The sequence below is a fragment of the Dromiciops gliroides genome, chromosome 1 (genome assembly GCF_019393635.1).
Source record: "Dromiciops gliroides isolate mDroGli1 chromosome 1, mDroGli1.pri, whole genome shotgun sequence".
Taxonomy (NCBI): Eukaryota; Metazoa; Chordata; class Mammalia; order Microbiotheria; family Microbiotheriidae; genus Dromiciops; species Dromiciops gliroides.
Genome location: NC_057861.1, coordinates 63843579 through 63915667, shown reverse-complemented (window position 1 = coordinate 63915667; position 72089 = coordinate 63843579). Strand labels below are relative to the sequence as shown.

The 72089-nt window shown below is 39.1% G+C and overlaps 2 protein-coding genes and 2 pseudogenes across 2 annotated transcripts; all 4 read right to left on the bottom strand.

Moving 5' to 3' along the window:
• Positions 1-21647: 21647 nt before the first annotated feature.
• On the bottom strand, positions 21648-22673 carry LOC122745380 (vomeronasal type-1 receptor 4-like). Its single transcript, XM_043990636.1, has one exon. The coding sequence runs from the start codon at positions 22671-22673 to the stop codon at positions 21648-21650; it is 1026 nt and encodes a 341-aa protein (XP_043846571.1).
• An 11313-nt stretch (positions 22674-33986) lies between these two features.
• On the bottom strand, positions 33987-34881 carry LOC122745375 (annotated as a pseudogene).
• A 5080-nt stretch (positions 34882-39961) lies between these two features.
• On the bottom strand, positions 39962-40852 carry LOC122735444 (vomeronasal type-1 receptor 2-like). The gene has a single exon (XM_043976996.1). The coding sequence runs from the start codon at positions 40850-40852 to the stop codon at positions 39962-39964; it is 891 nt and encodes a 296-aa protein (XP_043832931.1).
• Positions 40853-53739: 12887 nt separating this feature from the next.
• On the bottom strand, positions 53740-54611 carry LOC122745365 (annotated as a pseudogene).
• Between the last annotated feature and the right edge of the window lie 17478 nt (positions 54612-72089).

Genomic DNA, 72089 nt, shown 5'->3' with positions numbered 1-72089 from the left:
TTCATTCCATCATGGCAATTTCAGCTCACAGACAAATATGACGATCCACTTCAATAACATAATCATGCTGCATTAACAAGTTGGTTTTAGTAACTTCTATTACAACTCTGCTATCAGGGATAGAAGGCACAAAGAGAGAAAAGAGGTGAATTCGGCTAAGTTTAATAAGAGGGAGAAGATATACATAAAGTGCATGAATACGCTGAGAATACTGTGCTCAGCAGTGGAGCATGGAGCTTAGAATAAAAGTCCTTGCTTAAGGAGAATAAAATGTAATAAAGATACCTTTTTCCATTTCCCCTGGGATCATTCATGTTGGAGGTTCTTGGAGCTTCAGAGAAGGGGAAAATGAAGCAAAACACTTTCTGGATGTCTTGGTCTTCAGAAAAGGTGAGAAAATTCTTAGCAAGAATTTGTGGGGTTGGATGTCTCCATCCAATTAAGGTAAAGAACAATTCACCAAGTAGGTCTCTGTTGTTTAGGCAGAGATGGGCTAGGCTGCAGCATTGTGAGCATGTGTGCAGAAGGATGGAAGGAGGGAGGAACCCAGCCATAGTTATAGGGTCAGAATTCCATGAGCTCATTACATGTGGGAGCAATGATTAAAATGTCTTGTTCAGGAGAAGTGACACTGTCTCCATTACTCCACAGGGGAATAATCAGTGTCTCTGAGGAAATGTAGACTTTTGCTTTGCCTGCCAATCAGCACCAGCAATTATTAAGCAATTATTGCTGTTTAATGAGAATTTTATAAGAAACAGTTGGCTTACTACTTTGGACATATTTGTGCTTGTTCAAATAATATTGAATAGATACATATATATGTATGCATATGTATGCATATGTGTGTACATATACCTAGTCATACACACACACACACACACACACACATATGCACGTTGTCTCCCTTCCTTAGAATACAAGATCCCTCCTCATTGATCTTATATCGTTTCAGCCTTTGCATCCTCAGCACTTTTCTCAGTACCTAGAACATAGTAGGTGCTCAATAAATACTTGGTGATTGATTGGTGCCTAGAGGCAGTTAGATGGCCCTGGGATTTTGTTGTTGAATGATTTTAGTCATATCTGATTCTATGGGATCCAATTTGGGGTTTTCTTGGCAAAGATACTGGAGTAGTTTGCCATTTCCTTGTCCAATTCACTTTACAGATGAGGAAACTGTGGGAAAAGGGTTAAGAGACTTGACCAGTGTCACACAGCTAGTAAGTATCTGAGATCAGATTTGAATTCAGGAAGTTGAGTCTTCTTGACTTCAGGCTCAGTACCGTATCCACTCTGCCACCTAGCTGCCTGCTGGGATAGGGTGCTGAATTTGAAGTTGAGAAGATCTGGGTTCAAGTTTGCCTCACAGTTAATATTTGTGTGACTCTGGGCAAGAAATTTAACCTCACTCAGCCTCAGTTTCCTCATGTGTAAAATTGGGATAATAATAGTAGCACCTCTCTGCCAGCGTGGTTGTGAGGATAAAATCAGAATATTTATAAAGTTTTTTGCAAACCTTACAGTGCTATCTACATGTTTTTTCTTCTCTTTCTCAGCTTTGTCTGAGTCTTTGTCACCCCATTTAGGGTTTTCTTGGCAAAGATCTTGAAATAGTTTGCCCTCTCCTTCTCCAATTCACTTTATAGATAAGGAAACTGAGGAAAAAGGGTTAAGTGACTTGCCCAGGGTCACATAGCTAGTAAGAGTCTATGACCAGATTTGAACTCAGGAAGATAAGGCTATTTACTGTAGCACCTAGCTTCCCCAACTAGCTACTGAGTCACATTTTAACAATAGTACCTGTTTCCCTCAGGATTTCAGTATGGAGAAGTTGCCAAAGAAATAGCTATAATTATACAGAACAATAGTTATAATAAACTTTAACAGACTATGACCCCAACCTCCCACCCTGCAGGTGAAATCCTGGAAAATAGGTTCCTAACCTGACCTAGGACCAGTCTCAGTCAATAAGTCTCCAGGTGTACCTAGGTCTTTCACAGCAGGAGGCCTGTGTGGGGACCAATTTTTAACTGGGGAGTGCTAGGCTCGCCGCAATATTGGGGCAAGGAAGGAGACCGGCAGACTCCCTCAAAACAGAACAAGATTTATTTTAACAAGAATGAACTTTAAAAAAAACACAAACAGGATCAGTAGGATCAAGGGAAAGGAAATAAAATGGGGAAAGGGAAATTATAATACCTGAAAAAATACCACCGCCCAGGAATCAGCTGAAAATATGCAGCAGAATGCCTGTCTCTTTCCAGCTTCCACCTAGAATGCCCAATTCTCCTCCCCCAAACCTAGAAACACCCCACACAGTCCCAGCCAATGGGATGGCCACTCTGACAGTCACATGACTGCCCTCACTAGGCTTCCAATCATTATAATTTTGCCAGGCTCATGTAGGTGTCTGCGAATGGTGATGATGTGAGGTGCCAGAGCCCTGGCAATGGCTACAACCAGTGAGTGGAGCACTGTGTGGTTTGCGGAGCCCCAGACCAGTGCGTGCCGAGGCATAAAAACCTCAAATAACAATTGATTCTTTACATTCCCCCCTTTGTTTTGTTAAGAAACATGGGGTGTTTCCTTGATGGAACAATAAACAATAAATAAATTTAAAAAAATAACAGAATATCATAACCAATACTAATAAACAATATACTAATAACAATATAGGAAAGGGAAATACATATTGCAGATGATGTATATAGTAACAGAAGGAAAAACAAAAATGTCCATTTAAAGTCCTTAAAATCTTGTCTTTGAAGGAGGGTTGAGATGTCATCAGGGGAACTGGACTCTGGTCTGGATTCTGGCTGTCTCTGGAACTGCTGCATTTTCATTAATCTTTAGCATAGCATTGTCCAAAAATGTTCAAATTAAACAATGAAAGTTCTTCAAAATATAGAAAACAAGTTTAAACTTTATATATATATATATATATATATATATATATATATACAGTTCCCCCCTTTGGAGGATACTCATATCCATACGCAATACAAAATTAAGACAGTTATGACATTACTACCACTTTTTACCACTATATGTCTGGATCAAAGCCAAATTTAGTTATGTGTCCATGATGACACCTGAAAATATTATGGAAAAGTTACAATACCACATCTTGTGGTGCATAGACATCTAATAATTGTGCTAGGCCTCAGGTGGATCAATTCTGACCATGCCACCAGATTGAATGAAGAAGCCAAGTTAAGTTAAACCAGGTACGTGCATTAGGGCTAACATGACACTCCATGTTGCAGGTCCTGGAGAGAATATATGTACAACGGGAGGAGAGACAGGTACATGTAAGATATCCTGATAGTGGCTAAGAGAACAGCCAAATACATTCAGGAAGTCCATAGTTTGCTTATGAGAGCAGCTGTGTAGAGCACAATTGCTGGACACAGTCAAGTTTCTTCCACTCTCACTCCAAAAATGTTCTGGTGTCATGTTAGCAATAAGGTTCAATAACCCTTTCTAGAAGACAGAGCCATGTGCTCTTGGTGGAGAAGTTCTTCACCTGTAGGAGGAAAAGCTTGTTTAAAGCAAAAGCTTATAATGCTAGAATTTGGGGTACACCACATTTTTAAGCTGGTTCCCCAATTCTCTGCATGCCAAAGTGGCAGGGGTTTCTGAATCATCATTGATTCTTCTAATGCTGTCATAATGACCGTTATGGTAGAAAATATGGAGTTCTTTAGCGTCGACTTTGTCTGTGCCACAAATTTGCCATAGAGGTTCATTCAACTGGTGAATGATTACATTCAGTTGGTTATGTTTGGCAAAGGCTACAATGGCATCGTTCCCAGCACAAGTACCAGCTTTTTTCAAATCAGCAACATTCTTCAGAGGGAATATCTGTTTCTATAAAAGACCTAAAGTCTTCTTTATGACTGAGCATATAATTTGCAGTTTCTTGTCTGTGTTTGAGATGGTTTTTGGAATGACCTTCTAACTGGTCTCCGAGGGCTCTGAAAAGACAATTTCCATCTCCTGATACCTTACGGAGTTTGAGTCCCAGGGTTTGCAATTGAGTGATAATACTTGCAAATTGGAACTGTCTATTACCCCTGTGCTCTGTTCGGTTTCTTTGCTCTTTAGCAGCTGGTTGAATTTTATCTGAAATTACTTTACCCACAAATGGTGTGGGCTTCACATGGGAACACTGATTCCAAGATTCTTTTTCTCCAATTTTAATAGCAGTAGGAGTTGTCAATAATACCTGAAAAGGTCCCTCCCAAGCGGGCTGGGTCCCACTGGTCCGCTGAATATTCTTAATATATACATTGTCTCCAGGACTTAAATCATGCAAGGAAAAGTCTAAAGGATCAGCTTATACAGCAACTCTTGCTTCATGGGGTTCACGTAGCCTAGTTTATAGTTCCTGTATATAGGAAGCAACAGAAGTATCACCTCCCACCAGTGATGTATAGACTGGGGAAAAAGTTTTAGCTTGGATAGGAGGGTGACCAAAAAGCATCTCATAAGGAGATATGTGGAGTTCACCTCTTGGTCTACTGTGCAGATAGAATAATGCCAAGGGTAGAACATCAGGCCATTTTAAATGGATTTCAGTACATAATTTGCCAATCATGCTCTTAAGCTCTTTATTCATATGTTCAACTTGGCCTGAGCTTTGAGGGTGGTAAGGAGTATGAAATCTAGGAGTTTCTCCCAAGAAAGAATAAATCTGGGAGAGAATTGAATCTGTAAAATGTGTACCTCTATCAGAGTCAATGTATTCTGGTGGCCCAAAGCAAGGAACAATTTCTTTAAGGAGAGCTTTGGCCACAAAGCCAGCAGTAGCTCATGGGGCAGGAAAAGCCTCCACCCATCGAGTGAGCTGGTCAACAATAACAAGGCAAAATTTATATTGTCCTGCTTTGGGCATAGAAATAAAGTCAAATTGTAGATGTTCAAAAGGTGTATATGCCAAAGGGCGCCCTCCATATGCTTTAGCACGGAAAGCATGTTGATTGTAAGACTGACATGTGGAGAAGCCCGAGGACATTCGAGATGCTATGTTAGTTATACCTGGTGCTAACCAGGTCCTTCTAACTGAATCCACAATGCCTTGTGTGCCAAAATGGCCTTTCTTGTGAATAGAGAGGCATACCTGGTGATAGAATTTCTGGGGGAGAAGTGGTTTTCCCTCTGAAGACATCCAGACTCCATTGATCTGTTTAGCCTTGAATCTCTTTTTCCACCTTTCTACTTCAGAATCATCATAGGTTAGGTGGAGAGAAACATCCTCAGAAGGTGAGAGGTTAAATACATGCTCAGGGTGGTCCCCCTTTAACTTTAATAGTAACAGGCATAGCAGATTTAAGGAGCCCCACTTCAGTAGAGGATGAGGCCCATAGGGACTAAGGAATGTCAGAGGGGATTTTGGATGTATCCCGTACTGCTCCTTGAGCATCTGCAATCAAAATTGGCAATAAATGAACTGTATCTTCTGGCAACCGCAGAGAGACAGCCCCATCTGGAGCACAAGATATGGTTGCTCTAAGTTTACAAAGGAGATCATGACCTAATAAATTTACAGGGGCATCGGGCATAAGTAAAAATGAATGTTCTACAGTTAAAGGCCCCATAGATACCATGCAAGGGGTTAATTCTGTCACTCTTTGGGCCTTACCTGAGATTCCTACCACATTTAAAGATCCAATAGCATTGCATCCAGGGTCTGGTTTACGCACTAAGACTGATTTAGAGGCTCCTGTATCTAACAGACAATCATAATATGTGTCCCCAACTTTGAGGGTCAAATGGGGTTTGTTATTCTGGGGAGGTGAATGGATTGGTGTAAGAGGGTTAAAAAATTCAGGATCTGGAAAAGTAAAGCTTTCTGTATTTATTTTCCACTCCTCCCCTGGACACCATCAGTCCTGTGTCTCCCTCTGAGGGATTCTAGAGTTACCTCGATTCTGATTCTGTCCTTCTGTACCTCCCTGATAGGGTCTACGAGTATACTGATTCTGGTTGTAATAAGGACTGTAATTATCTTGGTTGTTTCCTTTCTGGTAAAAATTTCCATAATTATTTTGGTTTCTTCTGAAAAAATATTCCAGACCCTCAGTTACTGCCCACCTGAGTTCTTGCTTTCTAATTCTACATTCTCTCAATGAGTGTCCTTGTTTTTCACAGTACTGACACACCTTAGGGGTTTTGTCCTGACCTTTAAATGCCTGACCTGAAAGTGCTGGTGCCAGAATGCTTTGCTTAGCCATATTGTCTTCATTTGCCTCAAAGATACAGGTGGCAATTTCTTTAAGCCTTTCTACAGCCATAACTTTCCAGCCTGGACACTGTGTCATAAAAAGTTACGTATTTCTGGCAATGATTGATATACAAATGTATTCCGTACAATATAGGAATTTTTTGAGTCTAGTGGGTCCAGTCTTGTAAATTGCCTAGCAGCTTCACAAAGTCTATCATAAAATCTATTAGGTTGTTCATTAGGCTCCTGAGTGAGTTTTAAAAACTTTTGCCAGTTGTCAGATTTCTTAGAACAGTATTCCATTCCTTTCAGTAGTGTTTCCCTAGCATTTTTTAATTCTTGGAATTGCTGTGGATCATTATAATCTCAGTTTGACTTCTGGAGAGGCCACTCTGTTAATGCTTCCCTAGAGGCCACCAAGGAATTTCCTGCTGTGACAATATCTGCAATTTCACTTGGGGATAGTATAATTTCCATAAGACAAGTGACACTGGCCCAAGTGGGTTGATATGTATTAAATATAGACCTTAATTGTGAAATTAATGACTTCGGATTCTGATCAAACCTAGGTATAAGTTTCTTCCATGCACACAGATCCTTTGGACTGAATGGGCTATATATTTTACGCTGTGCTCCTCTGCGGGCTGTAACATTCTGTAGGGGGAGTGGTTTCTGTTGATCTGATTCTAAAGACTGGTCTAAATCTGTTTCTGAACTCAGGTCATCTCCAAGAGAGGGACCTGTACTGGTATCCCTCTGAACACGTGGTTTACTATGATCACATCACTTCCTCTCTTTAAAGCTTTTTGGGAAAAAATACCACATTGCAATAATGACAATAATGAGAATAAAATTTATAGCCATTTGAGTTATAATGATAGTGGTATAGTAAAGTTCTAATTTAGTTGTAATGCTTCCAGTAATATTGTATATATGCTCAGTGGGAAAGATAAACTCTCCCATACCATTGTTCCAAAGATTTTTTACTGTGTTTGTGAGGAGGAAACCAGCAATGCCATGAATAAGTATTGAGCAGGCCAACAGTTTAAATTGGGACAATATGCTGTCCCAAAATATACCAATTAGAATATACAAGGGAGGAGCCAAATACTCAATCATGGTGCATTTCAAAATGAACCGGATTTTCTCTGATCAGCAAGATAAACGCTAAGGTTTTTTTAAGAGCAAGGGAGATTGCCCAAGAGGGCAGTGGGGAAGGGGCAAGAAGGTCCCCCAGGTTAGTTGGCTCGTGGCCAAATAAGGGGGGGGTGGGTTAAAGAAATTCACTAGGTTAATCAACTCCTGGTTGACTCGCCAAAACTGTGGGGACCAATTTTTAATTGGGGAGTGCTAGGTAAGTGGCTCGCCACAATATTGGGGCAAGGAAGGAGACTGGCAGACTCCCTCAAAACAGAACAAGATTTATTTTAACAAGAATGAACTTTAAAAAAAAACACAAACAGGATCAGTAGGATCAAGGGAAAGGAGATAAAATGGGGAAAGGGAAATTATAATACCTGAAAAAATACCACCGCCCAGGAATCAGCTGAAAATATGCAGCAGAAAGCCTGTCTCTTTCCAGCTTCCACCTAGAATGCCCAATTCTCCTCCCCCAAACCTAGAAACACCCCACACAGTCCCAGCCAATGGGATGGCCACTCTGACAGTCACATGACTGCCCTCACTAGGCTTCCAATCATTATAATTTTGCCAGGCCCATGTAGGTGTCGGCGAGTGGTGATGATGTGAGGTGCCAGAGCCCTGGCAATGGCTACAACTAGTGGATGGAGCACCATGCGGTTTGTGGAGCACCAGACCAGTGTGTGCCGAGGCATGAAAACCTCAAATAACAATTAATTCTTTACACCTGGCTATAGGCTGCTCTGCTTTAGGAAGGAAGGGGGGTAAATTCAAAGACCCTTTGATGGACTGAAATGGCAATAGGGCTTTTGTTCACCTCCATGCATTTTCAGGGATTGACTTGTATTTCCTTTTATTATTAAAGAACAGATCCTAGGCCACAATTTCACCTGTATATGGAAGCCATGTGGTTTTTCTCCTGGATCCCTGATAAGTGAGAGTGAGAAACTGAAAGGTTCCATTGATTGGCAATGTTAAGAATGCCTACTCCAGCAATTTGGAATTATGCCCAAAGGGCGATAAAGCTGTCCATACCCTTTGACCCAGCAATTCCACTTTTAGGTCTTTTCCCCAAAGAAATCATGGAAGGGGGAAAGGGACCCACATGTACAAAAATATTTATAGCTGCTCTTTACGTGGTAGCAAGGAATTGGAAGTTGAGGGGGTGCCCATCAATTGGGGAATGGCTGGACAAGTTGTGGTATATGAATACAATGGAATACTATTGTGCTGTAAGAAATGATGAGCAGGAGGAGTTCAGAGAAACCTGGAGGGTCTTGCGTGAGCTGATGATGAGTGAGATGAGCAGAACCAGAAGAACATTGTACACAGTATCATCAACACTGAGTGTTGACCTACTGTGATGGACTATATTCTTCTCACCAATGCAATAGTACAGAAGAGTTCCAGGGAACTCATGATAGAAGAGGATCTCCAAATCCAAGAAAAAAAAAAAAAGAACTGTGGAGTATAGATGCTGATTGAACCATATTATTTCTTTTGTTTTGGGTGCTGTTTTTTTTTTTTCTATTTTGAGGTTTTGCATCACTGCTCTGATTTTGTCTCTTGTAACAGGATTAATGCAGAAATAGGATTAATGTTATTATGTGTATATATATGTGTGTGTATATATCTATATATATGCATATGTATATAGATATATAGATATAACCTATATCAGATTACCTGCTGTCTAGGGGAGGGGGGAGGGAGGGGAGAGAGGGAGAAAAATCTGAAATTGTAAAGCTTGTATAAACAAAAGTTGAGAACTATCTTTATATGTAACGGAAAAAATAAAATACCTTATACATAAAAAAAAAAAAGAATGCCTACTCCAGGGGCAGCTAGGTGGTGCAGTGGATAAAGCACTGGCCCTGCATTCAGGAGGACCTGAGTTCAAATCTGGCCTCAGACACTTGACACTTACTAGCTGTGTGACCCTGGGCAAGTCACTTAACCCTCATTGCCCTGCAAAAAAAAAAATTAAAAATATTGGGGCAGCTAGGTGGCACAGTGGATAGAGCACCGGCCCTGGAGTCAGGAGGACCTGAGTTCAAATCCGGCCTCAGACACTTAACACTTACTAGCTGTGTGACCCTGGGCAAGTCACTTAACCCCAATTGCCTCACTAAAAAAAAAAAAAAGAATGGCTACTTCAGAATAATTCCTTCACTTTGCCTGTTTAGCAGAGGCAGGGGCTAGGAGCTAGGTTGTTGTTGTTTGTTGTTCAGTCATTTTCAGTTGTGCTCAACTTTTTGTGACCCCAGTTTAGGTTTTCTTGGCAAAGATGCTGGGATGGTTTGCCATATCATTCTCTAGCTTGTTTTACAGGTGATGAAACTGAGGCCAACAGGGTTAAGTGACTTGCCCAGGGTCCCACAACCAGTAAGTGTCTGAGACTAGATTTGAACTCAGGAAGAGGAGTCTTCCTGACTCCAGGACTTATACTCTATCCATTGTGCCAACCAGCTGCCCTCCTTTCAGTTATGTCCAACTGTTTCATGACCCCATTTGGGGTTTTCTTGGCAAAGATACTGGGGTGGTTTGTCATTCCTTCTCCAGCTCATTTTACAGATGAGGAAACTAAGGCAAACAAGGGTTAACTGACTTGTCCAGGGTCATACAGCTAATAAGTATCTTATGCTAGATTTGAATTTAGAAAGATGAGTCTTCCTGACTTCAGGCCTGGGATTCTGTCCTTTGTACCACCTAGCCTTAAAGGGCCTTAGAAATAACCTCTCATTCTCTTCTTAACTCTACTGTCTGGCTTCCAGTCTCATCATTCAACTGAAACAGCTTTTTCCAAAGTTACCAGTAATCTCTTAATTGCCAAAATCTAATGACCTCTTCTCAATTCTCATCCTTCTGGACCCTTCTGCAGTCTTTGACATTGTCAATCACCCTCTTCTCCTTGATTCTCTTTACTCTATAGGTTTCCATGACATGACTGTATATTGCTTCTTTTTTACTTTTTGATTCCATGTTTGATGATGGGGACAGGAGAGAGTGGGGTCTTACTGGACTGTGGTTTTGAGTCTTGCCTGCATTAATATATATGCACAGAAAATGTTACATATAATTATATTAATCTTATATATATTATATATACAACAGAACACATATCACATCACTGCACTGCATAGCATAGTCAGTCAGTCAATAAAGTTTTAGTAAGTGCCTACTAAGTAGGCACTGTGCTAAGCACAACATGGTATGACATAATGATATAATATAACACAATGTGTTCCAAAAGTCTTTGTTCAATTTTAAGCTTTAATAGCTTAATATGTAGCTATTAAATAAATACCTCTTAAAGCTTAAAACTGCACAAAGACTTTTGGAACACCTACTATAGAAAAAATATTATATAATGTAACAACACAATATATGATATATGATATAATGCAACACAATATGATGCCATATACCATATGCCATAATATAATACAATGTATCATTATACAACACAATATAATATAATGATATAACATAAAATAATATATGACAACATGATATAATATGATACAATATGATACAATAGAATAGAATATAAATTATAGATTAAATGTGACTGATTCAGTCAACACTAGACATTTCCTGTGAGATGTCAATTACCTCTATACAATGGCCAAGGCTCCATAATCCTCTCCATTTAAGGAACTTTTTCTCTACCTTATTGTAGGGTTATAGGAAAACTCCCTAATACTTCCTTCTCACATTCATGGCTAATGGACAGTCACACAGAATGCATAGAAAACACTTGTGGTCAGGGGACAGGCATTGAGAGGAGAAACACATAGTTGAATCTTGCTGGGTGTGTGCAGGTGTGGCTGTGGGCTTGATTCACAGAAAGCTCAAACAGCCAAAGGCTCTGATTTAAGGAGCTAGGTCCCTACCCTTATAGCAAGAGTTTGTGTATCTTAAGAATTCACGGCAGATGTCAGTAGAGAGCTGAAGTCAACCTGAGGATTGGAGCCCAGCAGATACAGCAACAGGGACCATGGTTATAAGCCTGCCTGCAAGCTGATATGTGCATAATTATTTTGTGTCTGTATTGTGGCTTGCTTTTTTGTCATTGATCATCTTGGCTTATGTTTCTAGCAGAATCCCTTGATCAAAAAGGTCTGGACTTTTTAGTCACTTTATTTACATAATTCCAAATTGCTTTCCAGAATTTTTGTACCAATTCTCTGCTCCACCAACAATGAATTAGTGTGCCTATCTTTCTACAATTACTCCATCATTGGCTATGCATGTCTTTTGTCATCTTTCTCAATTTTATGGGTTCCCTATTCTCCTATTTTTTCCATTCAGCAGCTGCTCTCATCTGTTTTACCTGATCTGCAGGTGCCTATGTCCATTTCCCCAGGCCCCTTTACCCCTCCCCTACTCACACCTCTGATCCTCTGTCTCAGCCTCTACCTAACCTTCTTCTTCTTTTTTTTTGGCAAGGTAATGAAGGTTAAGTGACTTTCCCAGGGTCACACAGCTAGTAAGTGCCAAGTTTCTGAGGCCATATTTGAACTCAGGTCCTCCTGAATCCATGGCCAGTGCTTTATCCACTGTGCCACCTAGCCTCCCCCTTCCACCTGACCTTCAGCAGGTGATTATACCTATTCCATCAGCCCCCTCATCCCCTCCCCAACTTGCTTCACCTAGATCCTTACCAGCATCTTCCACTGCTCCCCTGCTTCCATTACAGGAATTTCCCATTGGGGAGGGTATTACTCAGAGAACCCCACAAAGTTTGTAGATGGCTTTAAGTCTGTGACAATGCAGTTTCACCTTTCCTGGACTGACTTGCAATTTATCCTTGTCAGTTGTTGTACCCCTGATGAGAAACAGTGGATTTGGGACCTGGCAGTACAAGTGGGTGATGACTACTCACAGGTTGGAAATTGGGCTGGGGTCCCTGGAACTACAGCAGTTCCAACTGTGGACCCAAGATTGAACTATCATGATAGAGTAGACAGGGCCTGTAGAAACCACGTGATCACTTGCCTTGTTGAGGGAATGAAATGGGGGATAAGGGAACAGGTCAATTACAAGAAAGTGAAGGAGATCACCCAGCAACCTTATGAGAACCCAGCTCTCTCTGTGAGTAGCCTCATGGACTCTTTGAAAAAATATACTAATCTAGATCCAGAAAGGGATGTAGGAATAACAGCCCACAATATACATTTTATTAGCCAATCTGCTCCTGACATTAGGAGAAAACTCCAAAAATTAGATTGGGGTCCCCAAACCCCACCCTCATAACTCTTTGATATTGCTTTTAAGATTTTTAATACCAGGGATTTTTCAGTAGCCAAAGAAAGCGAAAATAAGGATCATGCCTGCTCCATAGAGCAAGCCTTGCTAATAGCAATGGCCATAAAGTATGTTATCAGCAGATCTCCTGGTGGCTGAGATCCTGAAAGCTGTGGTAAACTGGGACACTGGAGTGGGGATACTCCTCAAAGGTGAGGCCACCTCCCCGAACTCTTTGTCTCCAATGCAGCCCCCAAGAGGTTGGCCAAGCCAAAACCCAGTTCCCTGCAGTCTGGTCCCCTGTGGACTAGGAATTCAGTCCCGGCCCCCTCTTGTTACTGACATCTCTATGACCGTACCCAGGGTCATGCTGGAGATAGGAGGTAAGCCTATTGATTCCTTAATAGACAGATTGGTGACCTCCATCTTATTCTCTCATTCAGGTCCCACTATTCTATCAAAGCAGCATGTTGTAGGGAGTGGCTGACCCTGCTTTTAATGTGTATGCATGAGGATCACAAATTCCATCGTCACTTCCTGGTCTTACCATCTTCACCTTGGCCCTCATTGGGGCTGGATGTCAAGAAAAAGTGAGCATGGGACTACAGCTCAGTGAGAAATTCCTAGCCTATGCTCTTAGTTTACTGAATAGACCAGAAGAAGTAACCTGTAGCTATCTCATAGTTGTTGATACTGCTACTCTTAAAATCTTTCCTGGTAGAATAGTTTAAAATCAGGAATTATTTGTAATGTGTAAAAGTTGCAAAGAAAAATATTTTTTAAAGTCTCTTACCATTGAACTGCACTGAATTAAGCTTGGGTTTGATTACTGAAGTCTGATAAAGCAGGCCATACCCTGTCAGTTCTGCTAAAGATCTGCTAGTCACAAAAGTCTTTACAAAAAAAGACACTGGAAAAAAAGCAGCTTCACTTTAACTTGACTCCTTATCTGATAAGTTTCTGAGGAATGGGCAGAAAGTTTTGTATATGGAATAAAGCACATTGACTGAATTGGGCACACCTGATTGGTAATTGATTGGTTTGTTTCAAGTTTTAAAAATTCCTAATATTGTTTTAAGGTATTATGTTTCTAAATTTTCTTATAATGTATAAATTGGTGAACAATTTAATCAACCATGGTGGAAAAGTAATTTCTTTTATAGCTGGATGACAAATTTTAGAAAATAAGATGATTTTTTTGTTAAAGTGGGAAATCTGAGTCTCTCTGATTATCGGAACTTACCAGTTAGACATTATGGGACTTACTACATTACTACTGAGCAAGTAAATAGCAAGTAGTGGACTGCACATCCCACCTAGCTGACTTTGAGCCTGACTCAATGTACCTGACTATCTTCAGAAATTCTGCCTGGAGTGTACATGAAGCTCTCAGAGAGCTTGTTCCCATTTCTTCTATGGTAAATTCCTACGATCATATAATTTGATCAGTTTGAACACAGTATTGGACTTCAGGTTGGCACTGCAAATGAGTTACTACAATGAGATGCAGATGTAGAAATTCTAGCATAAGAATCTGGCTTTGTCATCTGTCTCCTATTAGTTATGCATTTTAAAATCAGAAATACCTTAAGTACAACTTATTTGACATGCACTCTTGTTATCTTAAGTCCTTTTTCATTTTTTGCCCGGTCCTCTTTTAAATTATTGTTAAAGTCTATTCCATCTAGGCTCAAGGCTTCAACCTCATGGTAGCTACTACAGCCAGTGCCTATACATCTCCTCCCTCCCTCTGGACCTCACATCTCCTTGCACTCTATGGACCAGGCCAACCATCTCCCCCACCCCCTCCACTTCCTGTGATTTCTTTGACCCCTCTCATCTTGAAGCAGTTACAGAAGAAGAATCTTCACCCCTTTTTCCTTACATATGGAGAAGTGGGGAATGTTATGGGCCTGGGGTACCTCAGAAGTTTTATGGGGGAAATCAATGAACCTTCTCCTTGAGAAACTAAACCAAAGGACAGACATACATAAAGAGATAAGCAGCACCTGATCTGAACTGAGTTAGCTCCAGGACCAACACCCTTCATTTCAGTCTTCCCCACCCCTTAGAGGAGATACAATTAGGGGTGGCTACTGCCTTGCATGATTTTGTGGATTTCTCTTTTTTAGGAGCGTGCTTCATTATTTTAAATGATTATATGGGGTATCTTAATAAAAGAGGAAAAGCAGGGGCTCCTTGATGTCCAGGTTTTTAATTTTTTCATGTTCTTTTGGGAAACTTCTGATTTTTAAGTTGTCTCTACCCTTCAAAATCAATGGCTTACAGTTGTGGAGAAATCACTTTTTAAAGCACTATTACCTCTTTCTTTTCTTCTTCCAGATTGTTCTCTACTTCAGTAAATTTATATCCAAAATCCGTTACTATTTCTTTTACTTTTTTTGAGAAACTCACAACAATAGATTTAAGTTTTTCTGTTTTGATAATTACTCCTTTTGGGTGGAAGAACACAGTGCCTAGCCCATAGTAGATGCTTCATAAATGTTTATTGATTGATTGTTGACCACATAGTCTGACATTTTTTTCATTTTTATTTTTCTTAGGGCTTTCATGTCTCTTTTGAACCACTCTGGAACATCATTTAGGTTCCTGCTCTTTTGGGAATTTGAGAGAGTCAAAGTTTTAACAGCTATTGGCTCAATTTCCTTAGTCTTATCATGTTTCTTTGGATATATTTATAATGTTATGATATTTTAGTATTTATGCTCTTTTTTGGTGGGGCAATGAGGGTTAAGTGACTTGCCCAGGGTCACACAGCTAGTAAGTGTCAAGTGTCTGAGGCTGGATTTGAACTCAGGTCCTCCTGAATCCAGGGCCAGTGCTTTGTCCACTGTGCCATCTAGCTGCCCTCATCCTCTTTTTTTAAAAAAATGTTCTCTTGTTTGATTTCTGTTTTTAATTGACTTTTCTTTCTCTTGAAATCTTTGGTGGTTTGTCTTTTGCCCCTTACATTCCCCCTGATACTCAATTTCTGATTCCTCCCATTTTGGTGGTTGGCCTATTGGGTCTGGACTACAAAACTGTTTCCTCCTGCACAGAAGAGTTTTCTTTTATCATCATTTTGATGCTAATGACTTGTGCCTTGAGTTGTCGACCCAAACTTGGCTGAATTCCTTTGGATTTCCCCATCATGCCCCTCCAAGAACCTTATCATCTTACAAGACTGCATCAGCCTTGGTACTTACACCTCATCCCCATTCTCAGTACTCCATGATCCTCTTTCTGCTTTATGTGCCTGTTAATCATTGAAGCTGCTGGGAAAGATTTGATCTTTGGAGTTTCATTTTCCAGCTTAGACCAATTTTTAGAGAAAAAAAGGGAGGAAGGTTTGGGAAGTAGAGTCTCATAATAATGAATGATTTAAGGATGAATTAGAACAGGGCTTCTTAAAGTTTTTCACCTCACAACCCCTTTTAGCCCAAGAATTTTTCATGCTGCCCTGGGTATATAAGTATATAAAATAGGTATATATAAAGACAAAGTAAAATTTAGACTCCCTGCTTTCCAGAGCTAAGGCTTGGCAAGCAAGCTGCACCTTGAGCTTGGCAGGACTAAAATCCTTTGCAATCACCCTCTGGATGATCTTACTTTCTAGGCTAGTCACACAATTCACCAGGTGTTCTCTGGTCAAAGACAAATACTGGACAAAGTTGGAACATTCTGTAGTGAATCCAACTTGTCTTATGCTTGCTGCTCCCTCATTGTTAGGGCTACAATTCACTGGGAAGCCACTAGTATAAGTATTGAGATCTCTCCCCTCCCAGCCCCCTCCCCCATCAGGGGAGGGGCCCTGGCACACGTGTCTTGTAACGATTGGAATGACGCCACCTGCTGGAGACTTACTGCAGGGCGCTCCGCCATGAGGAGAAGGCATCTGAGGGCAAGACACATGGCTCTTTGGCGTCAGGAAGTGACATTTGCTTGTGGGAGGAAGAGAGGATGAGGCTGGCACTCTCACCCTCTTCCATCAGGACTCTGGCTGAGAGTGGAGCTAGGAATGCTCTCTCCCTGTAATAGATAGAAGAATCTAGGCCTTTCTCTCTCTCTTCACCAAATTCTTATTCTGCTTAATAAATGCGTAAAAGTCTAACTCTTGCTAAAGCTTTTAATTTATTGGTGACCACTCATTAGATATTTTAGACAGACAAGATAGAATTTTAGCCCCTTACAGTCTATAGTTCCATCTTGCTTGCAAGCCTTTTTCCTCACTTAGAAAATAAACTTTCTAATTCCAGACACTCTTGCCTCATTTGTGCAGTTCTGGCTATACGTAGGTTAGGGATTGGTTCTAGAAAAAGTCCAGTTGACAATAACCTTTTACTGTGGCCACCTAGCTGCCCCTCCATAGGTTTCTTTCTTTCTTTTTTTTTTTTTTGTGGGGCTATGGGGGTAAGGTGCCTTGCCCAGGGTCACACAGCTAGTAAGTGTCAAGTGTCTGAGGCTAGATTTGAACTCAGGTACTCCTGAATCCAGGGCCGGTGCTTTATCCACTGCACTACCTAGCTGCCCCCCTCCATAGGTTTCTAATCAGCAGACCATTATATCCAACAAAAGGGTAAGGAAGAGGTGTCCAAATGAATTCATGTAAGCTCTCTGAGAACAAAGACTGTTTTTTTCTTTTCATTCTCAGAACTTAGCACTATCTCATACATAATAGGTACTTAATAAATGTCTGTTGATTTATTGTATACTTGTTAAATATAATTTCTCTCCCCTGGCTAAATAAACATGTTTTATAATTATTTAATGGTCTATGAGTATCCCATTTAGTTTTTATTTTGAACCTGAAGCACTTGAAGAGCTTGAGTTGGGCCTAGTCCATCACAATCTCAAATCATCACCAAGCAGGGCCATACAAAATAACATACTATCATAGCCAGTATTTTTTTTAGCTTTTGTTGCCACATACCAGGATAGGCGAGGTAGCTTTTAGCCTTGACTATGTGTTAAAAGAGGGTTAACTAGAGCAGCTAGGTGGTGCAGTGGATTAGAGCACTGACTCTGGATTCAGGAGGACCTGACTCAAATCCAGCCTCAGACACTTGATACTAGCTGTGTGACCCTGGGAAAGTCACATAACCCTCATTGCCTCACAAAAAAACAAACAAACAACAAAAAAAGAGGATTAACTTGCACCTGTCAGGGTGCTCCTTAGTAATGGAACTCATAGTATTATATGGACTAGCAGAACTAGAACCCAGATGATAGCAGAGAACAAGTGTGTGATGAAAAATCCAGAGACAAAGATAATGGGATGGACTGTTGAACAGAAACATCCAGATGAGATGATATTATAACCATAAGAGGTCAGTTGATGTCTATTGGTTAGTAGAAATATGGTGCCCAGGAGCAGGGGGCATGGAATAGCTTTCTAATATATCATCACACACCCTTGGCACTGGTTTTCTTATGTGTATACATTGTCCATATGAGTTCTTATAATATGTCCACTTGCACATATTTATTCACTATGCATTCACCATATGTGTTTGTAACCCTTGTCCCAAAGTCTATTAATATGGGACTATTTCTTATTGGTGGAGGTTAAGATTAGAGGTGATGAGAGAGGCTAGAGCTTCAGATCTCAACCAATCCTTACTTTGGGACTGAGAGCTTCCATGGGAACTGTCAAAATACAAATTTTCAAGCATAGCATTGAATCAGCCTCCAGCTTTGAGATGGAAGATGGAATAGGCCAACTATACTTTAAGTTGCTTATGGAAATGACTTGTGGGAAGATATGTGAGGTGCAGGGAGTCTTTTTTTTTTTTTTTTTTTTTTTTTGGTGAGGCAATTGGGGTTAAGTGACTTGCCCAGGGTCACATAGCTAGTAAGTATGTCAAGTGACTGAGGTTGGATTTGAACTCATGTTCTCCTGAATCCAGGACTGGTGCTCTATCCACTGTGCTACCTAGCTGCCCCCATAGGTACAGGCAGTCTTTTTTCTTTTCTTTTCTTTTTTTCTCTCAACAAACATTTATTTTATTTTCCATTTATATGTAAGGGTAGTTTTCAACATTCATTTTCATAACTTTTAGAGTTCTAAATTTTTCTCCTTCCCTCCCTCCCTTTCCTCCGTCCTCCACAAGATCGCCATCAGGTTATATATGTACAGTCCACAAGTGTTCTTTTTATCAGTTCTTTCTATAGGGGTGCGTAGTAAGCTTCCTCATTAGTTCCTTGGGATTGTCTTGGATCATTGCACTGCTGAGAGTAGTTAAGTCATTCACAATTACTCATTGAGCAATACTGGTGTCACTACGCACAATGACCTCTCAGCTCTGCTCACTTCACTATACATCGATGTTCATTAGTCTTTCAAGGTTTTTTGGTGATCATCCTGTTTGTCATTTCCTGTAGCAGAAGTCCATTCCACTACAATCAGTAGACCAATAATTTTCAAATTATCTCTCTTGGATCTATTTTCCATGTCAGCAGTTTTTCCCAGAAGATATTTCATATTGCCCTCTATTTTTTTATTCATTTGGATTTGCTTTATTGTGTCTTGGTTTTTCATAAAGTCACTGGCTTCCATTTGTTCAATCCTCATTCTTAGGCAATTATTTTCATCAGAGAGCTTTTGTACCTCCTTTTCCATTTGACTTTTCAAGCTGTTGACTTTTTTCTCATGTCTTTCCTGCATTACCCTCATTTTTCTTTCCATTTTTTCCTCTACCTCTCTAATTTTATCTTCACAGTCCTTTTTGAGCACCTCTATGGCCTGAGACCAAATCATATTTTTCTTGGAAGCTTTAGATATAGGGGCCCTGGTATTGATACCTTCCTCTGAGGGTGCCCCTTGGTCTTCCTTGTTACTGAAGAAACTTTCTATGGTCCTCACCTTTCTCTGTCGGCTCATCTTGCCTTTCTTTTACTAGACTTTTAGCTCCTTAAAGTGGGGCACTGTTTCCAGGCTGCAGTATCCCAAGCTTAAGAAGTCCCAGGTGGCATGATTTAAGGAGAATCAGGTTCTTCCCTTGCCTGGCCTGTTTCCTGGTCCTAGATGACCCCAGACCAACTTGCCAATCAACCAGCTTCGTGTGTTGTGGTTGTTAGCTCTGAGGAGCCTGTGCCCCTCCCCCACCTGGGCCACTTCTACTCGAGCCTACCACCTGGTTCTCAGAAGGGGTGTAAAATCCAAGTTCTGCCTTAGCACCAGCATAGACCCCTGTAGTCTCTCCCCTGCCCAGGGCTCAGCCCACTCACCAGACTGAGAGCTTAGTTCCAGATGACACTGGTGCTTCAGCTGATTCAGAGGCTGTGGGGGTCTCCTTCTCTGGTGAGGACTTCCTGAGACTGGATCTGTGTCAGGGTGACTGTGAGGTTGGGTTCAACTCCTGTCTCAGCACAGCAGTTCCCTCCTTCTGATCTTCCAAGCCTTTCTTGGTTAGAAGATGATTTCAGCACATTCTTCTGTGAGTTTTGCTGCTCCGGGCATTTTCCTATGACCTTATTTGGATGTTTTTTTGAGTAATCCTGTCATGAGTTTGGGAGCTCACTTGGTATAGGCAGTCTTAATCATGTTCCTAACTTTAGGGAGTTTTCTCTTGGGTGAAATCCAAGAACTTCTCTTTTGGTTGACCTGAGTTATCTTTCTCCCAGTGGGAAAACTCTTTCACTCTATTGTTTGGTACATATTCTCCTAAATATATACCTTCTTTGATTTGGGCTTTTCTCTAATTTGGATACATGGGTTTTGTTGCTATTTCCTATGTGTGCTCACTGTGGTACTGGTAACAGATGGGAAAGGGGTCAAGATTTGGATAGAATGCTTGTGGCTATCTTTCCTGCAATATGATAAAGCAATCAAAAGCTAGGTGGAACCTGATCACATCACCTAGGTAAATAATATTCAAAAGGGCATATAGGTAAAATTACAATCTGATATCTCCCTCTCTGACTGAGAACAGAATGATCTCTGGCCCTGACCTCCTGACAGTAATGAAAATCATCCTTGTAGAATGGTGGGAGAAGAGACTAGAGATGCCTAATCTGTCTCCATTTGAGGCATGCACACACACACACACACACACACACACACACACACACACTTACAGTATTTTCACTACATGTGGGTCCCTTTTCACACAAGTGGGTCCCATTCTACTAATACTAACCGTTTCATTCATACATGTTTCCTGGTTACATGCTTCCAGTATGTCTACTTTCCCCTGAAAGATGATATCTCAACTTTTGCGAAATGATCACATTTGTGCTTGGGGGAGCAGCAGAATCTTATCATTTCACATCTCGATGCATTACTTATACAATGCCACTGAATTTGAAGTAGTGTTTCATCTGGCTGGCTGATTTGGGTTATTGTTCATGCAGTATGGATTTGATGGGGTGCTCATTCAGACAGCATCTTGAACTTGAGAAGATTTGTCTGTGGCCCAAGCATGGGGAATGTCCTCAGTATTACAAAATGATGTGAAATGTAATAGGAACACAAGTGTATTTTTCTCATGTGTTCTAAAATTAACATCAGAATGAGAAGATGAAGTCTGTATTGCTTGACAGCAGTTTATGCAAATAGAAGCTGGAGTTTTTCCTTGCTTAAAAGCTCAAAATGAGCATGATGTGGTACTTAGAAAAGATAATTCCAACTTAGAATACAGGAAGATAAGCTTAGTGCCAAGGACTTGGCAGATGTGATAAGGTGATTATCATCTGTACTGGTCAAACCATATATCAAGTACTGTGTTAGGTTCCTGAAAGACTGGAGAACATCAGGAAGAAGGTAACTAGAATGGTCAGTTTCCTCCTGATCACATTAGGATTACTTGAAGAGAATGGAGATATTAAGCCTGAAAGAGAGAAGATTAAGGGGGAAAAGGACAATTATCTTCATGTATCTGAACAGGTATTACATGGAAACAGAATGAAACCTCTTCTGCTTACTGCTGGAGGTATCCTTCTTTGCATTTATTTGGGTTTGGCTGTAGGGTCCATGAAGTCTTGTTCAGCTTTGCTGTGACACTGATGTTATAATAATGAGATTCTGGTCTTACTTGATTTTTCTAGTTAAGAAACTTTGGGTCTTATGTCCAATTTCAAGAAAGTTTAGCAGGCTGGGAGTTATAGGAGGGAGTGAAGTTCTCTTGATGACTCCATGCTTACAGCTGAGGCCACTGTGAGAATGGGGACCCTTTTTGGCCCAGACAATTAAGAAGGTCCAGAAAGCTCTGGGCATCAATACAAAGGGACTAATGGTTGGATAACATAGTGACAGGAAGACGGCAACAGGCAATGCCCAAGGAGAACTTAGGTCAAAATAATAGACAAAAAGAATAAAAATGGAGGTGAGTGAATAAAAGCTGACAAATGTGCTCATGAGTAAAAGGATGATCTGGGTGGCTCTGGTCTCAGGGTGCCTTCTGGATGAGAGGCTGGTGCTCCAAATATGTTGGACACGCTGGTGGTGATTGTGTAGGAAAAGTACCATGTAGCCACTGGCCAAGACCATGAGTCCAAAACAAAGAACATTTCTGAAAGTGGTTATTATCAAATAAAGACGGCTAATTTCATTTGAAGTACAATGCAAATTTTCAAATGCAGTTGTAATGTTGCGCCTGCTTCTTGGGCCTTTTACAATTATTAGTATAGGAATTTCCATCAGTAGATTGAGGATCCAGCAGAAGAAACAAAAGGGGGTGCTGTGTTGTGTGGCTCTGACTTTGAACTGTGCCCACTTGGAATTGCTGGGGCTGATGGTGATAGCCTGGAAGATACACAGGAGGCAAGTCAAGGAAATTGAAAGGCCCTCACTCAGTCTGCGAAGGTAAAATACAACTTTACATCCAACATCATTCAGGAAATTCTTCCACCCCAGACCCAGGAATAATTGTGGGATTCCCTTGCTAAGAAGCATAGTGATGTTCACCAGGCTCAGCTGGGTGAAAATAAGGGTTAAAGAACTTATCTTGTGGCCAGAAGGGACATACAACATATCAGAGAAAAAGAGGAGGACGTTTGCTATAGTCCCTATTGTGATTGCAGCAAGAAACCCAAGAGTGATGTCTTGTGGAAACATTCTGTGTGTCCTAAAGAGAAAATTTTAGGTAGAAAACAATCAGAGAGAACACCGGAAAACTGTGTGACTATTGCACCTTTAAAATTCCATTTCATAGGAGAGGTTCAAAGCACTACTTCTGTCTCATTCTTATACCTATGTTGATGGACATTACTATTTTAAGAAAGTTACACAGCCTTGTTCTTGCTCACATTCTTATTCATCAATTCCTCTAACTCAGGTCAATATGGAGAGTAGGAGGTAGAGTTGAGTTCAGTTATGGAGACAGGATTTCTTACAGGACTGGAATTTTTCCATTTGTAACTATTTAAGGTAGTAGTCTCTGTTTAAGGTAAAAATAGACATGTAGTTCCCATCATGCAATTCATCTTGAGAGTGTAGGCCTAAGTCAGTCCAATACATATGCCAATGATCTTTGCGTAGTCCTGTTGTATGAAGGGAATAAGAAGAAAAGGGAAAAGAGCTATGAGTCAGTCTCATAGTAAGGGCTATAAAGATGCTCATTTTACCACATGTTCTTTATTTGGGGATTATGAAATCCTAGTAATAAGAGATCTTTTTTGTCTTCTAATCCAGTGACATTAAATTGAATAGAAGTGGATCCCTCCAGATTGCATATTGATGTCAGATACCATAAATCAGCAATATCTATATTGTATTGTATTTTTATTCATTTTGTTAAACATTTCCCAATTGCAAAGCAATCCATTACAGGCCAGACTTGGAAGTTTTGCTGGTTGTATGGGGACTCTGGGGATCATTTTTTACATCTCAGTTCAATTATCCATTTCAAAACTACTCTTCAGCCCCTACTTGGTCCATTTCCAAAGACCATGATTGATGATTAGGGAAAAAGGAAAATACCCCATATGTTTTAAAATGTTTATAGCAGTTCTCTTATTGACAGTAAAAACTGGAAGTTCTAGGGATGCCCTTCATTTGGGGAATGGCTGAAAAATTTGTAGTATATGATTGTGATGGAATACTATTATGCTATGAGAAATGATGAGTTTGTTGATTTTAGAAAAGCATGGATAGACTTGCATGACATAATGAACAGCAAAGTAAGAAGAACCAAGAGAACATTATATATAGTAACAGCCATATTGTTTTAAGAATGACTTTGAGTGAATGTTATTTTTCCCATTGTAAGTACCCAAATTAACTACAAAGGATATATGAAGAAAGATGCTATCTGCATCCAGATAAAGAATTGAAAAATAGAAATATGTATAGAATAATTTTTACATATATCTCTATATGTATATATATACATATATATATAACACAATATACCTATACACATTCACATACAAATTAATGTGTGTCTATATCTCTATCTCTGATTCTATATCTATACCTATAGCAATAGATACAGATAGATCAGGAGGGAAGGAAGAAAAAAATTTACATCATCCTTTTGTAATATATTTGAATGGAATAGTAAGTTATGCATAGTACATTTCCAGTTTCATGTACAAGTCTTTTTTATTGTACTGTTATGAAAGTGCTTGTTTTATTCCATAAAAAAAAAGAAAACTGACTCACTTGTGTCTATCTTTTGTTTGTTTTTTGCGGGACAATGAGGGTTAGGTGGCTTGCCCAGGGCCACACAGGTAACATGAGTGTCTGAGTCCGGATTTGAACTCAAGTCCTTCTGAATCCAGGGCCAGTGCTTTATCCACTGTGCCACCCAGCTCCTCCTGTGTCTCTCTTAAAGCACTATTAGAACTTGGTGAAATTTTTCTCCTTACATTTCTCCTTGTTTTTGTATTTCTCCATGGACAACTGACACTGCTTTCTTTAGGTGTTTTAACTATTAAAAAAAAGTTTTGTTTACTTTTTGTTTGTGTTTTAATGATGAGTTTTGTGTATAGAGAAAGATAATTTTCATTTCAAGCTGACTGAATGTTTTGCTATAGAAGGTGGACAAAAAAGTGGAGATGTAGTAAGTAACTGGGATCTGCAGGGACTGTACATAGGGCAAAAATGATCCAGACTGACCAATGTTGAGAGGAAAATGTCCTTATCTGGAGTTTACTTAGACAATTCAGTTAATAATTTGTATTAAGAATATCTATTTTAAAAATTGCTTTAAGAAGCGGTAGAGAAAGTATTTTCATGTCATTATTATTAATTGGAGACCTTATCTTTGGAATGAGAAAAACATGCACATGTGTGTACACACACATGCCACCCACAAACTAGAAACATATTTCTGAGATGTGCTAGCTAGATCTCTATTGCCACAGAAGATGTTTGATAGAAATCAGTATAGTGATGAGGGAAGGTAGGGTAGTAATGGAAGAATAAAAGGACCCTGGCACAGTGGGAAGAGCACTGCTTTTGGATTTAGTAGCCATGGTTCTACTCTTCCATTCCTGTGTAACCTTGTTTCTTCATCTGTATAATGAGGGGGCTGTGTTGGGGGACCTCAGAGGGCCCTTGCAGATTCAGACTGATGATGCTGCCATGGGGTGCAGTTAAGTTTGGTTCTAATGTAAAGTCTATGAAATGCAGTAGAAAGAGATAAGCAGGCAGAGCCAAATGGCAAAATAGAGGTAGAAACCCAGGTAAGTCTCTCAGAATTGCCCTCCAAACACCTTTAAAATAACCCAAAGAATTATTTTACTACCTAAAAGCCATGATAAAAAAAGCATTGGCATTATATTTCAAGAAATTTTAAAGGAAAACTGTTCTGTTATCTTAGCACCAAAGTTATCAAGCTCTTTGGAACTCTTAAGGTCTACAGAAAAATGAATTGTTTTTAATTATCTTTATCATGTCAACTATTTCTGGGCCAAACCCCCCATTTTCCATGAAATTACATCAGTGTTATATTCACTACCTAGACCGTTCTTGTTTTATCACTATCCTGCTCAATATTCTGGGGTGACCACCTGATTTTAATGTCTTTCCTAAAATGAACTGGACCCCACATCTCCCACTATGGTTGGATCAGTGAGGAGGAAAGAGGAACTACTCAGTCCTTTTCTTCCGTGCACATCTCCTTTCGTAACTTAGGTTCCATGTAGCACAATCATCCAACATGAGAGTTGGAAAGGACCTTGGAAGCCACCTGGTATATTCCTATGTGAAAGGAATATGCCTATATCTCAGACTGCAAGTTTATAAAGCAAGGGGCCTCTCTTTTTCTTTGTGTAGTCTAAGTACTTTGCCCGAAGAAGGCCCATAGCAAATGCTTGTACAATTCATTGACAGAAAGAATTCTGAAGTCTTCTTGAAGTCCACAATATCCTTTGTAATCAATTTCATAGCCCTTGTATAATTTAAACACCCTCACCTCTAGCCTAGAGCACTGCAGCCTTATCCTCAGTGGACAATACAATTCTACTCTCTCCAACTTGTTCTCAAATGTTCTCAGAATAATCTTAAATAAGGGCCTGATCACATAATCTTTCTGACAAATAACTTTCATCGGCTCCCTGTTGCCTTTGGATAAAGTGCATACTTTTCATCTTGGCATTGAACGCCTATAACCATCTGCCTCCATCCTGCCTTCCCAGGCTTCTTACTGTTTTTCACAGATTCTATATTCTAACCAGACTGGTTGCTTTGCTCTTCCATGACCTTAGCATCCTATCTGCTACCTCTGAGCTTTAGCACAGGATGTCACCTTGTTCTGGGATGAATCCTACCCTTGCCTCTCTGTTTTGCCTTGAGCCCTCATCTACTGATTCCTCTGGAGCTACTTAAGCCCAGCACCCACCGGACAGGGTTGTTGTGCTTGTTCCCTTTTCCCTTTCTCCTTACCTGTTCCCTACACCAGCTCCAATCCATGCTACCTGCCTCATTCTCTTTTCTTCTTCTGGCTTCTGATTTCTCTGACCTAGGGCTTTGTTAGTGAACCCTAGAAGCTTGCAATCTATCTGTGTCTTGTATCTTTGGCTGTCTCCACCTTTCCACCATCTCCACTTCCTAACGTGACTCCCCCAGGCTACAGCTTTGCCAGCTCTTGTCTGATTTGTGCCATTCAACACACAACTTTACCACCCGCTATTAGACTGAAACTTAAGTAAGGATCTTTAAGAGTCTAACCACTTTAGTGTGGACTTTCATCAATCTCTTTCTACTAATATTCTGGACTCATTGCTCTTTGGTTAGCATATTCCTCTGACAAAACCTGTGCTTCTGAATGCCCAACTGCTGATGTACAAACCCAATTTCCTCCCACCACCACTATATTCTCTTTTTTGTCCTCCCTTCCCCCATCGATATGTCACTGCATATTTACCTGCTTCTACTGTGCTCTCTGGAACTCCTGTCCCACCATTAACAAACTTCCTTTCATCTTAAACTTTACTTCATCACTCATTCTGTCTTCTGCCTCTCCCTGAGACCTGTTTCCTGCTGAAGATTTTGCATTCCTGGCTAGTTTTTCTAATACCCATTTCACTTTCATTTATAGCTTGCAACTCATTGCAGTCCAAATACATCTCACTGCCTGTTGCCACTTCCAGATTCTACCTCTCCCATTGTTGTTCTGCATCTTCTGCTCTGATGAGGTTAGTTTTATTCAAATGAATCTCCAAAAGCAGTTTCTGGTGACCATTATTGATTGAGCCCCAGAAGATTTGTCTTCCTTCCTCAATGACTTTCATAATTGGTTTACATTCTTTTGTTCCATCCCATGTTATGCCCTCATAAAAGGGACATGAACATACATATTGATGCTTCATCAAATATTTTAACTTTTTAATTATTCAGTCTCCTCAGTTCTCATATGCTCCTCCTTTCTATATTATGTATACACAAAGATGGTCACCGCTTTGTTTTTGTCATCATTTATGATAGGGTTTTCTCCTTCCACATTCATAAATTCCAAATTTCTTTTATTTGATCAAAATCTCTTTTAATTTCTGCTTTCTTTATCTTTACAACTTTTAGCCCCGTTCATTTTCCTCACTATGACCTACAACCTCTCCATCATTCCCTCTTTGCCAGGTTGCCATGCTAGGTTTTCTGCTCTATTCCCTTTAATTATCTCAACCCAATTGCAAACTCTTTTCTACACTTGAATCTCTTCCCCTTGTAAGCAATAATGGGATTTTTTTCAATGCCCAAAGTCCCCAACCAGAGGAGATTGATTTAGCTTGATTGGATTAAGTGAGACTGACTGAGTGATTGATGTTGCAATTGATGTTACAATCAAAACCGCACCTGCCAGGACTTCAAGTGGGTATTGTTTTCAGAAGCTGAGGACTTTGAATTCAATATGAGACCACCCTCAAGTCCAGTGAACCAATGGATTTGGGTGATGCTAACCAATCAGCTTGAAGCAGTGTGCAAGGACTGCCTCTTCCAGGGGAGGCAGGAAGCGCTGCTTCCTCTCTCAGTTTGGTGCTCAAACTTGTGGGTGGTGGGTGAAGTTGAGGATGCTAGGTTACATGGGTCTTTTCCTGGTTTTCTGATCCAGGTGTTCTCTTTTTTGACTAATGAATGCTTAATGCCAAACTTGGTGCTAAAGCTTCTAATTTATAAGTAAACCCTAGCTAGTTTTCCCTTCACTTGGGACAGAAATAGACTTCCACACATTGAGTTTTACTCCTCACACCCTCTTGTCCAATTACTGGTCAAACCTTGTTAAAATCCAGTCTTGGATTACTTCCTTATCTACCTCCTTTGCTCCTATTTATATGCTACAGAATGGAAGTGGAGGAAACTGTGAAATCATGCTGATTATGTCCATCCCCTATAAGTTTAGGTTGCATAATTTGAACTGGATTTTCCTTGCACCAATGTGATCCTTTTGTACCTCCCTAATCAATTTGCCATCCTGCTCATCTGAGCACCCATCTACCAACTTTCTGTCCCTCTTCAAACCTCCCATGATACCTTTTGTCTTTACCCACTCAGCTGAGAAGACTTTGTCTCATATTTCATTGGAAAAAAAATAAGGCATTCGCTGAGAATTCTCAGGTCTATGTATCACATCACACCACATTCAGTTTTGATGTGATTGTCCTCCAAAAAAGAAAGATTCCAGTTTAGTGAGACTTTAAGAGTGTGGGTGAGGCCAACATATGTGTAGGAGTTCTTAACACAGACAAATACTCATAGACAGCTATTGATTCTCACTTCTCTGTTCCCTTCCCCACACAAAGTCTCCTCTTCCCCAGACCACACATTTCTAATTGCTTTAACCCATGCCCTTACTACATAGTCATCATGTCATCCCGCTTTTTTCACAATTGTGTTCTTCTGCCTCTGAACTTGCCTTAGTTTTCAGTGTCCTTCCTACTAAGTGTCCTTGACCTGAAAATGTCTTCCCAATATCTCCCTGTCCTGGGCAGAGAACAGAGAACTACCACCCCCTTTATTCTATATTGTCTTCTTTGAATATTGCTGTTCTTCAGAGTCACTGCTCTCTTTCTTCAGCCATATGGTTGAAGGTCTCACATGATAAAAGATCTCATATGATGAATGGTTTGCTTTGACTCTTCCTCTCCTTTCTGGAAGAGACACTCCCTTCCCTTCCCCATCTTTGCAGCTGAGAAAAAGAAGAGTCACTTACCTGATTGGTCTCTGTTGCCTTGATAGATTAGGAAGGGCTGCAGGAGCCAGTGTATGTGTGTGGAGTTAAGGGAGGGAGGGTAATCTTATAGTTATGACTATGGGTTGGTTACCCTGAGCTCATCTCCCTCCTGAGCTGTGATTATATGATCAAGTTGAAGAGAAGTCATTGTCATTGATGTCTCTATGGAAGAAGAAACTTTTGTCCCAGGTGCAAATCTTTATTTATTATGCTGATTAATGACAATTCTTCCCCCTTAATCCCAAAAGCAGGTGAGAGCAGATGGAAGGAAAACTTGGGGGAGCCAGACAAGGTTATCCATAGAGGCTGAAACAGAGAAGTTTGAGGCGTGTATGTGGTTGGTGATTGCCTCTGATGCAGAATCACAGAATGTCATAGCTGGATGTAGTTTCAGAGGCCATCTGGACTGTTTTATTTTTTAATTTAATTTTTAATTTTTGGAACAAAAAAGCTTTTCTATAACATTGCAACAAAAAGATACATGATACTGCAAATCTACCATGCACAGCTTGCAATTCCTTTTAAATATATAAAAATATTTTCATGGAATTTTGTTTTCTTTCTCCTTACCCCTCCCAACCCTATGGATGTCTACCATTAAACACAAATAGGGGAGTTTGTGTCTCTGTGTGTACACACACACACACATACACATAAACCTATTTGTGTGTATATAGATATATACACACACCAAAACACAGATATATATATATATATATATATATATATATATATATATATATATATAAATTATTCTATATATCCTTTTTATCAATTCCTTCTCGGGCTATAGATAGTTTTTCTTCATATGTCCCTTATATTTAATTTGGGTGTTTATGAGACAAAATAGCTTATTCACTCAAAGTCATTCTTAAAACAATATTGCTTTTACTGTATTTAATGTTCTCTTGGTTCTGTTCATTTTGCTCTTCATTATTTTGTGCAATTCTTTCCATGTTCTTCTAAAATCATTGAGGTCATCACTTCTTTTTAAAAATTATTTCTTTTTGGGGGCAGCTAGGTGGCACAGTAGATAAAACACCGGCCCTGGATTCAGGAGTACCTGAGTTCAAATCCGGCCTCAGACACTTGACACTTACTAGCTGTGTGACCCTGGGCAAGTCACTTAACCCCCATTGCCCTTAAAACAAACAAACAGACAAAATTATTTCTTTTCTTTTTTATGGCAGTATTTTATTTTATTTTCCAATTACATGTAAAGATTGTTTTCAACATTCATTTTTGTAAGTTTTTGCATTTTGAATTTTTGCATTTTGCATTTTTGAATTTTTCTCCCTCCCTCACTTTTCTCCCTCCTCCCCAACATGGCAAGCAATCATACACACACACACACACACACACACACACACACACACACCCCTCAGATTAGTCAAGAGGTTATCATTTCTTATAGCACAGTAGTATTCCATCACAATAATATATACCACATCTTGTTTAGTTCTTTCCCCAATGCATGGGCATCCCTTCAATTTCCAGTTCTTTGCCACCAGAAGGAGAGTTGCTATAATTATTATAGAACCTGTATGTTCGTTTCCTTTTTCCCTAATCTTAGGAAATAGACCAAGTAGTGGTATTGCTGGATTAAAGGGTATAGGTAGTTTAATAACCCTTTGGGCATAATTCAAGATTGCTCTTCCAAATGTTTGCATCATTTTACAATTCCAGCAACAATGAATTAGCATCCCAATTTTTCTGTATCTTCTATAACATTTGTCACTTTTCACTTCTATCATTTTAGCCAAGCTGTTAGGTGTAAAACAATTTCTCAAGGTTGTTGTAATCTGCATTTCTCTAATTAATCATGATTTAGAGCATTTTTATATGACTATAAATGTTTTAGATTCTTTCATTAGAAAACTGCCTGTTCTTATCCTTTGTCTATTTATCAATTGGGGAATGGCTTGTATTCTTATAGATTTGATAAACTTATTTATATATTTTAGATATGAGACCTTCATCTGATAAACTGTCTCTATCCCCCACAATTTTATGCTTCCATTCTAATCTTACCTGTATTTGTTTTATTTGTAGAAAATCTCTTAAATTTAATGTTATTGAAATGATACATTTTACATCCAATGTTGCTCTCTATCTCAGTTCAATTATTTCTTATTCTTCTTTGTCTAGTCTTCAGTTGAGTTTGTTTGCTATTTAAATTAACCAGTACCAAGTCATTTTGAGGACTGCTGCTTTTTAAGTGAGTTTGAATTCTGGAAGTGCCATTCTTCTTAATTCCTACCTTTTTCATGATTTCACTTGATAGTCCAGATCTTTTGTTTCTTCAAATGAATTTTGTTATTATTCCATTCAGCTCTGATTTTTTTACTATTATATGGAAATATTATTGATAATTTTTGAATGGGGTTTGTGATATAACTTTTCTGGAATTAGCACTTTTCTCAGGTTTTTTTTTTCCATTCCCTAGGATTTCCCAAATTTAGACTTTTTAAGCACTAAAGATAATTATCTCAACTGACAAGATTACATCTTCCTATGAGGATGTATGGTTACTTCTGAGGAATTAGAACTGCTTACCTCATATAATTAGAGTTCCAACTCTAATCAGTGTGTTCTCCCAAGTCTGAGAAATTCAGAACTTTACCTGCAGGTGCTCTGCCCAAAGGAATATAAATTTTGACTGCTGAAACCTTGAAAGATATCTTGGAGTTTATGAGCTAGACTTCTTTTTTTTAAGGACCATGCCTTAAACCCTAATCACGCTGACTCTCCTTCACTGGCTAACAATAGGTTCTAGCCCAAGCCTCACTTAGACATTGTTTGGGCTCTGAAGGATCACAGTAAGCTTAAACAGCAATTGTTTCTATTCTGGACAGAAACCCTGAGGATCTTTCCCTCCCAGATTGATTTTTTTTGGACTGGGTAAAAGAGGTCATTCTTTGCCTCTGTGAGGGTCGAAATTGAATATACGGAGCGTTAATTGGGTGACTCGCCAAAATATTGGGGTCCTGGAAATAATGAGGGACCTTTAGGTTCAAAGTTCCCTCCCCTCTGAATTGCCCTTTTCAATATTTCTCCCAGGCCAATGAGAAAGGAGCCTTACAGTTTCTTCTCCACAAAAGGGTCAGATTTTATTGCTTGGGAATCAATTAAACAACAAAGGTGAAATTAATAAAAATCAAAGATAAGGAAGTAGGAAAAAGAAATACAGATAAATTCTCTTAACTCTAAACTAAGTCTATGCAATCTCCAGATCATTTCCAATTAAGCTAATTCAAAGGAATTTGTGTTCAGGCACCACATTTGGGATGTCTGCAGTTGCTTGCGCCACTGGAAAGGCAGAAGAGAGAGAGAGAGAGAGAGAGAGAGAGAGAGAGAGAGAGAGAGAGAGAGAGAGAGAGAGAGAGAGAGCGCTAGCTGAGTGAGCATTCAATCTTCCTCCCCCAAAAGGGGAGGTCCTTCAAAAACTACCCATGGAGAGTTCTCCTTCTGACCTCAGTAGCATATGTAACTTCAGGGTGGGCCAGGTGTGGCCCCTCCCAAATGAGTCAGCTAAAACTCCAATAATTTTTTCCCACAAATAATTTTTACCACACCTCATTTCTTACCTATTCTTAATTGATGAAGAAATGTTTTGCCTCAGTCAAACTGGGACCTGTAAAAGACCTTAGTTTAAAAAGACCAAGATCTCTCCCTGAACCCCTGGCCATTTCCAGTCATCTTGTTCTATATCTTGCCACTGTATCCAGATGATTCTGGAGGAGAGTGAGGCTGGTGACCTTGCAGAGCTCTCCTTTATTTAAATCCAATTCACTTACATATCATGACATTCCATTCCTGATGTCATGGGCCTCTTTGAGAACAAAGGAGAATAAAGTAATAGCAGCTGCCCCACTGAGGACTCTTGACCAGTTCTAGTTGAGAAACACAAGTTTTTCCTTTTTTTCTTCCTTCCCTCTTTCTTTTCATCCCTCCTCTTCCTCTGTCCACATAGGGAATCATAGCCTTTCCTGTGGTGTTTTGCCCAAAAGAATATAAATTTTGATCATGTAAAGATCAAAATGGCTCAGCTGCATAATGGAGTAACCAGAGAAGATAAATCACCCTTAGACTGTAGGTCAAAAAGCATAGAACCGTGGGGTGGGGTGGGGTGGGGGGGGTGGGGGTGTGTGTGTGGCTAGGTGGTGCAGTGGATAAGGCACCAGCCCTGGATTCAGGAGTACCTGAGTTCAAATCTGGCCTCAGACACTTGACACTTACTAGCTGTGTGACCCTGGGCAAGTCACTTAACCCCCATTGCCATGCCCCAAAAAACAAAAACAAAAAGCATAGAACCTAGGACCAGGTAGGCATTACAAGTTTATTATCATCTTTAATGGTCAAACCACATATGAAGTACTATGTTAGTTTCTTGAAAGACTGGAGAACATCAGAAAGAAGGCAACCAGAATAGTAAGTACATGTTTTGAATATATCATAATCACTTGAAGGAAATGGAGATATTAAGCCTGGAAGAAAGAAGATTAAATGGGAACATGATGGCTATCTTCAAATATTTGAAGGCATGCCATGTGGAGGAAAAATTAGTTCTATTCTTCTTATCCCCATAGGCATCCTTCTTTGCATATGGGTTTTGATATAAGATCTCTGAAGTTTTTTAAGCTGTGCTTGACTCTGATGCTATCATCAAGAGATTCTGGTCTTATTTGATCTTTCTGGATTAGGAGGCTCTTTGGGTCTTATTCATAATTTCAAGAACATTCAGAAGACAGGTAGTATTAGGAACTGGCATGTTCTGCTGATGACTCCAAGGATACAATTGAGGCAGTGTGAGAATGGGGACCTTTCTTGTCTCTGGGGATCAATAGAAAGGGGCTGATGGTTGGGTACTATAGTGACAGGGAGATGGCAGTAGTCAACATCCAAGGTGATTTTTGATTGAAATAATTGAGAAAAAGAGTAAAAATGGAGGTCAATCAATAAAAGCTGACAAATGTGCTCATCAGTAAAAAGATGGTTTGGGTGGCTCTGATCTCAGGGTGCCCTTTGGGTGAAAGTTTAGTGCTCTGAATTTTCTGCACATTCTGATAGTGTTTGTGTAGGAGAATACCATGTAGCCACTGACCAAGACCATGATCCCTAAAGAAAGCAGATTTCTGAAAGTGGTCATTATCAAATAAACACCTATTATATGTTCTGAAATACAAAACACATTATCAAATGCACTTGTAATGTTGCTGCTGCTTCTTGGGCCTCTTGCACTCACTGGTACAGGAATTTCTATCAGCAGAATGAGGATCCAGCAGAAGAGACAGAAAGGGGTGCTATGTTGTATGGTTCTAACTCTGAATTCTTCACACCTGGAATTACTGGGGTTGAGAGTTTTGGCCTGTAATTGAAAGACCCTCACTCACTTTCAAATACAACTTTACATCCAACATCATCCAGGAAATAGTTCCACCCCAAACCCTGCAATGTTTGTGGGATTTCCTTGCTAATAAGCATAGTGGAGTTCACCAGGCTCATCTGGGTGAAAATAAGAGTTAAAGAACTTAGTTTGTGGCCAGTAAGGACATTTAATGTATAAGAGGTAAAGAGGAAGAAGTTTACTATAGTCCCTATTGTGGTTGCAGCAAGGGACACAATCCCAAGATAGGTGTTTTGTAGAAGCATTTTATGTTTCTTAAAGATAAAACTTTAGGAAGAAAAAACCAGAGAGAATAGAGAAAAATGGTGTGGTTATCATAGTTTGGAATTCCAGTCCATAGGAGAGGTTCAAAACACTACATCTACCTCATTTCTGTACCTGTGTTGATGGACAGTACTATTTTAGGAAAGTTACACAGCCTTTTTCTTGCTCAAATGCTTATCCAAAAATTCCTCTAACTCAGGTCAATATTGGGAGCAGGAGGCAGAGCTAAGTTCCATTATAGAGACTGAGGATTTCTTATAGAATTGAATTTTCATACTTACAATTGCTCAACATAGTAGTTTCTGTTTAAGGAAACAACTAACATTGTGTAGTTCCCACCAGAGATTCTTCTTCATGGAGTTCTACAGAACTCATTAATGAAGGACCAAATCAGTCCAAAACATAGACCAAAGATCTTTGTGCAGTCAGTCCTGTCGTGTGACGTGGATAAGAAGAAAAGGAAAATGAGCTATGAGGCAATCTCCTAGTGATTGGGATAAAGATGATTACTTTACCATATGTTCTTTATCTTATAATTATGGAAAATTATTAAAGAAGGGACATTTATGGCCTCTAATCCGGTTATGTCAAACTCAAATAGAAATGGATCCCTGCAGGTTGCATATTGACTTAGAAAAACAAAAATTCAACACCGTCTATATATTATTTTTATTCATTTTGTTAAACATTCCCAATTATGTAGGAATGAGTTTCAGCCTGCAGTTTTGATGTTTGTATGGGGACTCAGGCGATCAACTTTTACATGTCAGTCCTTGTCTAATTGTTACCTTGACCATGAATTCTGTCTTTACCTATCCTGTTTATGTCCCCTTTCCCTTAGATGAGTGTTCTGGGCATAATGTGCACTAAACACCTTTTGATTGAATTGCTTAAAAGTTAAGATAGTCCTTGTGCAACCCCTCTTCCTCTGGACTACTCCCTCAATTTGAATTTCTACTCTTGGGTTCAGACATCCAGAGGGTGGTTAACAAGTTTTCATTCTGTGATTCTAAGGGTAATTGTAATTTTTTTTTAAGTGAGGCAGTTGGGGTTAAGTGACTTGCCCAGGGTCACACAGCTAGTTAAGTGTTAAGTGTCTGAGGCCGGATTTGAACTCAGGTACTCCTGACTCCAGGGCCGGTGCTCTATCCACTGCACCACCTAGCTGCCCCTGGTAATTGTAATTTTAATGGCTTTTTAGCACTGTTGATCATCATTCCCCAAAACTCTAATAGTTGTGAAGGATTTGGGATCGAAGAGAGAGATTCCCAGTGGGCAAAATAGATAATCTTGATTTCATAAAATTACAAAAGTTTTTGACCAAAAAGCTATTGCATTTAAATTAGAAAAAAAGCTGGAAATGAGGAAAAATCACTGATGAAAATTTCTCTGATAAATATCTACTTTAAAAAAATTAATGTATAAGGAGCTGACTCAAATTACAGCAAAAGATCCATTTTCCAATTGATAAATTGCCAAAGGATAGAAATAGGTACATTTTAGAGGAAGAATATAATAAATAGTGAAATGAAATTTTTTTCTAAATCATAATTAAAGAGACAAATTGAAACAACTTAGGCTACCACCACTTCAAACCTATAAGATTGACTAAGATGACCAAAAAGGAACATGACAAATAATGTAGAGGTGGTGGGTAAACAGGTACTAATGCATTTTTAGTTAAACTGTGAACTGGTCCACCCATTTTGGAAAGTAGTTTGGAACCATTGCTAAAAGGTAATCAACTGCACATAATCTTTGACCTAGTAAGATTGCTGCTAGGTCTATACCCCAAAGAGATCAACAAAAGATGTAAAGATACCATAACTCCAATTATATCAAATTTTTTTTTTGCAAAAATTGGAAATTGAATGGCTTTCTATCAACTGGATAATGGCTGAAAAAGTGATGATATATGAATGGGATAGCATACTATTGTGCTTTAAGAAATGAGGAAAGGGATATTTTCATGAAAGTCTGGGAAGACTTGTGTGAATGGACAGTGAAATGAGCAGATCATGGAGAATAATTTGCAATGTAACAGCAATATTGTGAAGATGATCAACTTGCTAACTTTGCAAGACAGTAAGTTTGATCAACACAATGACCAACCCCATCTCCAAAGGACTTATGATGATTCATGCTCTCTACCTTTAGCTAGAAAGTAAATGGACTTAGAGTTCCAATTAAAATCGAATTCTTCCCTTTCTCACTTCCATCCTTCCTTCCTTCCTCCCTTCCTCCCTCCCTCCCTCCCTTCCTTCCTTCCTTTCTTTCCTCTATACCTCCCTCCCTCCCTTCCTTAGACTCCAGGCTTTGACAAATGTTAAGAGGAAATTTTTCTTAACTGGATTTGAGTTCCCATGCTGTGATTATTTTCTCAAGGGGGCAGACTCGAATGATGATATGCTATGCATTATCATAAATTCCCTTCTTGTAATTCAAAAATTTCCTCACTATAACACAAAGAAAAGTAAGAATAAAAATAAAAATAGGAATAGAACATTCAGAATCATAAGGACCAAGCGTACACACAAGGTCAATCCTGGCCTGGGTGAATAGCCATGAAAGGAAACTTACAAGGCTAAGATTTAGTTTTTTGATTCATTGAAAATAGGAGGCTAAAATTAGAAAAAGGGTACTTAAGAAGTAAAGTATATAATTAGCGGTTAATTTAAAATTTATAGAGACAGCACATGTGAAATAGGGGAAAATCCTTAACCAAGTGGAAGATCAGAAGATTGTAGGATTCAGCATTCTCCTCGTGGTTGCCAATCTGTAAGGGCCTAAAATTCTAGCTGTGATGTCTAAAATCTAATGAGTGATCGCCCTAAATTAGAAAACGTATAGCACCAATCTTTGGGCATTAAGTATTTATTAAAGTATATTAGGGGTTAGTAAAGAGAAACACATGGATAAAGTATGAGATTTGCCTGCTCTCCCTATCCTGCCTGTCTCTGCCACCAAGCACCAATCTGGAAACAACAAGACTTTGCTCCTCCCAGAAGCCTCCCATGAAACAGGAAATAGGGCCGCCCACACACAGCTGCAAGCTAATTGGTTGGTAGCACTGATTGACAGAACCCATAGGTGGCAAACATCACTTAATGATGCTGTTCTGACCTTTGAAACCCCAGAAAAGGTCACTTCTGGACGCTAACTCACATGTGGATGCCAAGTCATATGTCTTCTCCACATGGTGGGACTTCCCTGCAATATCTTTCTCAACAGGTTGTTGGCACTCTAATTCTCACAACATCTTCCTCTGAGGGTGCACCTTGATCTTCTTTGTCACTAAAGAAATTTTCTATGGTCCTCACATTTCTCTGTCTGCTCATCTTGCCTTTCTTTTACTTGACTTTTAGCTCCTTAAAGTGGAGCACTGTTTCCAGGCTGCACTATTCCAAACTTCAGTAGGTCCCAGGTGGTATGATTTAAGGAGGAGCAGGTTCTTCACTCATTTGGACTGTTCCCTGGTCTGTAGATGACCCCAGACCAACTTGCTAATCAACCAGCTTTGTGTGTTTTGGTTGTCAGCTCAGACGAGCCTGTGCCCCTCCCCCACCTGGGCCACTGCTACTCAAGCCTACCTCCTAGTTCCCAGCAGAGGTGAAAAACCCAAGTTCTGCCTCAGCACCAGCATAGACCCTTGTAATCTCCCCCCTGCCAAGGGCTCAGCCCTCTCACCAGACTGTGAGCTTAGTTGCAGATGACACTGGTTCTGCAGCTGATTCAGAGGCTCTAGGGGATCTCTTTCTCTGGCAAGGCTTTCCTAGGACTGGATCTGTGTCAGGGTGACTGTGGGGTTGAGCTCCACTCCTGTCTTAGCACAGCATCTCCCACCTTCTGCCCTTCTAAGCTGTCCTTGGTTGGAAGATGACTTCAGCAAATTCTTCTATGGGTTTTGCTGCTTCAGGAATTGTCCTATGGCATTATTTGGATGTTTTGGGGAGTGATTGTGTCATGAGTTCGAGAGCTCAATGCCTTTTATCCACCATCTTGGCTCTGCCCCAGAAGTCCACAAATATACTTCTAATAATAAATGAGTAATCCATACATGTTTCCTGGTTACGGTTACATGATTCTTTCATGTCTACCTTTTCTGAAAGATTGTATCTCAACCTTTTGGAAATGACTTCTGTCCTTGAGGAGAATCTTTTCTTTTCACATTATTACACATTGTTTATTAAAGCCATCAAGTCTAGGTGGCTGAGAAAAGTAAATGGTTTCTTTAGTGCTCACAAACTGGGGATCTGATCAGATGCTTATTCAGATAGCACCTTGCATGTGCTGAATATTTATTGGTGACTTATGTGTGGGGAGTGTCCCCAGTATTACAAAATAAGAAGATAAGTATTAAGAATACAAGTGTATTTTTTTCACATGGGCTCAAAAATTAACATCGGAAGGAGAAGATGAAGTCCACATGGCTAGACAGCAGTTGATGCAAATAAAAACTGGAGTTTTTCATGGCTTAAAAGGTCAAAATGGGTCACTTGCCTGAGGTGGTAGCCAGCAAAGATAATTCACTCTTAGACTGCAGTATAAGAAGCATAGCACCAAGGAATAGCTAGGTATGATAAAAGGCTATTATCATCTGTATTGCTCAAACCACATATGGATTTCTGGGTTAAGTTCTTGAAAGACTGGAAAACATTAGAAAGAAGTCAACCACAATAGTAAGTGTCCTCCTGATCATATTAGGATCACTTTAATGGAATGGAGATATTAAGGCTGGGTAGAAGAAGATGAAATAGAAACATGACAGCCATGCTCAAATATTTGAAGGGAGTATTATGTGGAAGAAGGTGTAAACATCTTCTGTTTATTCCTTTGAAGCTTCCTTCTCTGCATATGAGTTGTGCTACTGGCTCTTAGGAGTTCTGCTGTGACTCTGATGTCATGGGTTTCTGCATTCATTTGATTTTTTCAGATTAGAAGCCTTTTTGTTTTTCCCATGTTCCAAGAACATTTAGGAAGCAGGTAAGGAATGGCAGGAGGGAGAAACATTTTACCTATGATTCCATGGTCACAATTGAGGACAACGTGACAATAAGGATGTTACTTGGACCAGAAATTACAAGTACAGCTGGGGAGTCTGGGGATCAACAGAAAGGGACTGATGGTTGGGTAACATAGTGACAGGAAGATAGATGTAGACAACATCCAGGGAGACTTTTGGTTAAAGTAACTGAGAAAAAGAGTTAAAATCAAGTCGAGTATGTAAAAGCTGACAAATGTGCTCATGAGTAAAAGGATGGTTTGGGTGGCTCTGGTCTCAGGGTGCCTTCTGGGTGAGAGATTGGAGCTCAGAATTTTCTGGACATGCTTGTGGTGTTTGTGTAGGAGAAGCACCATGTAGCAACTTGCTGACAACATGAACCCCAAACAAAGCACATTTCTGAAAATGGTCATTATTAAATAAACAGCCATGATATGTTCTGCAGTACAAAACACAAAGTCAAATGTATCTGTAATGTTGTTGCTGCTTCCTGGGCCCCTTGTAGTTACTGGTATAGGAATTTCTATCAGCAGATTGAAGATCCAGCAGAAGAGATTAAAGGGGATGGTATGTTGTGTGGCTCTAACTTTGAATTCTGCCCACCTGGAATTACTTGGGCTAATGGTAATGGCCTGGAAGGTACACAGGAGGCAAGTCAAGGAAATTGAAAGGCCTTGACTCACTTTGCGAAAGTAAAATACAACTTTGCATCCAACATTATCCAAGAAAAAGTTCCACCCCAAACCCTGCAATGTTTGTGGAACTCCCTTGCTAATAAGCATAGTGGAGTTCACCATGCTCAGCTGGATGAAAATAAAAGTTAAAAAACTTATCTTGTTCCTAGAAAGGATATTTAACAGATAAAAGGTAAAGAGAAAGAAGTTTGCTATAGTTCCTACTGTGGTCACAGAAAGAAACATAATCCCAAGGAAGATGATGTTTGGAAGCATCCCATTCCTCTTAAAAAGAAAATTTTAGGTAGAAAAGAAAAACCAGAGAGAACATAGGAAAACTTTTTGACTATAATACTTTCCAGTTCACAGGAGAGGTTCAAAACACTATTCCTGCCTCATTCCTATCCATATGTTGATGGGTATTCCTATTTTAGGAAAGTTACACAGGCTTTTTCTTGCTCAAATCCTAATTCATAAGTTCCTCTATCTCAGGCCAATGTGTGGAGCATGTGGTAGAGCTGAGTTTGCTTATGAAGACTGAGGATTTTTATAGATTTTGAATTTTTACATTTATTCAAGGTAGTAGTCTCTATTTAAGGTAAAATTGACATCCTGAAATTCCAACCATAGATTCTCCTTCATTAAGTTCTGCAGATCTTGTTAGTGAAAGACCAAATCATTCCAAAACATGGGTCAGTGATCTTTGTGTCATCAGTCCTGTTGTTTGAGGGGAATAAGAAGAAAAGGGAAAAGTTGTGAGTCAATCTCATAGTAAGTGGTACAGAGATTATCCTCTTACCCAGTGTTCTTTATCTTAGAACTATGGAATATTACTAAGAAGGGATCTTTGTGGTCTTCTAACTCAGTGGTGTCAAACTCAGATAGGAATGGATCCCCCCAGGTTGCACATTGACTTAGAATGTCACATTGCAACAACATCTATATTGTATTATATTTTTATTCATTTTGTTCAATATTCTTCAATTACATATCAGTTGGTTTCAGGCCATAAATGGAAGTTGTGGTGGCTGTATGGGGCCTGTGTGGGAGTTTTACAGCTCAGTTTTAGTCTAACTTACTTTGACCATTACTTAGTTCTACATCTGTCTTTTTTATGTCTTTAATCCCCTAGAAGAGTACTCTGTACATGATGTACACTTAACAGGTTTTGATTGAATTGGGTAGAAGTTAAATTACTTCTTGTGGAAGCCCTCCTCCTCTGGCTTACTCCCTCAATTTGAATTTTGATTCTTTGGTAGGGATACCCATAGGATTGCTGACTAGCTCTTCTTTTGATATGCTGAGGGTAACTGAAAAGTTGTGACTTTTTAGCACTGTTTTTCATGATCTCTCCAAGCCTCAATGGTGGGGAAGAATTGGTGACCAAACAAGAGATAGAAAGAAATCCAGTGGATAAGATGGTTAATTTTCATTAGATAATTTTTTTTCCCCAAACATACCAATTCCTTGAACATAGAAAAGGGTAGAAATTAGAAAAAGTTAGAAAAAATCTAGAAATTGATTGTTTTCATTACATAAAATTAAAAACTTTTGCCCAAACAAGACAATACACTTAAAATAGAAGAAAAACTAGAAATGAGGAAAAATCACTTCAGCAATTTTCTCTGATAAAAACTCAATTTAGGGGCAGCTAGGTGGCGCAGTGGATAGAGCACCAGCTCTGGAGTCAGGAGGACCTGAGTTCAAATCTAGCCTCAGACACTTGACACTTACTAGCTGTGTGACCCTGGGCAAGTCACTTAACCCCAATTGCCTCACCAAAAAAAAAAAAATTTAAAAAATATATAGGGAACAAAGTCAAATTTAAAGGAAAAAAGCCATTCTTCAATTGATAAATTGTCAAAGGATATTGTGACAGGTAAAACTAAATGTGCGTAGCCACCTGACTTGTCCCCTGTGTGTGGAAAGCTAGCTAAGAAAACATATTAGGCATTAAACATTTATTAAAATATATTAGAAAACAAGTGTGTCTGAACGAATAGGAAAAGCTATCTACTGTCGAGGAGAAATCAGAGTTCACCCCTTCTCATTCTTCCACCACCACCACCACCAGTTTCCAACCACCAACTGACAAAATGAACTGTCTTCCACACTGCCTCAAGCTGATTGGTTGAGGGTGGTCTCATGATCGGTCAGCAGGAGGCCCCAGGTAATAATATTCACACACTCCCCCCTGTGCTTCATTAAGAAACAGTGGTGGGGGTGGCTTGGTGGCGCAGTGGATAAAGCACTGGCCCTGGATTCAGGAGTACCTGCGTTCAAATCCAGCCTCAGACACTTGACACTTACTAGCTGTGTGACCCTGGGCAAGTCACTTAACCCCCATTGCCCCGCAAAAAAAAAAAAAAAAGAAACAGTGGTTTCCTTAAATGAACCATTCACATCACAGATACTTATAACTAACAATATAAAGGGAATGAAAAGAGAGAAAAGGAATTGAGTGACACATTGACAAAAACTAAAGGGGGCACTCCCCTTTAGAAGGTGGATATTACAAATAGTGTATGCAATGGGAAAAAGAAAACAAGAAAATATCCGTCCAAGTCTTTAGAAATCTTTTCTTAGATGATTTTTGGGATGTCCTCTGGGCACAGCTCTGGATTCTTGCTCTGGATCCTGGGCATTGTCTCAGGTGTTGTTGTAAGAAAAAAAAATCTCTCAGGTGTTTCAGATACAGATGATCAGCTAGAAAGTCTCTTCAGCTGGAAAATTTACTACAAAATTAATCTTAACACGACTTTCAATAGCTTTGCCAATTACTAAATCAAACAATGAGAGTTCTCAAAAACATATCTAAGGTGGGGGCAGCTAGGTGGCACAGTGGATAGAGTACTGGCCCTGGATTCAGGAGGACCTAAGTTCAAATCCTGTCTCAGACACTTAACACTTACTAGCTGTGTGACCCTGGGCAAGTCACTTAACCCCAGTTGCCTTGGGAAAAAAAAAGAAAGAAAGAAAAACGTATCTAAGGAAATTCAGAATTTTTTAGAGATATAATAATAACAAAAATGGAATTTTCTTGTTTTATAAATCTTTGTTTTTCATGACTTTTTGTATCATCTGCCTAATTATCTTCATGCCATTATGAGAGAGTAAAGAATCTTCTATAAATGGTAAGAGATGACAATGCCAAATTCAACATTATGTACATCATGACATCTGAGATAATTATGGGGTTTCCATAAACCAACAAAGAAGGAAGAGAAATGAGCATTGCCAAACTTTGTATGTTGAGGGGAAATTGAGTCAGGCTTAATCAGATGCTTAGGATTGAAATGTCCATGGCATCAGGTGTATAGGAGGGGGAATTGAAGTCAGGTGTAGAATGAGATAGCATAGCCTGGCCATCTGGTGCTATGTAGGGGGACAATTAAAGCAAGAAAAATCCAAACTCAGCTCTTCCCAATAGCTGTTCTCTCTGCCTTACCCAAGGCAGTGCAGTACCTGGACTTTGTGCATGTCTCCCCTTCTGTGACAGTTCAATGCCTGCTCTTGTATGTATTCCTCTCATGGATGGCTGGCATCTTGGCTGCTCTGATCTGATAACTCAGAATAAAGGCAATTAATGTCTCAAGTGGTAAGTTCTCATAATCCAAGTCTCATATGGATTTAACAACTGAGGATAATGATGGCAGCAAAAAACAATGTGAATTTGCTTTGACTCAGAATATAATACAACAATAAAAATTCCAAATAATAACTTTTTTAAGCTTAACAAACATAATACTTCTAGAATTAATTTACACTTGCCATGGCAACCAATTTATCAAGGAAATACTTTCTAGAATTTGATCAAATAGTCAGTTGGAAAAACAAATTAGAATATGGGAGAACAATACTTCCAGAATTAATATTGTATTATGAAATCAAAAGCATCTTACATTGGTTTAAAAATAGAGAGATAAGGGGCAGCTAGGTGGTGCAGTGGATAGAGTACCGGCCCTGGAGTCAGGAGAACCTGAGTTCAAATCTGGCCTCAGACACTTAACACTTACTAGCTGTGTGACCTTAGGCAAGTCACTTAACCCCAATTGCCTCACTAAAAAAACTAGATAGGTGAATAGGACAAAATTCACATAAGAGGCAATGAAATTCAACAGTCTACATGTGCTGGTACCAGTTTTAAGTGGGAGCAATGGCTCTAAGAGTCCTTATCTCCAATTCTGATGGCAGTTGGAGTTAGCAATATCTGGAAAGGACCTTTCCAAGCTGGCTGAATCCCACTCATCTGCTGAAAATTTTTGATTTATACACTGTCTCCTGGTTTCAAATCATGTAAGGAGAAGTCCACAGGGCCAGCCTGTACTGCTACCTGTGCCTCATGGAGTTCACATAGCCTGGCTTGTAATTGCTGTATATAGGAAGCAACAGAGGTATCTCCCCCCACCAGGGGGGAGTGTGAATAGACTGGCACAAGAGGGCTAAAGATCTCAGGGTCTGGAAAGGTAAAGTCTTCAGATTCACCATCCTTTCCCCTCCCCATCACCATCAGTTCTCTGTTTCACTCTGAACGGATAAATAAGTGTTTTGGTTCTGCCCCTCTATACCTCTCACAGAGGATCTATAACTGTTTTGATTCTGCCCCCTGAAGGGGTTTCTAAATTCACCAGTCATCATCTGTCTAAGTTCCCTTTGCCTAATCCTACAGTACTGCATTATGTGTTCCCATCTATTGCAGTAATAGCAAAATCTAGGGGGTTGATATTGATTCAGGGTTTGATTGTGATTCTCAACTGCCTGACCTCACTGCCCCATGGTTTCCTGCAATGGAGCTAAAATTTGCTCTGTCTGTTCCTTTCTTCCTTTTCATTTCCTTCATAAATATATGTTGCTATTTTAAAAATTCTGTCAGTACTCAGGGAGTTTCAACCTGGACACTGCCTTTCAACATATTTCCATATTTCTGGCAAGGATTGATGCACAAAATGGTTAGATATAAAGTGGGCATCTCTAGAATCTAATGGGTCCAGTCGAGTATATTGTTTGGCACTCTTACACAATCTATCATAGAATCTATTAGGTCTTTCATTAGGTTTCTGAACTGTATCTATAAATTCTTGCCAGTTATCAGTCTTGCTAGCATAGGATTCCATTGTCTTCAACAATGCTTCCCTTGCTTCCTGAAACTCATCAAAATGCTCAGGGATATTGGGGTCCTAGTTAGGGTCTTCTAAAGGCCATTGAATAGTAACTCTTCCTGATGATTTAAGGAGTTTGCTGAGTTTGCTGCAGCTAATATATCAGCTCTTTCCCCTGGAGATAATATCATTTTCATGAGATCAGTAACATCACCCCATGTTGATATCCTCTGAAAACTGCTCTAAAGTGATCGATAACTTCTGTGGGATCCTCATCAAATTTAGGAATTTCTCATTTCCATGGACTCAAATCTATGGGCCCAAAAGGTGTGTATTGTCTGAACTTTACTATAGTATCTTTTCAGTTATGTGTGAAGATCTCTTGAATGAGAAGGATTTTGGTCTTTTCTATCTCTTCTAAAGGTGAATTTTCTTCTTCTATGGTTGAAATAGAGGGAGTGGAGATAGAAGTTGGGCCATTTGGCATTCTAGCCTGAGAAACAGGCTCAGATTCCAGCTCTGGCTTGGATCCCCCTTCTCTTTTATCCCCTTTTATCAGTTCTCTGCTTGCTTTTCTCCAGACTTTTCAATAAAATAAATGTTTAGGTGGCAAGTGGCATGGGATTCTTTGCAAATGCCTCAATGTTTGAGGAATAAATGACCCATGTTCAGGCCATTCTTCCTCTAATACACTATGCCATATAAAACACAGTTTGATAAGTTTTCCTTTGGTCAGGTTTGATTTCACCATAAGTTTTCTCTCATCCCAATCCCTTAGTAGCTTTCTTAATGGAATGTCCTGGGGAATTTCACTGGGTGTGCTCTTTCTAATCCTCTCCTTGACATTCAACACTTTCCTTACCACAAACCAAAAAAAAAAGTAAAAATAAATATAAAAAAATCATTAAATTAAAACTGATCAAGTGTTAACATGATCTTTTCCTCTGCTTCTCAGCTTAACCAGGCTAAAGTTAAAAAAGGTACTTAGGAGGTTAAAGAAACCCATTTGATTTAAAGGGAAGAAAACAGATACTTATTTCTTACCCAACTTGTTTTACAGTGAAGATCAAAAGATTGAGGGGTTCAGCTCTCCTAGCTGGCTCGCCAAAACTGTGACAGGTAAAACTAAATGTGTGTATTCACCTTACCTGTCCCCTGTTTGAGGAAAGCTAGCTAGGACAATAGTTTAGGCATTAAACCTTTATTAAAATATATTTGAGAACAAGTGTCCCTGAAAGAGGAGAAATCAGAGTTCAACCCTTCTTTTTCTTCCACTACCACCACCAGGTTGCAACCACCAACTGACAAAACTAACTGCTTTCCATAGTCTTTCAAATTTGATTGCTTGAGGGTGGTCTCCTGCTCTGTCAGCAGGAGGCCCCTGGCAATAATATTCTCACAATATGAATGGGCTTAATTTCGAGGAAAACTTCAAATAATCAATGTGTATATGAAGAAAATTTGCTCAATTACAAGATATATAGAAAAATAGCTAAAACAATTCAGGTACCACCATATATCACCTCTTAGATTGGTTAAGATGGCAAAAAAAGGACCATGAAAAATAATGGAAGAGCTTCAGGTAAATTGGTAATAATGTACCTTTGGAAAAATTGTGAAATTAGTTCAACCATTCTGGAAATCAGTTTGGAACTATGCCCAAAAGGTACTCAACTGTGCATCATCTTTGACTCAGCAATACTGCAGCTCAGTCTATGCCCCGAAAAGATAAACAAAAAAAAAATAAAGGACCTGTATGTACCATAATATAGCACCTTTTTGTGGTGGCAAAAATTAAAAATGAAGGGCTTTTCATCATCTTGGTAAAGGCTGAAAAAACATTTATATATATATTTGTGTTTAGGTATATGTATATGTATATACATATATGGGGTGGAATACTATTATCCTTTATAAAATGGTGAAAGGGATATTTTCATGAAAATCTGGGAAGATATGTATGAATAGATGCAAAGCGATACAAGGAGTTCTAAAGAACCATTTGTACAATAGTAGTGACATTGTAAAGATAATCAACTTAAGAACTTTGAAAGACTTAGTAATTCTGATCAACACCATGACCAACATCATCTCCAAAGGACTCATGAAACATGTCATCCACCTCCAGATAGAGTGCAAATAGACTCAGTTTATTTGTTTATTTGTTTTCTCTTTTTAGTGAGGCAATTGGGGTTAAGTGACTTGCCCAGGGTCACACAGCTAGTAAGTGTTAAGTGTCTAAGGCCAGATTTGAACTCAGGTCCTCCTGACTCCAGCTGAGCATGGTGAACTCCACTATGCTTATTAGCAAGGGAGTTCCACAAACATTGCAGGGTTTGGGGTGGAACTTTTTCTTGGATAATGTTGGATGCAAAGTTGTATTTTACTTTTGCAAAGTGAGTCAAGGCCTTTCAATTTCCTTGACTTGCCTCCTGTGTACCTTCCAGGCCATTATAGAAAGGATTTTCTTCCTCCTCTTATCAATTGGAGACTTCAACTGTGGTATAAGTAAAACAAGCACATTTGCAGGTATACACATACACACACACTTACTGGAAACATATCTCTGAGACATGTTAGGTAGATGTCTAATGACACAGAGGGTGTTTGACAGAAATCAGTATAGAGCAGGGATAGTTATCTCTTCTAAGCATCAATGGCAGCCTTAGGAAAGGCACAGTAATAGGAGAAGGTAGGATGGTAATGGAAGAATAAAGAGAGCCCAGGACAGTGGGAAGAGCATTGAGTTTAGATTTAGGAAACCTGATTTTGCTCTTCTGTTTCTGTGTGACCTTGTTTTCTCATTTGTATAATGAGGAGGCTCTGCTGGGTGACCACAAAGAGCCCTTCAAGATGAAGATTGATGATCTTGCTATGGGGAGCAATTGATTTTGGTTATAATATAAAGGATATGAAATGGAATAGAAAGAGATCATCAGGCAGAGTCAGGACAGCAAAGTAGAGGCAATAACTCAGCCTAACTCTCTCAGAATTGTCCTCCAAACAAATTTAAAATAATATCTTACATTGAATTTTGGAGCAACAGAAGGAAAAGGTCAGTCCAAGACAATGTTGAAGAGTAAGACATATCAAGAGAAGTTTCTGACACTGGCATGGAGGCCTATGACAGCAGCATCAGCACCTTTGGGAACTTTCATCCCAGAGGCAGTAAAAGGGTGAGAGAACAGTTAGGAAAGAGATTTGCTGGAATTAGGTGCAAGAACTGGTGCCATTTGGCCACTCTATTGCCTGTACATAATTCTTGGTTGCAATTCCACAGGGGAAAGATTCTCTTGTCACTGAGGTTCTGGACAGTGTTCCAAGGGACAAAGCAGCACTAGCACTTTTGGCTGCAGGGTGGAAGGATACCCGGTCAGTTATAGACCCAAAAGGAACTCTACCACTTTCAGCTGCAGGGGAGAAGGGCCCCTTCATGGGTAAAATCCAGAGTGCATATCAGGAGAGCAGTAGTCACACCTCTTCCCAGATCATATCACCTTGGAAGCACTGCAAACTTGCAGTTCCCCAGAATTAGCTCTGGAACCAAGATCACAAAAACCTGAAGCTTTGGCTATTGCTTCCCCACACCCAAGTAACTGGAGACAAACTTTAATATAATGTTTGTAGCCAAGAAAGAGGCTGGGGAAGGGAGCAATGACAATTGGACAGAAGACCAACAAGAATTACCCGAAGTCTTAAAGAAATAGATAAGTGTGGTAGAAGAAAAATGGGAAAAGACATGTGAGTGATACAATAAAATGATCAAAAGAGAATTGACAGATTGATTTTAAAAAGACATAAAAATGCTACTTAAAATACACATGAAAAACAGAATTAGTCAAATAGTAAAAGAGGTACTCGACTTCACTGAAGACAAGAAAAGTTTTTCCAGCCAAAGTCATGGCAGAAGAAGGTTGTGACAGCAGGATGTGGGCCCATGACAGTAGCAGCAGCAGTTGGGAGCTTTAAGCCTAGAAATAGCAAGAGATTCAACTTTCACCTTGTCAAGAAGGAGATTAAAGGGGACCCTTTGCTGGATGCAATTTCAAGACCTGGTGCTGATTGGAAACTTTATTTCCCATACATAATTGTAGGTCACAGTCCTACTGGGGAAAGATTCTCTTATCATTGGAGCCCTAATCAGAGTTCCAAGGCAGAGAGAAGCACTAGAATTTTTAGTTTCAGGACAGCAGGGTCTGCTTTCACAGTTCTAAGGCCAAGAGGAGCTCTAGAACTTGAAGCTTTAGGTAAGCAGGGGCTCTTCCTGAGTACCAATCAATAGAAGACTCAGAGAGAAGTGACCATACCTCACCACACATCATATCACATTGGAAGCAGTGAAAACTTACAGATTCCCAGAAGTAGCTCTGAAAACAGCAGCATGAAAAATCTGAAGCTTGGAACAGCATCTTCTCACCCCCAGGTCAGCAACTTTAATATAATTTTCAAAGTCAAGAGATAGGCTGGGGAAAATGAGCAAAACACAAAAAAGAACTTTATTATAAAAAGCTACTATGGTGACTGTAAAGATAAAGACACAAATTCAGAAGCAGACAACCATGTGAAAAGAACCACAAGCTGGGGCAGCTAGGTGGTACAGTAGATAAAGCACTCGTCCTGGATTCAGGAGGACCTGAGTTCAAACCTGGCCTCAGACACTTGACACTCACTAGCTGTTTGACCTCAGACAAGTCACTTAACCCTCATTACCCCACAAAAAAACAAAAAAACAAATAAAGTGAAAAGAGCAACAAGCAAAATTTCAGAGAAAATGGCAACTGGATATAAGACCTACAAAAATTACTGGAAATGTTGAAGAAAGAGATAAGAGTGATAGGGAAAACCTGGGAAAAGAAATGAGAGTGATGCAAGAAAATTATGAAAAGAGAATTAACAGCTTGGTAAAAAGGCACAAAAATACTACTGAAAACAATACATTAAAAAGAATTAACCAAGTGGTGAAGAAGGCCATCAATTTCATTGAATAGAACTCCTTAAAAACACAATAGCCAAATGGAGAATCAGACCCAAGGTCTTGCTGAAGAAAATTATTCCATAATAATTCGAATTGGATAAATGGAAGCTAATGACTCCAGAAGACATCAAAATACAGTAAAGCAAAGTAAAAAGGATGAAAAACTAGAGGAAAATATAAAATAACATTAAAAAAACAAGGAGAAATAATTTAAGAATTATTGTTCTCCCTGAAAGCCATGATGAGAAAAAAAAAAAAAGAGCCTGGACATCACATTTCAAGAAATGAGAAAGGAAAACTGCCCTGTTATCTGAGAACCAGAGGATAAAATAAAAATGTAAAGTATCTGCTGATCACCTTCTGAACGAGATCCCCAAATGCAATTCCTGCAATTATTATTACCAAATTCCAGAGCTCACAGGTGAAAAAGTATTTCAAACATTGAGAAAGAAAAAACTCAAATATCATGGAGCCACAGTCAGGATCATGCTGGATTTAGTAGCCTCCATGTTAAAGAAGCAGAGCACTTGGAATGTCATATTCTAGAAGGAAAATAAGCTAGAAATACAACAAATTAGAATTTTTTCCATAAAAATTGAGTACAACCCTTCAGGGAAAAATTCATTTAATGAAATAGAGGCCTTTCAAGTATTGCTGAAGAAAAGACCAGAACTGAATTGAAAATGTGACACTGAAACAGAAGACTCGGAAGAAGCCTAAAAAGGTAAGAATGAAAGAGAAAGCACAAGGTACTCAATAAAATTAAACATTTTACATTTCTCTTTGGGAAGATGAGACATCCAATTCCAAAGAAATTGACCATTATTAGTTACAAGTCTACACAGACAGAGGGAGGGCTCTAAGTTGATTATGTTCTGATGATCAAAAAAAAAATGAAGTTTTGAGGAAAAGGGATGTATTGGGAGAAGGTTGAGCAAGCATGGGGAAATTATTTCACATAAAAGAAGTGCACTAGAAGAGCATTTAGAATAGAGAGGAAAATGGAGAGTTGTGGTGGCAGGCAACACTTGAACCTCACACTCAACTAAATTGGTTCAAAGAGGGAGGAATGTATATCTATATGTACATCTATGCACTCAGTTTGGCATAGAAATCCATTTTACTTAAGAGAGAAGCAGGAGAAGAAGGGGTTAAGAGAAAGGTAGCTGAATAAAGGGATTAAGGGAGACAGTGGTTTTTCCTAGGCTACTATAGCTTTATGTATTCTATGCTCTTTCCTTTATAATCTCAACCCATTGGTGAGGCAGTGTAACTGTGAACTATTTCCAACACTTGGATCACTTGCCTCCTTGTTTAATCAGTGATCCAGCCCTGTCAAGTGGCAGTCTTAGATTACTTCCACTATCTACCTTCTTTGCTCACATTCACATGTTGTGGAATGGAACTGGAGAGAATTATGAAATCCTGCTGATGAGGTCCATCCACTACAATTTAGGGAGCTTCCTCCTCACCTAATCCCTTGCACCAAGGAAAATTTTTTATCTCCCTAATCCATTTGCCATCCTCCTCCTCAGATAAAGAATTGGACACTTTCTTGTCCCTCTTCAGTGCTACCATTCACCACTTACCCCTATCCTCTCACCTGAAAAGACCTTGACTCACATTTAAAAATGAGGATATTCACTGAGGATCCCTTCTACTCCTTTTTCCATCTCATATCTCTCAGGCAATTATATAGAGAGGGACTATTTTCAACGTGAAAAGATTCCAATTTAATGAGACTCTCAGACAGTGGGTGAGGGAAACACCCAAGAGAGAGTGCTCCCTAAAAATACAAATGCTGACAATTACTGGTTCTCACTCTCTCTCTCTTTTCACACTCACAGTCTCCCCTTCTCTAGGCTACTCATTCCTATTAACTTTGACTCCTGCTCTTCTGGCATAGCCATCATTCCTTCCCATTTTTTTTTCCACCACTGTGGTCGCCTGCTTCTGAATTTTCTCTAGTTTTCAATGTCCTTCCTAATAAAATGGTCCTGAACTGAAGATATCCCTGCAATATGGTCTGACCAGAGCAGAGTACAGAGAGACTATCCTTTCCTTTACTGTATATTCTCTCCTGTGAATTCTTTCTTCTCTAAGATTTCTGCTATTTTCCTTCAATCAAATGACCAACATCATGAAAGGCCTGATATGACAAATAGTCAGTCTGCTATGACTCTTCATCTCTTTCCTGGAAGGCACATGTCTTCCCTATCCCTGTCTCCATGGCTAAGAAATAGAAAAGTCACTTACCTATATTGGTCTCTGCTTCTTGGGTAGATGAGGGAAAGGTTGCTGGTCTCGGTGTGTATCTTTTGAATGATGGGAATGAGGGTAGTCTTATCATACTTATAGCTATGGCATGATCTGAGTTCATCTCCCCCCAGAGCTATGATTATAATTGAAGAGAAGTGACACTGTCTACATTGGGAATCTTTGGTGTCTCAGAAGAACAAACTTTTGTTCCAGGTGCTAATAATTATCCACAATTAATGCTGATTAATGACAATTCCCACAAACCTCTGCCTCCCTGCAAAGTAAGCAAGTGTTAGGAGGTGGCAGAAAAACTTTTCTCTAGTCCCTGAGAGAGTCAGACAAGGTCATTCATGGAGGGTAAAAAGGAAGTCTGAGGCCTGGGTGTACTTGTTTGCTATCTCTTTTCTAGAATGACAGAATTCCTTAGGTGGAAGAAAAATTTAAAAACAGCAAAACTGAAAAACATATTAATAAAGCTTGTATTTTATGCAATGTTTCACGTGAATGCATTCCAGCCTTTACAAAGGAACCATGAATGTATCTTCTCATTCATATTCTCAAATATTTGAAGGACATCACATAGAAGAAAAATTAAACCCATTCTGCTTATCCTCAAAGGTATCTTTCCTTGCATATGACCTTTCCTATAGGATCTCTGAGTTTTGTTTAAACTCTCCTGTGACTTTGATGTTTATTGTCATGAGATATTGGTCTTATTTCATCTTTCTGGATTGGAAGCCTCTGTGGTCTTCTTCATAGTTTCAAGAACACTCAGGAGACAGGTACTGTTAGGAACAAATATGTTCTGCTGATGCCTCTATGATGATTCTCTAGGCCCACCCACTTCTGGGAGTCCTGAGAGCCCTGGGGATGAGTACCAAGGGACTGATGGTTGGGTAATGTAGTGACAGGAAGTTAGAAGGAGACTTTTTCACATCCAGGGAGACTTTTGATTTAAATAACTGAGAAAAAGAATAAAAGTAGAGGTGAATGAATAAAAGCTGACAGATGTGTTCATGAGTAAAAGGATGGTTAGGGTGGCTCTGATTTCAGAGTGCCTTCTGGGTGAGAGGTTGGTGCTCTGAATGTGTTAAATATGTTGGTGGTGTTTGTGTAGGAGGACCATGTAGCCAATGGCCAAGATCATAAACCCAAAACAAAGCACATTTCTGAAAGTAGTTATTATCACATAAAATCCATAATAATTTTATTGTACAATACACATAATCAAATGCATTTTTAATGTTGTTGCTCCTTCTTGGGCCTATTGCATTTAATGGTACAGGAATTTCTATCAGTAGGTTGAGGATCCAACAGAAGAGATAGGAAGGGGTAGTCTGTTGTGTGGTTCTAACTTTGAACTCTGATCACTTGGAATTGACTGGCCTGATAGTGATGACCTGGAACGTACTCAGGAGCCAAGTGAAGGAAATTGAAAGGTCCTCACTCAATCTTCAAAGTTAAAATATGACCTTATACCCAACATCATCCAGGAAGTAGTTCCACCCCAAACCATGCAATGTTTGTGGGACTCCCTTGCTAAGAAGCAGAGTAGAGTTGACCAAGTACAGCTGGGTTAATATAAGACCTAGTGGCCAACAGGAGCATTTAAAGTATGAAAGGTAAAGAAGAAGTTTCCTACAGTTCTAATTGTGGTCACAGCAAAAAACACAATTCCAAGGCAAATGTTTTTAAAAAGCATCCTGTGTGTCTTCAAAAAAGATAAAAATAGGTAGAAAAAAACCTGAGAGAACAAGAAAAGCTGCATGACTTTTCTATTTTGGGATTGCAGTCCTCAGTAGACACATGAAAATGACTTCCTCCTCCTCATTCCTATTCCTCTGTTGATGGATATTGCTGGGTCAAAGGGTATGCACAATTTTAAAGCCTTTTGTGCATGGTTCCAAATTCCTCTCCAGAATGGCTGGATCAGTTCAAAGCTTCAACAACCGCGTTACAATTTTCCCACAGCTTCTCCAACATTTAGCATTTTCCTTTTTTTCATATGAGCCAATCTGATAGGGGTGGGGTAGTACCTCAGAGTAGTTTTAATTTATATTTATCTAATCAGTAGTGATTGTAAAATTTTTTATATAGTTGTAGATAGCTTTAATTTCTTCATCTGAAAATTGTCTGTTCATATCTTTTGACTATTTCTTAATTGGGGAATGACTTGTATTCTTATAAATTTTATTCAATTCTCTATACATTTCAGAAATGAGGCCTTTTTCAGAAACATTAGATGTAACAATTGTTTCCTAGCTGTCTGCATTCCTTCTAATCTACCTTTATCATAATGAATGATATCTTGGATGAATTGCTTTAGTCTGACAGGTTTACATTTATTTTTTCTAAAACATTTACATTAATGATATAGATCCATAATTGCAATTTTAACTTTATTCTTTCTCATTTTAAACAATATGATGCTATTGTCTCATATTTTTAAAAGTCCTTAAAGAGAAAGGGAAAAGAAATAAACATTTATATTGTGATGTTTAAAATCTAATGTGGGGGGCAGCTAGGTGGCGCAGTGGATAGAGCACTGGCCCTGGAATCAGGAGTACCTGAGTTCAAATCCGGCCTCAGAGACTTACTAGCTGTGTGACCCTGGGCAAGTCACTTAACCCCAATTGCCTCACAAAAAAACCCAACAAAAAACCCAAACAAAGAAACAAAAAAAATCTAGTGTGGGGGCAGCTAGGTGGCACAGTAGGTAGAACACTGGCCCTGGATTCAAGAGGACCTGAGTTCAAATCTGACCTCAGACACTTAATACTTACTAGCTATGTGACCTTGGGCAAGTCACTTAACCCCAATTGCCTCACCAAAAAGAAAAATCTAATGTGCGTCCTACCCTGCCCCCCACCCAGTTTTGGAGGGGAAGCTGACTAAAATCACTGATAAATTCAGCAAGAGTTTAGGCTTTTAAGAATTTATTAGAGTGTATTAGAAGTTAGTGAAGAGAGTCGGTAAAGCCAGAGAGAAACCCTTGCTTTTCCTAGCAGTCCAGGTGAAGTCCCTGACCATGCCAAAGTCCTAAATGGAAAGGGTAGGGGGGGCACTCCTGTTCTTCATCTCTGCTGCCACCAAGCCAGTTCTGGATGAAAAGAGGAAGATCCAGCAAGCCAGCCTCACCTTCCTACTTCTTGTCTCCCACCCCAAATGGGGAGGTCCTTCAAGCTGATTGGTTGAGAGTGGTCTCTTGCTGATGTCAGTAGTACACTGCCTCTGAGAACAACACTCCATTCAGGGCCAGCCAGGTGTGGTCTCGATTTTGATGGTCTTCAGGTGGGGCTCCTGGGCATCTGCCAAATCCTATTATTTTATTACAATATAGGACCTGCTAGACTATAGGTATTTCACAAAAGTTATCTCATTTGATCCTCACAACAACCCTGCAAGGTTGGTGCTGTTATTATCTTCATTTATAGTTGAGAAAACTGTGTGGAAGAAAAGATGCTCAGTGATTTTCCTGATGTTATAGATCTAGCAAGTGTCTGAAACTCTGGACTTCAATTCATACCTTCCAGCTCTTTTTTTTTTTTTTTTTTACCATGATCCAATCTGTGTTCAATCAATATCAGTTCTTTCTCTGAAGGTGGATGGTATGCATTATCATTAGTACTTTGGGATTGTATTGGATCATTGTATTGCTGAGAGTAGTTAAGTCATTCACAATTGCTCATAGAACAATAGTGCTGTCACTGTGCACAATGTATTCCTGGTTCTGCTCACTTCACTATACATCAGTTCATACAAGTCTTTCCATGTTTTTCTGAAATCATCCTGCTTGTCATTTCTTATAGAGCAATAATATTCCATTACAATCCCATATAACAGCTTGTTTAGTCATTCCCCAATTGATGGGCATTCCTTTGATTTCCAATTCTTAGCCCCCACTAAGAGTTGCAACAAATATTTTTTGTGCAATTTTTTTCTTTTTCTCTTTTTCACAGTTATTCTTGTTAACTGTTTCCCTCCATCCTATTCCCTTCTCCATGATATTTACTCTATTATCTATCTTCTTTCACCCTATCCCTCCTCAAAGGGGATTTTCTTCTGACTGACCCTCCCCCAATCTGCCCTCCCTTCTTTGACCCCTCCCTCCTTATCCCCTTCCCCTCTTACTTTCCTGCAGGGTTAGATAGATTACTCTACCCAATTGAGTGTGTATGTTATCCCCTCCTTGAGCCAACTCTGATGAGATTAAGGTCTTTGAGCCAATTCTAATGAGTGAAAAGCTCATTCACTGCCCATCTTAGATAGATTACTCCACTCAATTGAGTGTGTATGTTAATCCCTCATTGAGCCAAGTCTGATGAAATTAAGGTCTTTGAGCCAATTCTGATGAGTGTAAGGTTCATTCACTGCCACACTCCAACTCTCTCCTCACTCCATAAGACATTACCTTCATATAGGATTTCACCTCATTCTACCTCTCTCCTTGCCCCTCCCCCAGTGCAATCCTCTTACCCCTCAATTTTACCCTAAAGATGTCATCATTGGGCAGCTAGGTGACATAGAGGACAAAGCACCCACCTTGGACCCAGGAGGACCTGAGCCCAAATCCAGCCCCAGTCACAAGCAGTCACCCCTTGCTCGACCCCAGCATGACACTCAACTCTGCCCATCCCACAAAAAAAGATAAACAGAAAAAGCTTTCCAGATATCATCCCTTCATAATCAATCCCTACCTGTGCCCTCTGTCTAAATTTATTTCTATCATTTGCCCTAATACTTGGAATGTTCTTATAAGTTAGACTGTAGGGGATAGATTGGAATGGGTTAGCAAAATATAGCATGATTTCTGTACCTGAGCAGCAACCTCAGGGTCGCTAGCTGGAGGATTGGTGATGTGAATCCAAGGTTGGAGCCAGGATACTTATTAGCAAACACATAAATCAAATAGAATGCACTGAACAATCTTTCAGTTAAAACTAGCCAATCCCTATAAAGAATATCTTGTTCCTATATTCATCATTGTGAAAGTTCTATGTTACATTGTTTAAAATCATGTGATTATCTCAATAGATTCAGGAAAAGTTCTTCCCATAATAAGGTACTCATCTCTTGTGGTAAAATGAGAATTTGGCTGACTCATTTGGAAGGGGTCACACCTTGACCGCCCTGAAATTATGTATGCTACTGATGTCAGAAGGAGAAGCCTCTCTCTATAGGCAGTTTTTGAAGGACCTCCCCTTTTGGGGGAGGAAAATTGGACACTTGCTGAGGGGAGGTTGAGGCTCTTCCGGTGCTCACTCTCTTCTTCCCTCTTCCTCACTGGCAGTGGCATGAGCAGGAGCAGCAGCCGCAGCTGCAGCCACAGCAGCAGCCGAATCATTCAAGCATGGTTGTAAGTTGTGCTTTCCATTAAAGCTACAAGCTCCAGGTGGTAAGTTACTCTGCTCTTTTGAATAGACTTAGGTTAGAGCTAGGAGGATTAACTGTATTTACTTTTCTCTATTTCCTTGTCTTTGATTTTATTAATTTCACCTTTGCTGTTTACTTTATTCTCCCTAATAAAACATCTGTGGGACAGAGGCTGTAAGGCTCCATTCTTAGTGGCCTGGGAGAAATATCTAAAAAGGCAGTTTCTGAGGGGAGAGAGCTTTAAACCTAGAGGTCCCTCATTATCTCTGAGACCCCAATATTTAGGCGAGCCACCCAATTAACTCTTCATATATTAAATTTGGCCCCCACACCCTACTGAAAACACCAGGGATCATAGGAATAAGTGGTGCTTCTTTTAAAATCATAAGTAGTATCTACCTAAAAGGATCAGCAAGTATTATTATTATTATTATTTTTTTTAGTGAGGCAATTGGGGTTAAGTGACTTGCCCAGGGTCACACAGCTAGTAAGTGTTAAGTGTCTGAGGCCAGATTTGCACTCAGGTACTCCTGACTCCAGGGCTGGTGCTGTATCCACTGTGCCACCTAGCTGCCCCTAGCAAGTATTATTTGTAATGGAGATAATCTAGAAGCCTTTGCAATAAGATCAGGGGCAAGTTTCAGGTGAATAAAAAAATCAAATTTATCTTTAGTTATCTGAAAAAAATCCAAAATCATTATTGATTAGAGAAAGGCAGAGTAAAACACCTCTGAGGTACAACCTCAAACATATCAGGTTAGCTAATATGAAATAAAAGGAAAATGATATGTGTTGGAGAAGATGTGGGAAAATTTGTACACTAATGCAGTGTTGGAGTGGTGAACTGATTCAACCATTCTGGAGAGCAATTTGGAACTACTCCTAAAGGGCAATCAAACTGTGCATATGCCTTTTTGTGTATGCCCTACTGCTGGAGCTATACCATTATAGTGGTATAGTAAGTCTGTACCTCAAAGATATCATAAAAAAGGAAAAAGGACCTACATGTACAAAAATATTTAAAGCAGATTTTTTTTGTGGTAGCAAAAAACTAGAAATTGAGGAGATGCCCATCATTTATATGGTGTATGAATGTAATGGAATACTGTTGTGCTTTTAGAAATGATGAGCGAGAGGATTTCAGAAAAAGCTGGAATGACTTCCATGAACTGCTGCAATGTGAAATAAATAGAACTAGGAGAATATTGTACACAGTAACAGTAATGTTGTAGGAATCAGTTATGAATGACTTAGCTCTCCTCAACAACTCAATGATCTAAGACAATCTCAAAGGACTCATGATGGAAAATGCTATCCATGTTCAGAGGAAAAACTGATGCCTTATGAATGCAGATCAAAGCACACTATTTTTACTTTATTCTTCTTTCTCAACATCACTCATATAAATATTTTTACATGATTGTGCATATATATTGTACATGAAATTGTTTACCATCATATGGAGGGGAGAGGGAAAGAAAGGAGAGAGAAAAATGTGTAAATCAAAATGTTTAAAAATGAATGCTAACAAGCAAATTAAGGGAGTATAGAATCATTTATCTGTCAGATTTATGGGCAGAGGAAAAAATTAGGACCAATGAAGGTGTATAGTAAAATAAAATGTAAAATAGATAAAATGTAAAATAGATAATATAACATTAAAAAGCTTTTGCACAAACAAAATTAACCAAGATTCCAAGGGAAGCAGAAAACTGGGAATGAATTTTTGAAACAAATATCTCTGACAAAGGCCTCATTTCTCAAATAAATAGGGAACTAGTCAAACTTATAAAAACACAAGTCATTCCTCAACTGCTACATGGCTAAAATATATTAACAGGTAGTTTTCAGACAAAGAAGTCAAAGCTTTCTTTAATCACATGGAAAAATTGTCTAGATTATTATTGATTAGAGAAATGCAAATTAAAACATTTCTGAGGTATCACCTCACATCTATCAGAGTGGCCGATATGATAAAAATGGAAAATATTGGATGTTAGAGGGGATGTGGGAAATCTGGGATGCTAATCCACTGTTGGTGGAGTTGTGAAAAGATCCAACCATTCTTGAGAGCAATTTGGAACTATACCCAAAGGCTTATAGAACCTATACTGCATACTGTTTGATCCAGCAATACCACTGCTGGTTTATATCCCAAAGACATCCCCTAAAAGAGAAAAAGACCTATTCATACAAGAATATTTATAGGGCAGCTAGGTGGCACAGTGGATAAAGCACCGGCCCTGGATTCAGGATTACCTGAGTCCAAATCCAGCTTCAGACACTTAACACTTACTAGCTGTGTGACCCTGGGCAAGTCACTTAACCCCCATTGCCCCGCAAAAAAAAAATTTATAGCAGCTCTTTTTGTGGTGGCTAAGAATTGGAAAGTAATGGAATGCCCATTAATTGGGAAATGGCTGAACAAACTGTGGTATATGATAGTGATGGAATATTATTGTGCTATAAGAAGTGACTAGCAGGATGACTTCAGAAAGGCCTGGAAAGATATGTATGAAATGATGTATAGTGAAATGAGCAGAATCAAGGGAACATTGTGTACAGAGAAAGAAATATTGTTTGAGGAAGAAGTGTGAATGTTTTGACTATTCTCAAGAATACAGTGATCCAAGACAATCCCAAAGGACTATTGATGAAACATGCTATCTACCACCAAAGAAAGAACTGATATCGATGGAACAGATGAAGCATGTTATTTTTCCTTTCCTTTCCTTTTTTCTTTTAATCAAGTTCTCTTGTACAAAATAACAAATGTGGTAATGTTTTACATGCTCATACATGTATAACCCATATCTGATTGCTTTCCTCCTCAGGGAGCGGAGAGGGGAGGAAAGGAAGGAGGAATAAAAATTGGAACACAAAATTACAAATAAAAAATTGTAAAAAGAATGTTAAAAATAGCCTTTCCATGTAATTGGAAAAAATAAAATAATCAAACACAGGCAATGAGAAATAGTCAGTAGTGTAAGGAATCAATTGTGATTTGGGGTTTTCATAATCCTATCTTTACTTCATTATGGTCAAACTGAAAAAATGTAAGCTTTAAAGGCCTGAGAGAATAGGTGTGTAATTTGGGAGATAATTGAACAAATAAGATGAATTTTTACCATAGGGAACATTTATTGAAACTATGTAACTAAGCGGTCTTCTAATAGTTTTCCCATGCCCACATGGGTCTGGCTTGATTATAATGGGGACAGTCCATGTGGGTGTGCTGAGCCAACCAGAGTCTCAGCATGGCTAAGAACTGCCCCTCCCCTTCCTGAGGGAGAGTCATTTAGTTTCAGTTAGAGATACAATGAAAAGGCAGTTAGGAAGTTTTCTGAAGAGAAGGTTTTGAGAGAAACAGGGAAGGAAGGCAGACGTTTAGAGGAGCTGCTGGTGTTTCACCTTCATACAAAAACAGAAGATACAGCTACAGCTAATTCTCCTTAGAGCTAGAGATTTGGGGTGTGGTGAGGTTTTTTTTTAATTGAGGTAAAACTAGCTCTTGAGAGCTAGCTGGGCTGGAGGCAGGTTCGGGTGCCTGGGGCCTTTTTACCCCAGAGATTTATACATTGTTTCTAGTTCTATTATTCTCACTTGTGTGATTCAGATAGTATTTTAAATTTGTTCCCATTAAGAAACCTGTTTTGTTTTTGAAAGAGGCTATTTCTTTCTTACCCAATATTATGGCGAGCCGCCCAATCAACTCTTCCCATACTATATTTGACCTTTACAGTAGTTAAGGATGGCACCTAGAATGTGCACCTAAAGAACTGGAAAGATGGTATTCCCTTCCATAGTAATAGGAAAGTTAGGAAGGAGAGATCCCTCATATAAATCTAATTGATTCTTAATAGACAATTTCTAGGATGAATTTCTGTATTATCTTTGGAAAAATTATATTTAAAGTTTTTAATTTGTTGTGCATTAATTTTATTAGTCCTTAATTGTACTTTGTTTCATGCTTCCATTGTTCAGGTATTCAGAATCTATTTTTTTATATTAAAGGAGAGCAGTAGAATATATTCTTGTTCATATTTTAGAATATTATGTTCTATATTGATATATATTTTTCTTTAAATTTTGACAGACTGGGGGCAGCTAGGTGGCACAGTGGATAAAGCACTGGCCCTGTATTCAGGACGACCTGAGTTCAAATCTGACCTCAGATATTTGATGCTTACTAGCTGTGTGACCCTGGGCAAGTCACTTAACCCTCATTCCCCTGCCCCCCCCCACAAAAAAATTGACAGACTATTTATACACATAAAGATGAGGAGCAATTATTATTCCTATTGTGGGTGCTGCTGCTGTTCATGCTATTGCCATTGGTATTGTAATCATTTCCTCTTTATGTTCAACTCCATTTTCCTTTCTCAGAAAGAATTGTTTACAATCTCTCTGTGTTCTTTGTTTAGTTCAGGTAATTTATATTTTTGAAGATATTTATCTAATTTTTATTTTCACCTTTGTTAAGACAAAATGGAATATGTAGGGATATGCACACACATAGATTTATATCTCTATTTTATCTATGTATATATGTATGTATCCATCCACCCATCCATCCATCCACCTATCTATCTATCCATCCACCTATCTATCTATCCATCCACCTATCTATCTATCTATCCACCTATCTATCTATCCATCCACCTATCTATCCATCCATCCATCTATCTATCTATCTATCTATCTATCTATCTATCTATCTATCTATCTATCTATCTATCTATCTATCTATCTATCTATCTATCTATCTATCTATCATCTATCTATCTATCTTCCTGATGATTGCATTACCTGTGGACTTTGTTTAAATGGTCTCCAGGAGATCCTCTGATTTTCATAGACTTTAAAATCCCAAGCTTCACAATGTTGTATCTGTGGTACTTCCATTACAGCCAACTTGATAGACAATAAAAAGCCATGATGATTAGGCATAGTGTGGCCAAAATGTCCCAGTACATTTTTAAGTCATTCAGGATTCAAATTTTGGACTGGGTGCAGGTGTAAAGGTCTAAGACTGTTCAACAAAGAAGCATACATTTGATCATAGATATAATGGAAAGCCATTGAGTATATTGATTAGAGGATTGACATAATCACAAGAATTCTTTTGGAAAATCACTTTAGCAACTGCAGGGAAATGGATTGGAATGAGGATCAATGTTTTTCCTTGCACAAAAAACCAGGGAATATCCATTTTCTTGGGGGTATCAATACAAAAGGGCTGAAAGTAGGGAAACATAGATTAAGAAAAGCACCAGTGGGCAACAGCCAGAAATGGTGTTGATAAAAATTGGTAACACAAATCACAAAAATAGAGGAGAGTGAGTAAAAGAAGACAAAGGTGCTCACCAGCTGCAAGATGGTCTGGGTGGCTTTAACTTCAGGAAAGTGTCTGGCTGAGAGGCTTGGTCTATGAATGGTCTGTATTTGTTGGTGATACCTGTGTAGCAGAAACACCATGTTGCCACCAGCCCAGATGATGAGCCCCACACAGAGAGCATTTTGGAGGCTGACCAAAATGCAGTAAGCATTTATATACATTAGAATTGAACAGTGTAAAAAATTAAACTCATCTGTATTATTGCTGGAGCTCCTTGGGCCTGTTAAACCCAGTATTACAGGTATTTCCACTAATAGATTGAAGAAGCAGCACAAGATACAGAAAGGCATGATATGCTCTGGGGCCCTGACTTTGAATTTTGCCCACCTGGAGCCAGGGGGACTGATGATGATGGCCTGGAAGTTACACAGGTAGCAGGTGAAGCAGATTGAAAGTGCTTGGGAAACCTTGTGAAAGAAAAAGACAAGTTTACATTCAACATCATTCAGGAAATTCTCCCCCCTCAAGGCTATGGCTGACTCTGATCCTCCTTTGCTAAGAAGCACAATGAAGTTGGCCAAGGTCAGATGAGTGATAATCAGGTTTACATGCTTCACAGTATGGCTAGTGAGGAAGGTGAAAAAATGAAGGGACAGGAGGAACAAGTTTGCTAAGACTCCAACTACAGTCGCAAAGAGGAGGATAAGTCTATAGCATATGTTACTAGGAAGCATGGTCTCTTTGTCTTGAAATGAAGCCTTGAGCCACAGTTTCCTAGGAATAAATAGAAAATCTGTGTGACTATCAGACTATGGATTTATAGCCATTGGAGGAACATCCAACCATATTTTTAATTGTCTGGGTTTTTTGTTTGTTTTGTTTTTTTGTGAGGCAATTGGGGTTAAATGACTTGCCCAGGGTCACACAGCTAGTAAGAGTTTAGTGTCTGAGGCCGGATTTCAACCCAGGTACTCCTGACTCCAGGGCCGGTGCTCTATCCACTGTGCCACCTAGCTGCCCCCATATTTTTAATTGTCACATCTGTTCTCAGGAGAAAATGATATTTCTACAAACATACATTTAAAAAAACCAGAAAAAGCATATTATTGAACTAAATAGGCATTTAAATATATTAGAAAGCCAATAAATAAACACATCTAACATAATTACCTAAACTGAGATACTAAAAAGTAAAGGAGAAATAAAAAATTGGCTCTTCATCAAGACTAATAAAATTCACATACTTTTATTTAAAAAGATGGCAAACATGAAATTAAATGAAATAAATAAAATAGCAAATGAGGAAAGAGTAATCAGAGAAAATCCAGAACCCCCCCTCCCCCCCTGCCCCATGCAAAGAATAGTCAGTATATTACATAGAATGTTATGCTAACAAAACTGAGTACACAAAAAGGGTACTTTCAAAAAAATAAAATACCCAAACCTTAGAAGACCAGATAAAGGACCAGGGAACAGCCCAGGCAGGTGAAGAACTTTTCCCACCTTAAATCATACCACCTGGGAGCACCTGAAGCTTGGGCCAGTGCAGCCTGGAACAGTGTCCCACTTTAAGGAGCTAAAAGTCAAGTAAAAGACAGACAAAGTGAGCAGACAGAGAAAGGTGAGGACCATAGAAAGTTTCTTTAGTGACAAGGAAGATTGAGGTCACCTTCAGAAGAGGATAGCAATGTCAGGGCTCCTACATCCAAAGCTTCCAAGAAAAATATGAATTGGTCTCAGGCCATAGAGGTACTCTAAAATGACTTTGAAGATAAAGTAAGAGAGGTAGAGGAAAAAATGGAAAGAGAAATGAGAGTGATGAAAGAGGGTCATGAAAAAGAAGACCAGATAGAGATCTTAAATAACCAAATCTTAGAAAAAGAAATATATTTAACTGTAAAATATCTATCAAAGAAAAAACTACTAGTCTTGATAGATTCACAGGATACTGTAAAATTCTTAATATAAATTAGTACTCATACTTCACGAATTCTTCTGAGAAATTGAGAAACAGCAGTCTACTACAATCCTTTTATGAGACAAATATTGTTCAAATATGTAAACAAAAGGAAAATTTTAAGCCAACATCTTTAATAACTATTTACTGAATTTTTTTTGTTTCAATCTGTATTCAGACACCATCAGTTCTTTCTCTGTACATGGATTGATTTTTCCTAAGTCCTTCAGAGTTGTCTTAGATCATTGTATTGCTGAAAATAACTAAGTCATCCATAGCAGATCATTTTACAATATTGCTGCTGTTTTGTATACAGTACTTTTCACTTTGTATCAGCTCATGTAAGTCTTTCCAGGTTTTTCTGATAGCATTCTGCTCATCATTTTTATAATAGTAAACTACATTCTTCCTTACAATAAATCCATGAGGTTGATTATTGCAACAACAATAATAGATAACATTTATATAGTACCTTATATCTGACAAGGAATTTTCTTCACAATAGCCCAGCAAAGTACTGTATGTTTTATCATCACAATCAACCATCATCAATCCATCATATTGACTGAACATTTTAAACAAAAATCTGTTAGACCACAATGATCTGTCCAATAAATAATACAAAATGACAGAGTGAAATTTATGATAGGGATGCAAGCATTGTTCAAAACTAGGAAAAACAGTATAATTAAACATTATAAACCCAGGCATCCATAAACACATGATTGTCTTAAAGGATGCAGAAGAAGTTTTTGACAAATGGGGAGCAGAGGACTGAGGAATCTACTTCATGAAATGAGAGTTGGAAAAGTTGGGGGTGGGGCATGGAAGATTATATCAAAATAAAAGTAGGAAATAAAACATAACTAATACCTGAAACCTTTAAGGGGAAAGAATAATAAGCAAGAATGGGTAGTAAAGAATGAATGGGGGTGGCTAGGTGGCACATTGGATAAAGCACCAGCCCTGGATTCAGGAGTTGCTGAGTTCAAATCTGGCCTGACACTTGACACTTACTAGCTGTGTGACCTTGGGCAAGTCACTTAACCCCCATTGCCCAACAAAAAACAAAAAACAAACAAACAAAACAACAAAAAAAGAATGAATGGCAGACATAAAGTGGGAATATGGCCATTTTCAAAAAGATTAAGCTAAAGTAATAGAAACCACATAGTATTGCACATTTTGTGCTAGAAGCTCGTGTGTGTATATATATATATATATATATATATATATATATATATATATATATATATATATATAAAAGCAAAATGTTGCTGTTTTACTCTCCCCTCCTCTGCAGCCGCTTCTCTCTCTGTCTCTGTCTCCCTCCCTCTCTGCCCCTATGGCTTGTCTTTAAGGAGAAAATGTTATGGCTTAGTTTATCAGGTCCTCTTTCTCTGGTTTGTTGTATAGCTCAGCTTAATCTTCCTTCCTATAGACCTGCAGACAGCCAAGTCTGCAAACTGTCATTAAAAGATTTCTCACCATTGCAGAAGACTAAGAAGCACAAAATGTGCCTTGGTTTATTTTTTTCCTAGCAGAAGTTCCAAGAATTCTCCAAGGGTCCCCTGTGAAAAATTCACTTGTTATGTCTATTGAGTCAAGATGAATTATTGACATAGTTGAAAGATTCCCAGTTCCGGGTCAAATGGAAAATGTATAAACTCAAAAGTTGTTCATGTGATAAGGCTCACTAGGAACCATTGAAATACTCAGATATCTTTGAATTGGCCCTCCCCTCCTCTAAACCATCTCATTTGTCTAAACATTTCCCCGTTCTTTAGTCCATGCATACACAGCATGCATGATGCCTTCCCAATCAAGGTGACTTTCTTGTTCCTTTGCCTCTGGACAAGCTCCAAGTTTCAATGGTCTCACAAAACTGTGGTCTTAGACCTTTACCTAACTTGGGTCAAATACAGGAGGACTCTTCCCTCTAATTAATTTCTTTCTGTAAATGGCACTATAGTATATTGTTGTGGCTTTTTTCTTTCAAAGTGATGGGATGGGCCCTTGGCCTTATTTTGCTTTTCATACCTCTCCAAGGAGACCTTCTTTCTCCCTGTCCTTATCCCTGAACTTGCAGGGTGTACCCAGTACTGACCTTTTTACAAGCTTTTCTCATAAACTGTAGTGTAAATATATGAAGCACACTGAATTCCATTACATATATATTCATTCCATCATGGCAATTTCAGCTCACAGACAAATATGACGATCCACTTCAATAACATAATCATGCTGCATTAACAAGTTGGTTTTAGTAACTTCTATTACAACTCTGCTATCAGGGATAGAAGGCACAAAGAGAGAAAAGAGGTGAATTCAGCTAAGTTTAATAAGAGGGAGAAGATATACATAAAGTGCATGAATACGCTGAGAATACTGTGCTCAGCAGTGGAGCATGGAGCTTAGAATAAAAGTCCTTGCTTAAGGAGAATAAAATGTAATAAAGATACCTTTTTCCATTTCCCCTGGGATCATTCATGTTGGAGGTTCTTGGAGCTTCAGAGAAGGGGAAAATGAAGCAAAACACTTTCTGGATGTCTTGGTCTTCAGAAAAGGTGAGAAAATTCTTAGCAAGAATTTGTGGGGTTGGATGTCTCCATCCAATTAAGGTAAAGAACAATTCACCAAGTAGGTCTCTGTTGTTTAGGCAGAGATGGGCTAGGCTGCAGCATAGTGAACATGTGTGCAGAAGGATGGAAGGAGGGAGGAACCCAGCCATAGTTATAGGGTCAGAATTCCATGAGCTCATTACATGTGGGAGCAATGATTAAAATGTCTTGTTCAGGAGAAGTGACACTGTCTCCATTACTCCACAGGGGAATAATCAGTGTCTCTGAGGAAATGTAGACTTTTGCTTTGCCTGCCAATCAGCACCAGCAATTATTAAGCAATTATTGCTGTTTAATGAGAATTTTATAAGAAACAGTTGGCTTACTACTTTGGACATATTTGTGCTTGTTCAAATAATATTGAATAGATACATATATATGTATGCATATGTATGCATATGTGTGTACATATACCTAGTCATACACACACACACACACACACACATACGCACGTTGTCTCCCTTCCTTAGAATACAAGATCCCTCCTCATTGATCTTATATTGTTTCAGCCTTTGCATCCTCAGCACTTTTCTCAGTACCTAGAACATAGTAGGTGCTCAATAAATACTTGGTGATTGATTGGTTCCTAGAGGCAGCTAGATGGCCCTGGAATTTTGTTGTTGTTGAATGATTTTAGTCATATCTGATTCTATGGGATCCATTTTGGGGTTTTCTTGGCAAAGATACTGGAGTAGTTTGCCATTTCCTTGTCCAATTCACTTTACAGATGAGGAAACTGTGTGAAAAGGGTTAAGAGACTTGACCAGGGTCATGCAGCTAATAAGTATCTGTGGTCAGATTTGAATTCAGGAAGTTGAGTCTTCTTGACTTCAGGCTCAGTACCCTATCCACTCTGCCACCTAGCTGCCTGTTGGGATAGGGTGCTGAATTTGAAGTTGAGAAGATCTGGGTTCAAGTTTGCCTGAGACACTTAATATTTGTGTGACTCTGGACAAGAAATTTAATCTTACTCAGCCTCAGTTTCCTCATGTCTAAAACTGGGATAATAATAGTAGCATATCTCCCAGGGTAGTTGTGAGGATAAAATCAGAATATTTAGAAAGTGCTTTGAAAACCTTACAGTGCTATCTAAATGGTTTTCTTTCTCTTCCTCCTCAGCTGTGTGTGAGTCTTTGTCACCTCATTTAGGGTTTTCTTGGCAAAGATCTTGAAATAGTTTGCCCTCTCCTTCTCCAATTCATTTTACAAATGAGGAAACTGGGAAAAAGGGTTAAGTGACTTGCCCAGAGTCATACAGCTAGTAAGAGTCTGAGGCCAAATTTGAATTCAGGAAGTTGTCTATTTACTGTACCTCATAGCTGCCCCAATTGGCTAAGGAGTCACATTTTAACAATAGTACCTATTTCCCTCAGGTTTTCAGTATGGAGAAGTTGCCCAAGTAATAGCTACAATTATACAGAACAACAGTCATAACACACTTTAACAGACTATGACCCCCAACCTTCCACCCTGCAGGTGAAATCCTGGAAAATAGATCCCTAACCTGACCTAGGACCAGTCTCAATCAATAAGTCTACAGGTGTGTCTAGGTCTTTCACAGCAGGAGGCCTGGCTGTAGGCTGCTCTGCTTTAGGAAGGAAGGGGGGTAAATTCAAAGACCCTTTGATGGACTGAAATGGCAATAGGGCTTTTGTTCACCTCCATGCCTTTTCAGGGACTGACTTGTCTTTCCTTTTATTATTAAAGAACAGATCCTAGGCCACAATTTTACCTGTATATGGAAGCCATGTGGTTTTTCTCCTGGATCCCTGATAAGTGAGAGTGAGAAACTGAAATGTTCCATTGATTGGCAATGTTAAGAATGCCTACTCCAGAATAATTCCTTCATTTTGCCTGTTTAGCAGAGGCAGGGGCTAGGAGCTAGGTTGTTGTTGTTTGTTGTTCAGTCATTTTCAGTTGTTTTCAACTTTTTGTGACCCCAGTTTAGGTTTTCTTGGCAAAGATGCTGGGGTGGTTTGCCCTTTCATTCTCTAGCTTGTTTTACAGGTGTAGAAACTGAGGCCAACAGGGTTAAGTGACTTGCCCAGGGTCCCACAACCAGTAAGTGTCTGAGACTAGATTTGAACTCAGGAAGAGGAGTCTTCCTGACTCCAGGACTTATACTCTATCCATTGTGCCAACCAGCTGCCCTCCTTTCAGTTATGTCCAACTGTTTCATGACCTCATTTGGGGTTTTCTTGGCAAAGATACTGGGGTGGTTTGTCATTCCTTCTCCAGATCATTTCACAGATAAGGAAACTAAGGCAAACAGGGTTAACTGACTTGTCCAGGGTCATAGAACTAATAAGTATCTGATGCTAGATTTGAATTTAGAAAGATGAGTCTTCCTGACTTCAGGCCTGGCATTCTGTCCTCTGTACCACCTAGCCTTAAAGGGCCTTAGAAATAACCTCTCATTCTCTTCTTAACTCTACTGTCTGGCTTCCAGTCTCATCATTCAACTGAAACAGCTTTTTCCAAAGTTACCAGTAATCTCTTAATTGCCAAAATCTAATGGCCTCTTCTCAATTCTCATCCTTCTGGACCCTTTTGCAGTCTTTGACATTGTCAATCACCCTCTTCTCCTTGATTCTCTTTACTCTATAGGTTTCCATGACATGACTCTATATTGCTTCTTTTTTACTTTTTGATTCCATGGTTGATGATGGGGACAGGAGAGAGTGGGGTCTTATTGGACTGTGGTTTTGAGTCTTGCCTGCATTATTATATATGCACAGAAAATGTTACATATAATTATATTAATCTTATATATACATATTATACATACAGCAGAACACATATCACATCACTGCACTGCATAGCATAGTCAGTCAGTCAATAAAGTTTTACTAAGTGCCTACTAAGTAGGCACTGTGCTAAGCACAGCATGGTATGACATAATGATATAATATAACACCATGTGTTCCAAAAGTCTTTGTTCAGTTTTATGCTTTAATGGCTTAATATGTAGCTATTAAATAAATACCTATTAAAGCTTAAAACTGCACAAAGCCTTTTGGAACACCTACTATAGGAAAAAATATCATATAATGTAACAACACAATATATGATATATGATATAACACAACACAATATGATCCCATATACCATATGCCATAATATAATACAATGTATCATTATACAACACAGTATAATATAATGATATATGACAACATGATATAATATGATACAATAGAATAGAATATAAATTATAGATTAGATGTCACTGATTCAGTCAACACTAGACATTTCCTGTGAGATGTCAATTACCTCTATACAATGGCCAAGGCTCCATAATCCTCTCCATTTAAGGAACTTTTTCTCTATCTTAATGTAGTGTTATAGGAAAACTCCCTAATACTTCCTTCTCACATTCATGGCTAATGGACAGTCACATAGAATGTATAGAAAACACTTGTGGTCAAGGGACATGCATTGAGAGGAGAAACACATAGTTGAATCTTGCTGGGTGTGTGCAGGTGTGGCTGTGGGCTTGATTCACAGAAAGCTCAAACAGCCAAAGACTCTGACTTAAGGAGCTAGGTCCCTACCCTTATAGCAAGAGTTTGTGTATCTTAAGAATTCACGGCAGATGTCAGTAGAGAGCTGAAGTCAACCTGAGGATTGGAGCCCAGCAGATACAGCAACAGGGACCACAGTTATCAGCCTGCCTGCAAGCTGATATGTGCATAATTATTTTGTGTCTGTATTGTGGCTTGCTTTTTTGTCATTGATCATCTTGGCTTATGTTTCTAGCAGAATCCCTTGATCAAAAAGGTCTGGACTTTTTAGTCACTTTATTTACATAATTCCAAATTGCTTTCCAGAATTTTTGTACCAATTCTCTGCTCCACCAACAATGAATTAGTTTGCCTATCTTTCTACAATTAC

What these genes read in the sequence shown, in the direction of transcription:
- LOC122745380 (XM_043990636.1), bottom strand. Translation starts at nt 22,673, where the DNA reads ATGTTTCCACAAGACATCACTCTTGGGTTTCTTGCTGCAATCACAATA.
- LOC122735444 (XM_043976996.1), bottom strand. Translation starts at nt 40,852, where the DNA reads ATGCTTCCAAACATCATCTTCCTTGGGATTATGTTTCTTTCTGTGACC.